The sequence below is a fragment of the Hordeum vulgare genome, chromosome 2H (genome assembly GCF_904849725.1).
Source record: "Hordeum vulgare subsp. vulgare chromosome 2H, MorexV3_pseudomolecules_assembly, whole genome shotgun sequence".
Taxonomy (NCBI): Eukaryota; Viridiplantae; Streptophyta; class Magnoliopsida; order Poales; family Poaceae; genus Hordeum; species Hordeum vulgare.
Window position 1 is genome coordinate 10,055,334 of NC_058519.1, and position 72,089 is coordinate 10,127,422.

Genomic DNA, 72,089 nt, shown 5'->3' on the forward strand with positions numbered 1-72,089 from the left:
TTTCGCTAAGCAATTTGGTTTTAGTACACTTGTTAGTGAGCTTTTCAACCATGGGCATGTTCTTTTTGCCTGTTACTATGTGTTGATTGTATCTTAAGGATTACTTTGTTTCTAAACCGTTATAGATGCACTTATGCCTTTCCTATCTCATTTGTTTCTTAATATGTCAATTTGTGTAATCATATGTACATTAAAGCAAACCCATGGTTATGTACTGGGTTTAAATCCACGATTATGTTTTGGGTTTAAATTGATTTGGGTGGAAAAAATAGTGGGTTTGGTTTTGGCTGGGCCAAAAATGACACTAAATGGGTATGGTTCAAGCATGGTTTTAAGAGATAAATGAATGGGTATGGTTCAAGTATGGTTCAAGTATGAAACCATTCTCAGGTTTACCTACAACATAGGGTACCGTCTGCGTGTCGGCGAGGATTGACATCGCAATTCCCGTGGTCGATGCCTCATCATTTGCGTCCTGCAGTGAACCATTTTTAGCGGCTTCGAGCTCCGATCAATTTTTACGTACCTACAAATCTATACTTCTATACTAATTAGAGACTCCTAACAAAATTCCACCTTAATTAGATTTTACCGGCCGTTTATTTGGTGGAACCGATTTATAACGGTGTAGATTAACTATAATAGCCTCCGCAAAAAAAAAAGTCCAAAACCCCCATATTTCTTTCACCGTCATAAAATAGAAGTACAAACCTCTAAACTCAACTTATCCTTAACTGCACGTCTATTTTTCAAAATAGAAACTCCTAATTGAATCTATCTTTAACCCCAAGGCCTCTTCCAACCTTTTGCCGCATGGAAACTCTTTCTCTTCCTTCTTCAATGGAGTCCATCTTATCTTTCTTCTCCCATAGAAAAAATTCCATCGTCTCTCTTTACCCGAAGCAAGCAGGTTGGTGCATGGATCGGGTGTGCACGTGCCCAAAGATCTTATTCCTCGAAACTGCTATTCTCATTACAATCATGTTATTTCTCCTGTGCATCTGTCCAGGTCACCAATCAATAAAAGAAAATTCAAGCTAGGTCTACCATTGCCAATGGATTTTCCACCCAGAGTTGTCGTGCAGGCGTACGACCAAATATGGGCCCTATACATCCACCTCCTCTACAAGCTTGATAATATAAACCGGTTACTAATGTTTTTGTGCTCAAATACGTAATCCAGTGTTGGAGCAGGCCCAACCTTGACGATACAAACATACACGGTTAGCTCGATTACTTTACATCCTATTGGTGTTGCGAGGATACAAAAATATATGGCCGAACTCGTGCATGTGTAGAAGTGCAGGCTGCTGCATCAATCCCACAGGAAGACACGTATATATGAAGCTAAACTCTTTGGTCCGCTATGTAAAGTACACGCACACGAGGTGACAATTTTATTGGCCATAGAGTTGGACGTGCTTGGTTCAGTCAAACTAGCCTGTACGTATAGTCTACAAGTACAACTAAAGAGAGCTCAGGTTTGTATCTTTGGTTACCACTTGAAGGAGTTGTCAAGATAGGCCATGCAAAAAAAAAAAATAGTTTTAAGGCATGTATATTTATTGTGTCCAAACACCAACTTAATCAATCACGCTTGAGTTATCCCAAGGATAAAGCTGTATATGCATCTACTTTTATATCATTTATTGGTTTATGTCGCCTGCGTCTATGACTGCTTTGATTGCTCAAGTTCTTTGCATCCTATATGCACGGCGGTTATATTTCGAAATTTGGAAGCTTGTTGTGATCGGTGTCATGGTACCTCGATCATGGATTGCTAGGGCAACCGGAGGTTTGTTTTATTGCACCAGTATTTTGATATTTTCAATGAAAACAAAATGTTTGCATTACTTCTTCTGATTTATTTGCTTCTAGTCTGGAGTTTTATTTGCTTTTGCCTTCTATATGCATACCCCCCGCAAAAAATGCATGTAAAATAGATGGCTGGATGGGTAATGTCTCATAGGGATGTGTATTGACTAATTGCCGCTTCATTAGGAGATGGTTCTAAACTTGTGACAATACTATTCTCAACCTACTTCGACTCCTGTAAAATAATCGCTAGAAAATCACATTGGTTGCATTTCCTTTGTTTTTCTCGGATGTGAGTGAGGAGCTCACCCAAAATATGCAAGTAGTTCCATTTAGGTAGCACACAAATCATGTTGTGTGGCTACTGATTCTGAGATTTCTAAATACCTCCCTGTCTTCTTGGCTCGATGATATATTTTCCACAAAAAACCATAATTTAGTTATGTAACTTCGAAGGCACTATTATGATGTTTATTTTAAAAATGTAGACGTATAGTTCCAAAAAAATTAAACTATGATATTATTTCGCTTCCATCCTCAAATGATTTATTACAATTTAGAGGGAGTCCATTTGTTGATTGTGTTTATAGGGTTTGTCAATCATGTAAATCATATTTCTGCCTACTTCTGACTGGTCCAATTTGTATTATCTTCATCATCATCATAGTGTGTTTTTACTAAGTTCTTATTAGTCATTCATTTTGTGTATTCAAATTTTTATCAAGGCCTATATCTTCTACTCTTTTGGATACTATTTAACAGTCTTATTACTTACTATTTCTTATTCTTTTGAAACGTAAAGGTATATTAAATATTTTCCATGGAAATAGAAGCACAAATAAAGTTGTAAAATCTATACAAATGTGAATTTTGTCAAAAATCCAATTAGTTACCACGGGCTGAAAAAATATTATCTTTGAAGTACGCACAATCAACAATAGTTTACTTTGATGCTTGATATTAAAAAAATGTTGAAAAACCATTGTACCATTACGACATTAAAAAAATCTTCAGGAAAAATTTACAATACACTGGACCATTTTGAAAACTTCTCCATTTATAAATAGTGAATGTTTTGGAGAAGTTTACATGCACGTGTTTTATACGTGCGAACCATTAATTACAAGATGTTGCATGGAAACTATATTGTTGAATAGTTCAAGAGTTAAAATTGCATTAAGTATCATTCAAGATATATTAACATACACACCGAAAATTTAGAGAAATGAAACCAAATTGCTCCACAATTCCGAATTTGTGTTGTTTAAGCATATTTTAAATAGTTACATGTATAAAAGGTTGCACCCTACGCATAAGAAAATTAGCAGTGTATGAGGCGGCTCGACATCGTTCCTGAATAAGACCAACAAACATATGATTAGGGTAATTTTTCACACATGATTCATCTTCATTTAGTAACTTTATTAAATAATGTGATACTATGTTCTCAAAAAATATTAGTGTGGTGGCATTAGATGATGATTTCATCTAACTTATATTCATAACTTCTATGTAAATCTTTGTGTTTCTGAAGGTATACCCTTCATAAAAAATAGAAGTATAGTGATTCATTTCAGAAAACGATATTTTTCATAACATAGATAGAAAAAATATATTAGATAACTAGCCCGTGCGAATGCACGGGTTGACGACTAGTTCATTTAATACCTCAAATATAGAAGACTAACCCAAAACGTGTGAGATTTCGAACTTGCAATGTTGTATTTTTTAATGTTATACCTCAATTATCACATTATCTAGCAAACGGGGGAAACCAGCGCCGCCGCCCAAGTTTACCTCTGCCATCATCGCTCCCTGCAGCGCCGCTGTTGGAGGGCCGGCCGACAAAGCCGCGCCGCGCCTAGGGATGGCGGCGGCGGGGCGGCTCCTCCCTCACGCGAGAACCCCCTCCCCGCCATTCCTGGATCTGGCCGGGAGCCTGCTACTGCAACAAAAGATCTTCCAATGGCACCAGAAATAGACACGTCGAGCGGAGAATACTTGGCTTGATCCTTCTGCTGCGGCTACGCCTTAAGGGTCTTCCTAGGCAAGTATGCAAAGGATTTCCCCCATGGCCTTGGAGCCTTGCGTTGTTGTTCCCTCGAAGCGGAAAGGGTGATGTAGCGTAGCGGTGGTAAGTATTTCCCTCAGTTTGAGAACCAAGGTATCAATCCAGTGGAGGAGTATCTCAAGATCCTGCACAAACACAAAAGCTTGCTCCCAACGCTATGAAGGGGTTGTTAATCCCTTATAGATTGTTTGCCAAGTGAGAACTGAAAGCAACAAAGTAACAAAGCAAAGTAAAAGCGGAGGTGTAAACGATGGATGTGAATAGACCCAGGGGCCATAGTGTTTACTAGTGGCTTCTCTCATGAAAGCAAGTAGACGGTGGGTGAACAAATTACTGTCGAGCAATTGATAGAACCGCGCAAAATCATGACGATATCTAAGGCAATGATTATATCTATAGGCATCACGTCCAAAACAAGTAGACCGATACTTTCTGCATCTACTACTATTACTCCACACGTCAACCGCTATCCAGCATGCATCTAGTGTATTAAGTCCATAAGAACAGAGTAATGCCTTAAGCAAGATGACATGATGTAGAGGGATAATCTCAAACCAATAATAAAAAACCCCATCTTTTTACCCTTGATGGCAACTACTTGATGTGTGCCTTGCTGCCCCTACTGTCACTGCGAGAGGTCACCACATGGTAGAACCCAAAACTAAGCACTTCTCCCATTGCAAGAATCATAGATCTAGTTGGCCAAACAAAACCCAAGACTCGGAGAGACTTACGAGGATATCAAATCATGCATATAAGAAATCAGCAAAGACTCAAATATATATCATAGATAATCTGATCACAAATCCACAATTCATCGGATCTCAACAAACACACCGCCAAAGAAGATTACATCGGATAGATCTCCATGCAGATCATGGAGAACTTTGTATTGAAGATCCAAGAGAGAGAAGAAGCCATCTAGCTACTAACTACGGACCCGTAGGTCTGAAGTCAACTACTCACGAGTCATTGGAGGGGCGATGATGATGATGAAGAAGCCCTCCAACTCCAAAGTCCCCTCCGGCAGGGTGCCGGGAAGGGTCTCCAGATGATATCTCGCGGTAACGGAAGCTTGCGGCGGCGGAAAAGTATTTTCGAGGCTCCCCTGGATTTTTGCTGAATATTTGGGAATATATAGGCCAAGGATCTAGGTCAGGGGATGGCTAGGGAGGCCACAAGCCCTGACACCGCCGCCTCCCCCCTGGTGGCGTGGTGGGAGCTTGTGGGCTCCCTGGAGCCCATCTGGCTTGGCCCAGAGGCCCCCCTGATCTTCTTCCGTTCAAGAAAAAATCATTTCGGGGTTTTTATTCCGTTTGGACTCCGTTCCAAAATCAGATCTGGAATGAGTCAAAAACACAGAAAAAACAGGAACTGACACTTGGCACTGAATTAATAAGTTAGTCCCAAAAAAGATATAAAAGGTACATAAAACATCCAAAGATGACAAGATAACAGCATGAAACCATAAAAAATTATAGATACGTTTGAGACGTATCAAGCATCCCAAGCTTAACTCCTGCTCGTCCTCGAGTAGGAAATTGATAAAGAATGAATTTTTTATGCTTTCATGCTACCTAGCATAGGTGTCCTTTGTAATTCTTCTTATGTGACGTGAATGTTCAGATCCATTAGATTCAAAACAATAGTTTGCTATTGACGTGGAAACAATAATCATTCAAGAAAACTAGCAAGGTAATCATGAACTTTCAAAATAATAAGGCCAAAAGAAAGTTATCCGTACAAAAGCATATAGTTTGGCTATGCTCTATCATCATTGCACATCGAATTTAAATCATGCACAACCTCGGTATTGACCAAGTAATTGTTTCACACCTTTACTTTCTCAAACCTTTTCAACTCTCACGCAATACATGAGCGTGAGCCATGGTTATAGCACTATAGATGGTGTGGAATGTGGTGGAGGTTGCAAGACAAAAAGGAGAAGATAGTCACATTAACTAGGCATAAAAATGAGCTGTGGAGATGCTCATCAATAGATATCAATGTGAATGAGTAGGGATTGTCATACAAATGATGCACTAGAGCTACGAGTAAGTGAAAGCTCTTAAAGAAAACCAGTGGGTGTGCATCCAACTTGCTTGCTCACGAAGACCTAAGGCAATTTTGAGGAAGCCTATCATTGGAATATACAAGCCAAGTTATATAATAAAAAAATTCCACTAGCTATATGGTGGTGACAAAACGAGAGACTCTCAATCATGAAGATCATGGTGCATAATATGCACAAGTGTGAAAAAGTGGTAGCATTGTCCCTTCTCTCTTTTTCTCTCTTTTTTTTTGGTGGCCTCTTTGGCCTCTTTTTTTTGGTGGGCATCTTTGTCATCTTTTATTTCCTCACATGGGACAATGCTCCATTAATGATGATCATCACACTTTCAACTCAAAACTTAGAGCAGCTATGACTCTATATGAAATGCCTTCGGTAGTGTACCGTGTGTTATTTATCAAAGAAAATATGAGCAGATTACTAGAACGGGAACAAGACTGGGATGCCATGCGGCTTCGAGATTAACTTCCCAACACTCCGAGAGAAAGCCAAGGACCTGGACTTGGACATCCCTTATGATCACCCTGTCTTGGAAGAGATATATGCCAAGAGGAATCTGAAGCTCTCTAAGTATGTATACCTAGCTACATGCGTGTGATAAACATTGTTATATAAATTGAGTTGAATAGGCTATGTATAATTAATTAAGCAGTAATTAATCTTACTCTGAAATTTTAGGATACCTCTGAATGTGTTGCACGCCATACCAACGACCCTACTCTTCAGCCTTGAGGGAATGGTAGACTTACCATTGGACTGGGAAAAGCTACTCAGATTGCGGTGTACCGATGGGTTCTTCCATTCCTCGCCTGCTGCCACAGCTGCTGCCCTCAGTCGCACTGGCGACAAAGAATGCCAAGCATTCCTGGATAGGCTCATCAAAAAGTTCGATGGAGGAGGTAATTAAAATCACTACTATTACTTCTTGTACAACTAAGAACTAACATGATCGAATGCAAATTTAGGTGACTGGTTCCATGTAGTCTCCTCAATTGGTCAATAGCAAAAAGAATTTTACCAAGACAACATTGGTCAATACTAACATTGCAATTCATATAAATTCCCTTTCTTTTTCACTAGTGCCATGTAGCCACTCTATGGATACTTTTGAGCAAGTATGGGTGGTGGATCGGCTGATGCATCTCGGGATATCAAGGCACTTTGCAAGTGGAATTGATCGGTTCTTAGAGTTTATTTACAGGTAACATACGCAACCTCCATCTAATTGGAAATATATTACGTCATAATATACTCCCTTCAGTACCAAATTTGAACAGAAAAAATTGTCTTATATTTTGGTACAGAGGTAGTATCTAAATATTAATTGTGTTTTTAAAATGGAATGCTACTAGAGTTGTGTTTTCCTTTAAGTGTGATGGAGTACTAATTTGAGACGAGGGGTATATCTTCACTTTGAACAGGCGGTGGACTTAGAAGGGATTGGCTCATAACGTGCACTGCCCAATCGCGGATATTGATGACACGGCCATGGGTTTCCGTCTCCTCCGTCAGCATGGCTACGACGTCAATCCATGTAACTAATATTTTTAGTCAGATTTAGTCAGATATAAGCTAGATTCAAAGTTTGAGAAGCGCGTTGGCATGTATGCTGGATCGAGTTTTACTAATGCGCGTCCACAATGCAGCTGTGTTTAAGCAGTTTGAGAAGGATGGCAGGTTCGTCTGCTTCCCATGGAGACCAACCACGCTTCTGTTACCCCAATGCACAACACTTACCGTGCATCTCAGTTCATGTTCCCTGGTGACGACGACGTCCTGGCAAGGGCTGGGCACTATTGTCGTGCACTCCTCTGTAACGACCAAGATGCGGTCCTTTCCGATCTGAGGGTCGAGGCCCCCGAATAGAAAAGAAGCGCATCTAAGTGTTTCGCAAGCAAGTAAACATAGCACAAAATAATAATTACAGTAGACAATCTGGGATTCAACTGTCTTCTTATTAATAATGCAGAGTACAACGCAGATACAAACAAGGTAGTTCCGGAACGGACTACAAAACAAGGAAAATGCTATGCTACCCGCTGCAGGCCCACGATCACGACCACGGCTCAGTCCTCTGGATAGTTCACGTAAAGGCGATCTGTCTCCTCGTCGTACTGCCATGCCAGCTGGGTGCCGTCGGGATCATCTGACTCTGGGGTACCTGTACCTGCTGGAAGTTTCGGAGGAATCCGTGAGCCAGGAGGACTCAGCAATCTAAGACCTTGGTGCCAGAACTAGTCATGTTATTGGGTAAGGAAGGGGTGAAGTGTTTCAGGCTGCTGCAACCTAAGACTGAATAAGTGGCTAACTTACGCGAGAAGGTAGTGAAAGTAGTCTACGCTAACGATCGAGAATACTTGATCAGAAAGTGATCCTGAACACCTACATACGGCATTCATAACCCGACCGTGTTCCGGATCGAAGAGAGGTCTTCGAGGGGACAGTCACGGTTACGCACACAGTTGGCATTTTTATTAGATTATGTTTAAGTTCTCTAATACCGGATGTTAACAAAATATTCCAAGTTGCCACATAACCGCGGGCACGGCTTTCCGAAAGATTAAACCCTGCAGGGGTGCTCCAATAGTCCATCACAAACGAACACAGGCCGCAAAGGCATCCTCTATCACGAATCTCGTGATCTCGCCGGATTCCTTAGAGGAAAACCTCAACTCTGGGGAAAACCAAAGCTTCACCGGGATTCCTATACGCAAGATATACCGCTAAGGCAAGACAAGGCTAGCAGGACCTCCCGTCGTGTCGACGACCCTGATAAGAGCCGCGTATCTCGGTCTCAGGACATGACACATGAGCTAGATGTCGGGATGGCTAAACCTCTGGGTGACCAGTGGGGCCCCGGACATCGCTCAGGTGGGACCAACACTCATGGGGAGCACTGGCCCGGGTTGTTGATTAAATTCCTCGGGGTAGTTATTCCCTATGCAGATTATTATGTGATTAGCAGTTTAAAACCAAAGTTGGGTCCTGCCGGACGAGCCTTAACGCTACGCGATTTATCAAGGGGGTCCCCATAACAACCCCGAACGTGTTAGGAGCGATTATTATGGAACCAAACACCGGTAACCGGTAACTAAGGCGGCAATAACGGAACAAGACACCCGGCAAAAGGCTAGGCCTCCCGTCATTTACCAAGTATATAGATACATTAATTAAATAACAGAAAAAATAATATAATGATATCAATCTCATGTCATCACATGAGTTTAAATCACCTGCAACTAACAACGCTAACATTAGTAGCTGAGCAAGCCTACCTAGCCATGCAAGTTTGCTAGGAAAGAGTAAGGTGTTTAGGCTCATGGCATATGAAGAGGCAATATATTTTCAGTGGTAGGCAGCGAGCAAAATGACGTGGAATCGAAACTATCAAAACAAGTCTAGATATGGGATCAAGGTCATGTCATCTTGCCTGTGATATCCTCAGCTTGGAATGGTTCTGGATCGTCCTGCACGTACTCTCCTGACTCCACGTATTCGTACTCCGCTCCCGGTGCTACCCAACACAAGAATAACAGCCAATGAACAGAAGCACCACAAAATGCAACAATCACATGATGCATGAGATGAAAGTTGAGCATGCACTACTATTTCCATCACTAGCACAAGCACAATAAACTACAACAAGTTCCTGGGCAGAACTTTGCACTAACTTATCTGGACATGCATTGGAATGATATGAACAGATGCATCTCGTAAAACTGGTGCAAAACCATATAAAGAACTTTGCAAACGAAGCTACGGATCAACGGGAATCAATGAAACACGATATGAAGCTCTACGTGAAAGATTCAACACCTCACACACATTTGGCACAAATCTGGTGTTCCCAGGTTGCCAAGACATATATTAACCCAACATGAATGAAATGGAGCAAGTTAGAACACCCCAACAACAATTAAACACAAACTTTGAACAAAATGACAAAACTACGCAATCTGCCAGTTTCTGCATCTTAGCTGTTTGTGAGCAACATGCAACATAGCTACAGGTCTTCAAATATGACAAATAATATATGTGGCTGTTGCCAACCAAGAACACTACAAGCTCCAGCAAGAATCACAGCAAAAGGAATTAAACTCTAGAAGATACAAGGCCACAAACTTTCCCAAAACCATCAGTTCTCAGGGACTTAGTGAAAATTCCTGCACCTGAGATTCTGTTTCTGTTCTGAAGCTTTTTGTCAGCAAACAAAACACAAGCTACTGGACTCCAAATGACTTGAAAATTGATAGGAAGCTTCACAAACATACCAGGTTCAAAACACCAGCACTGAACTAAGTCCAGTTCTCAACAGAATGACCAGCACATCCTTATCTACAGGGGAAGAAAATGTCTCCAACATTCCAGACTTGTGAAATTTTCAGAGTTCAAAAATCTGGAATTTTCCAGCCACATGCCCACTTTGTCTAGGCATAGTTTGCACACACATGTCCCCAAGAGGTGATTGACACCACTATGGTGTTGAGCACAAACCCCTACCACTAACACACAAAGATCCATGCCCTTGGGCTCCATTTATACCATGGAAACAAAGCCCAAACTTTCATAAAATGGAAATGCAACTCCATAAGGTATGCTTATAAGATGACAATTACGTAGGAGAGTTTCATGTGCACAATGACAAAGTGACATGGGGGTTTGAACCCCATGTTTGTGTCATGCACATCAACAACACCAACACACACAATACCTCACTAGCACTAGCATCAAGCCCAACACAAAAGAAACTCTAAGCTAACAAGAGAGTATGCACACCCTCACATATGGACATGTGATGGTGCACACTCTCACAAGCATCACTAGGATCTTCCTAATATTCATGTCATCCTCGATATGCAACCACCACAACAATCCACACCCTCACATGCTAACATAGATAGCTATCTAGTGCAACTCATCACCTCAAGACATGTGGTGAGGGGGAGGCATCCACACCCCACTAAATCCATGCAAACAAAAGAAACTACAAGATCAACTTAGACCACCTAAAACTCCCAAAGATAGGCTCCACAAGAGTAGCTAGTGCATCTTATCTCCTTAAGGCACAACACACACAATAAAAACACATCACTAGCACAACTCCTACCAAGTGTTCTTCTCACCACTAGATACAATCCACAATGGTTTACAAGGCTAGCAATATCCATCTATTATCTTGCAAGTGTGCAACTCACACACAAAGGAACCTGTTCCTAACTACACTAGCAAGGAAAAAGATTTTAATTCCATCTTGCTGCCCAACACAAGGGAGGGGAAGAACAAATAAAAAGGCAGCAATAAAAAATAAAAAACAATAGCTAAAACAAATATCAGGGGTCCTGGGATTCGAACCCAGTACCCCCTGGTACACAAGGCACCACCTAGCCACTGCACTAGCACCACTATTTCAACAGAAAGGGGGAAGAGTACAGGGAAACATGTCCCTGCTGCTCTTGCACAGGAATAACACGGGAAAAATCTGACAAAAATATACTCAGCGCCGAGGGGGAATCAAACCCACAACCTCTCATCAGGCGCACACATGGAACAACCACTGGGCTACGAAGTGTTTACTGACAGAGGGGGAGACTCGAACAGGATAGACTATCTGAAGTCGCCCTCTGTCTGCCGAGAACGACAGCGACAGAGAGCTGACGGGAATCCTAGCCGGCGTTGCTTCGCTGCACTGCCGGCGGTGAACTCGTGCACGCGACGCTAAGATCCGACGAGGGGAAGAGTCCCCACCTGCTGGACACCCATCTACGCGGGGAGGAGCCCCTACTGCAATCCGCAAGCACCCAACTCGACCGGCTACGGCCACGCCGCGCAGCTGCTGCCGGGTAGCCTACCTAGCCATGACGCTGCTACCACGAGGGGAGGGAGCCCCTCTGCGCAGCACCCACGCACGCGGCACTTGCAGAACAGCCGCTACGACCGCATCCTCTAACACGCTGCTGCCACGAACAGAGAACGCACGCACACGACGGAGGTCTGAGCCGCTCCGCGGAGGAGGATAGAAGGGGGACGCGCGGCCTCACCTTGGGAGAAGATGGGGCGCCGAACGGGGAGCAGGAGCGCCGGATCGGGGAAGAAGACGCCGAAGAAGCTCCTATGACATAGACCGAAGCAGGGAAGGAGTTCGCCCGGTTCGCCCCGTTGACGAGGACGAGCTCGACGGGGGGTGGGGAGGTCGCTCCTCGGGGTCCTAACGCCGGGAATGGGACGCGGGGAGCCGCCCCGAGCCCCCGAACATGGCGGCCGGTGCCGGAGGCGACGGAACGGCGGGTTGACGGAGGAGGCGCTGCACTCTCTCTCTCTCTCTCTGCTACTTCTCAGAAGCTTACCAGGGAAGAACGAGGGAAGGAGGAAACTGGCGGCGCTGGGGGGACGGAGAGGGAACCCTAGGGCGGAGGAGGAGGCCCCGGGCTCCTTTTATCGTCTCGGGAGGCGAGCTCGAGCCGCTGGATCAAAGAGAAAGCGATCGAGAGGTGGAGCGTAGGTCGTACAAGAGTGACGTCGGGAGGAAGAAGAAAACGCTCGCCAGCGGGCTCTGTCGCCAGGGGTGGAGACCTACTGGGCCAACACGGGAGAAGACTTAGTGGGCCAGGGAAAGAAATAATTACACAGGAGGTTTATCCAATTAGGTAAACAGAAAAACAAATGCACCCAGGGAAGAAAAAAAGTATTACCCAAAATAACTACTGGGTTAAAAATTAAAAGGAAAATCCTGCTAGACATAAGAAATTATGGCCCAATAGGGAAAAATAGGAAAGCAATATTTGGAGATGTTTGAAATATATGCAAAACAGTAATTAACCTACTGTTTTGAGTTTATTTGCACCTCTAAAAATTAAAGAACAAACCAGAAAAATTGCACCTCGTCATAAACACATTTTTATCTAACCACCAGACATTTTAGAACCATTTTTGGGAAGAAGGAATTTTGACATGGAAAAAAAAGGAGGGAAAAAGAGTTAAATAGCAAGAGCTAAAAAAAATGACTAGCTCTCACTCCTACATTACACACACCATCATCACATGCATCATAAGATAGTGCAATACCACCACTTAACCCTAGCAAGAACACATGCACTCACAACACCACATCACTACTCCTAGTAAGATCCAATGCAACATGATCATGGCATGCAAACATAAGGTATGACAAGGAATGATATGTTATGCCTGCATGCAAGGGAAGTAAGTACTAGGGAACACACATGAAATCATGGCACAAAAATGATATCACCACAATCTCTGACAAGGTGGCCCCACATGGAAGGTTACAAAAAAAAGGGAAGTCCTATACTTGGGGCATTACATCCTCCAAGAGAGACAAGCCTCCAACAATCTGTACGACAAGTGGATCATCACCAAGGACTTTCCTGGCGAGGTATGTGCCAACCCGGCTACTAGTTAGTTTCCATGGTTGAGAACAGAGTATTGAGCAGTTCTTCATGCAAAATCAGGTCGGGTACACACTGAACTTCCCGTGGAAAGCAAGTTTACCACGAATTAAAACAAGGATGTATCTGGATCAGTACGGTGGGAACACCGATGTCTGGATTGCCAAGGTCCTCTACAGGTAAAGAAAATTAGATAACCAAATTATCCTTCTTTAATTAGAATAACTCTCCAACATCTCTATATTATTCACCATCAACAATATGTCATCCACATATAGTATGAGGAAAGCTACTGAGCTCCCACTCACTTTCTTATACAGACAGGCTTCTCCGTAAACCTCTATGAACCCAAACGCTTTAATCACATCATTAAAGCGAATGTTCCAACTCCGAGATGCTTGCACCAGCCCATAGATGGAGCACTGGAGCTTGCATACTTTGTTAGCACCCTTAGGATCGACAAAACCTTCTGGTTGCATCATATACAACTCTTCCTTAAGATTTCCGTTAAGGAACGCTGTTTTGGCGTTCATTTGTCAAATTTCATAATCATAAAAGGCGGCAATTTCTAACATGATTCAGACTGATTTCAGCTTCGCTATGGGAGAGAAACTCTCCTCGTAGTCAATTCCTTGAATTTGTCAAAAACCCTTTGCGACAAGTCGAGCTTTATAAACGGTTACATTACCGTTTGCATCAGTCTTCTTCTTGAAGATCCATTTATTTTCTATGGCTCGCCGGTCATCGAGCAAGACCACCAAAGTCCATACTTTGTTCTCATACATGGATCCTATCTCGGATTTCATAGCTTCAAGCCATTTGTTGGAATCCGGGCCCGCCATCGCTTCTTCATAGTTTGAAGGTTCATCGTTGTCTAACAACATGATTTCGATCACAGGGTTGCCGTACCACTTTGGTGCGGAGCGTGCCCTTGTGGACCTTCGCGGTTCAGTAGTAACTTGATCCGAAGCTTCATGATCATTATCATTAACTTCCTCTTCAGTTGGTGCAGGCGCCACAGGAACAATTTCCCGCGCCGTGCTACTTTCCTGTTCGAGAGGGGGTGTAATTACCTCATCAAGTTCTACTTTCCTCCCACTTACTTCTTTTGAGAGAAATTCTTTCTCTAGAAAGGATCCCTTCTTGGCAACAAAGGTTTTACCTTCGGATCTAAGGTAGAAGGTATACCCAATAGTTTCCTTAGGGTATCCTATGAATACGCATTTCTCTGGTTTGGGTTCGAGCTTTTCTGGTTGAAGTTTCTTCACATAAGCATCGCAGCCCCAAACTTGAAGAAACGACAACTTAGGTTTCTTGCAAAACCATAGTTCATACGGTGTCGTGTCGTCTCAACGGATTTAGACGGTGCCCTATTTAAAGTGAATGCTGCAGTTTCTAATGTGTATCCCCAAAATGATAGCGGTAAGTCGGTAAGAGACATCATAGATCATACCATATCTAATAAAGTGCGATTACGACGTTCAGACACTCCGTTGCGTTGCGGTGTGCCAGGCGGCGTCAGTTGTGAAACGATTCCACACTTTCTTAGGTGTGTGCCAAACTCGTGACTCAAATATTCTCCTCCACGATCAGATCGTAGACACTTAATTTTTCTGTCAAGTTGATTCTCGACCTCACTCTGAAATTCCTTGAACTTTTCAAACGTCTCAGATTTGTGCTTCATCAAGTAGATATACCCATACCTACTCAAATCATCGGTGAGAGTGAGAACATAATGATAGCGACCGCGAACTCCAACGTTCATTGGACCACACACGCCCTGATACAATATTCATGCTCAAAGCTGGTACTAAATAACAATTATTAAGGTTTAAAACTAATCCCGACGGTAGATGTAGAGGTAGCATGCCGACGGCGATCACATCGACCGTGGAGCAATTCCCGACGCGCATCGTCACCTCGTCCTTGGCCAGTCTCCGCTTATTCCGCAGTTTCTGCTTTGAGTTGCAAATGTGAGCAACAGCACCGGTATCAAATACCCAGGAGGTATTACGAGCGCTGGTAAGGTACACATCAATAACATGTATATCACATATACCTTTAACGTTGCCAGCCTTCTTGTCCGCTAAGTATTTGGGGCAGTTCCACTTCCAATGACCCTTTCCCTTGCAATAGAAGCACTCAGTCTTAGGCTTGGGTCCATTCTTTTTCTTCTTCCCGGCATCTTGCTTACCGGGTGCGGCAACGCTTTGCAGTCTTTCTTGAAGTTCTTCTTACCCTTGCCCTTCTTGAAACTAGTGGTCTTGTTGACCATCAACACTTGATGCTCCTTCTTGATTTCTACTTCCGCAGACTTGAGCATGGAGTACAACTCGGGAATGGTCTTCTCCATCCCTTGTATGTTGTAGTTCAGCACAAAACATTTGTAGCTTGGTGGGAGAGACTGGAGGATTCTGTCAATTATAGCATCATCTTGAAGTTCGACTCCAAGTGAAGTCAGACGACCGTGTAACCCACACATTTTGAGTATGTGCTCACTGACAGAACTGTTTTCCCTACTTTACACCTAAATAACTTGTCGGAGACTTCATATCTCTCGACATGGGCATGAGCTTGAAAAACTAGCTTCAGCTCTTGGAACATCTCATATGCACCGTGTTGCTCAAAACGCCTTTGGAGCCCCATTTCCGAACTGTATAACATGCCACACCTAACCTGAGAGTAGTCATCACTCCGCGTTTGCCAGACGTTCAGAATGTCCTGGCCTGTTGCGGGAGCGGGAGGGTCACCTAGTGGCGCATCAAGGACATAAGCCTTTTTAGCTGCTTCAAGCATAAGGTTCAAGTTGCGAACCCAGTCCGCATAGTTGCTACCATCATCTTTCAGCTTGTTTTTCTCTAGGAATGCGTTGAAATTGAGGTTGACGTTGCCATCTACAATATTTACAAAGACAACTTTTAGATTAAGTTCATGACAATTAAGTTCATTTAATCAAATTAAGTATGAACTCCCACTTAAATCGACACCCCTCTAGTCATCTAAGTGATACATGATCCATGTTGACTAACCCGTATCTGATCATCACGTGAGACGGACTAGTCACCATGGTGAGCAACTTCATGCTGATCGTATTCAACCATATGACTCATGTTCGACCTTTCGGTCACTTGTATTCGAGGTCATGTCTGTACATGCTAAGCTCGTCGAGTCAACCTAGGTGCTTCGCGTGTGTAAATCTGGCTTACACCCGTTGTATGCGAACGTTAGAATCTATCACACCCGATCATCACGTGGTGCTTCGAGACAATGATCCTTCGCAAGGGTGCACACTTAGGGGAATACGATCAAGAAATTTTAAGAGGGATCATCTTATTATGCTACCGTCGTTCTAAGCAATAAGATGAAAAACATGATAAACATCACAATGCAATCATATAGTGACATGATATGGCCATTATCATCTTTGCTCTTTCGATCTCCATCTTCAGGCATCGCATGATCACCCTTGTCACCGACGTGACACCATGATCTCCATCATCGTGTCTCCGTGAAGTCGTCACGCCAACTACTACTATCACTACTACTATGGCTAACCGTTAGCAATGAAGTAAAGTAGTAAGCACATGGCGTTGCATCTCATACAATAAATTAAGACAACTCCTATGGCTCCTGCCGGTTCTCATACTCATCGACATGCAAGTCGTGAAACATATTACAATAACATGATCATCTCATACATCATACATGCAACATCACAAAATTGGCCATATCACATCACATGTCAAACCCTGCAAAAACAAGTTAGACGTCCTCTAATTGTTGTTGCAAGTTTTACGTGGCTGATTTGGGTTTCTAGCAAGAACGTTTTCTTACCTACGTGACAGCCACAACGATGATATGCCAAAGCTATTTACCCTTCATAAGGACCCTTTTCATCAAATCCAATCCGACTAGAGTAGGAGAGACAGACACCCGCTAGCCACCTTTATGCACGGTGTGCATGTGTGTCGGTGGAACCAGTCTCATGTAAGCGTACGTGTAATGTCGGTCCGGGCCGCTTCATCCCAAAATACCACCGGCAAAGAATAAGACTAGTAGCGGCAAGCAATTGACAAATCATCGCCCTCAACCTTTTGTGTTCTACTCGTGCATAGAATCTGCGCATAGAAAACCTGGCTCTGATACCACTGTTGGGTAACGTAGCATAAATTCAAAAAATTTCCTACGCATATTCAGATCTTCCTATGGAGAGACCATCAACGAGAGAGGGATGAGTGCATCTTCATACCTTTGAAGATCTCTAAGCGGAAACGTTGCTAGAACGCGGTTGATGGAGTCATACTCGCGGCGATTCCGATCGCGGTGTGATTCCGATCTAGTGCCGAACCACGGCACCTCCGCGTTCAACACACGTGCAGCCCGGTGACGTCTCCCGCACCTTGATCCAGCAAGGAGGAGGGAGAGGTTGGGGAAGATCTCCGTCAGCACGAAGGCCTGGTGTCGATGGAGAGACGAGGTCTCCCGACAGGGCTTCGCCAAGCACCGACACGGAGGAGGAGAAGGAAGAGCAGGGCTGCGCCGAGGGAGAGGAAGATTGGTGTCTCCAACAGCCCAAAGTGCCCAATATATATAGAGGGAGGGAGGGGCTGCGCCCCTTGAGGGTTTCCCTCTCCTGGGAGGGGCGGCAGCCCTAGATGGGGAGGATGTGCGGCGGCTAGGAGGGGAGGAGGGGTGGCGCACCCTTCTGGTGGGCCTTAGGCCCACCTGCGCTAGGGTTTCCCCCCTCCCCCCTCTTCTTGTGCCATGGGCTGAGTGTGGGGGGGGGGGGGCACTAGCCCACCTAGGGGCTGTTTCCCTCCCGCACTTGGCCCATCTAGCCTCCCGAGGTGGTGGCCCCTTCTGGTGGACCCCCGGGGACACTTCCGGTGGTCCCGGTACGTTACCGGCGACGCCCGAAACACTTCCGGTGTCCAAAACAATTTGTCCTATATATCAATCTTTACGTCCAGACCATTCCGGAGCTCCTCGTGACGTCCGGGATCTCATCCGGGACTCCGAACAACTTTCGATAACCTCGTATAACAATTCCCTATAACCCTAGCGTCATCGAACCATAAATGTGTAGACCCTATGTGTATTTTATCTATGAGACTTATGTGTATTTTATCTATGAGACATATTCCTATCTATTTCTATGCTGAGTTGGTTCATCGTGGATAACACATATACTACCAATAACTTGAGATTACAAACAAAGTATAAAATAATATACATGAAATAAGATACATAAAATAAGATACATTAAGATGCAGAGTTCATACAAGAACTACATAAAGTCGTCGTCATCCTTCGATGATGCAGAGCTCTGGCCCTTCGACGAAGCGGTACTCTTGGCACTCGTTGATGTTGCCCTCCTGTCCTTGCTACTCGGCATGAAGATATTGTCTTCGTCCTCGCTATCGTCAATCCATAAAAAGGGATGTTTGACTCAACCTCCACCGCGTATGTGCTGGCCTTTCTTCTTCCACCTTTTATTCAACCGCAAAAGTTCCTTCCGAATTTCCTCATATGTCCTTGCAGCCCACCCCTTCCTAGCTAATGCATGAGCAACCTCATTCAGTAGCGTGTCCCTACTGATGAGTTCGTCCCATGAAACTATTCTATTGTCTATCTTGAAATTGCTAGCCAGGCGTAGAAGACACTCCGACATACCACTGTGAAAACTATGATCGAAAGGATAATGAGACATTTTGAGCACACTCCTTAACAACCTTGATGTGAAGAGGGTCTTATAGGTGCCCAAGAGCGGGAAATAAATGGCGGCAAAGCGAGGCGGGAACAAAATGGCGGGAAAGCAAGGCGGGAACAAAAATGCTCAGTTGGTTCTCCGTGGATAACACATATACTACCAATAACTTGAGATTACAGGAAGAACTAAGATAGACCTTGCCGGAATTAAAATACAACTTACTGAAATTAAGATACAACATGCTTACACAACTTGCTGAAATTAAGATACAACTTGCTGAAATTATAATAAATCTACTGAGTCCAGCATGGATATTTCCCTTTTCCATCACCGACTTCTTCTGCTGCTTTGGCCGCACGAGCCCTTTCTCTCTTTCTCTCCCTCTCAGCTTCACGGGCTTGTTCCCGCTGTCTGTAAACCTCCTCCAACCAAAGTTTCTCTTCTTGGTTCTTCCTTATCATCTCATCAATAAAAGCCCTCTTCTCCAGACAGTAATCTTCCCACTCTTTCTTATGCTCTACTTTCTCCTCTGCTTCAGCCTTCGCGCGGCGCTCTTCCAAGTCCAAGCTAGCCCATGCATGGCGACCTCTTTCACGAATCTCGGTCACCGCCCAGTCCGGCATTTCCGTGTCAATCCAACGATAGTACATGCAAGAGGAGGAGGAGACTACAAAATATATATATAAATATCAAGTAAACAATAACATCAACAACATATTTACTCTGGATAACTTGAGCATACCTGAGGCCTGAGGTACGCAGAAATAGATTCGGGCGGATCAGATTCATAATTGGCGCACATGAAAAACTTCATGCCCAACCAATCTGAAAAATCCGTCACCTCCTTCACCTTGCAGAGATCACCGCACCAACATCGAACTGCTTCCACACCCCGAGGGAAACTCGCACTCTGCATTTTCTTAGGCCTGATGCTCTGATCTGAGCAAGGCAAACTCATATTTACTGGATGATGGAGGATGGAAGGCAGTGCTAGTGTTCTCAAGTGAGGTTGGATGATGGAGGAAGGCAGTCCAATGCCTCCTTTTATAGACTTAGATGACCAGGAATATGGCGGGAAAACGAGGAGGGAAATGAGGCGGGAAAGATTTGGCGGGAAATAAGAGGGTAAATAGTTGGTGGGAAAGGTGCCGGGAAACGAAACGGGCAAAATTTAGCGGGAAAGGTGGTGCAAAAAATCGGCTTCCCCAAGGCCGAGTGGCAGTGGCCGACCACTAATCGGCCTCCACGTGGCCGAGAGCACCCTGTCGGCTTTGGTGAGGTCGACAGCCCCCTGTCGGCCGCAGCAACGCCGACAACCTCCAGTCGGCCACAAGGTCGCCGAGGCAGGTATATTTTTCGAATTTTTGAATTTGGGGCATTATTTTTCAAAAAGAATAAAAACAATGCAATATTTAAAAAAAATTAGCGACAAAGAATGCCAAGCATTCCTGGATAGGCTCATCAAAAAGTTCGATGGAGGAGGTAATTAAAATCACTACTATTACTTCTTGTACAACTAAGAACTAACATGATCGAATGCAAACTTAGGTGACTGGTTCCATGTAGTCTCCTCAATTGGTCAATAGCAAAAAGAATTTTACCAAGACAACATTGGTCAATACTAACATTGCAATTCATATAAATTTCCTTTCTTTTTCACTAGTGCCATGTAGCCACTCTATGGATACTTTTGAGCAAGTATGGGTGGTGGATCGGCTGATGCATCTCGGGATATCAAGGCACTTTACAAGTGAAATTGATCGGTTCTTAGAGTTTATTTACAGGTAACATACGCAACCTCCATCTAATTGGAAATATATTACGTCATAATATACTCCCTTCAGTACCAAATTTGAACAGAAAAAATTGTCTTCTATTTTGGTACAGAAGTAGTATCTAAATATTAATTGTGTTTTTAAAATGGAATGCTACTAGAGTTGTGTTTTCCTTTAAGTGTGATAGAGTACTAGTTTGAGACCAGGGGTATATCTTCACTTTGAACAGGCGGTGGACTCAGAAGGGATTGGCTCATAACGTGCACTACCCAATCGCGGATATTGATGACACGGCCATGGGTTTCCGTCTCCTCCGTCAGCATGGATACGACGTCAATCCATGTAACTAATATTTTTAGTCAGATTTAGTCAGATATAAGCTAGATTCAAAGTTTGAGAAGCGCGTTGGCATGCATGCTGGATCGAGTTTTACTAATGCGCGTCCACAATGCAGCTGTGTTTAAGCAGTTTGAGAAGGATGGCAGGTTCGTCTGCTTCCCCATGGAGACCAACCACGCTTCTGTTACCCCAATGCACAACACTTACCGTGCATCTCAGTTCATGTTCCCTGGTGACGACGACGTCCTGGCAAGGGCTGGGCACTATTGTCGTGCATTCCTCCAAGAGAGACAAGCCTCCAACAATCTGTACGACAAGTGGATCATCACCAAGAACTTTCCTGGCGAGGTATGTGCCAACCCGGCTACTAGTTAGTTTCCATGGTTGAGAACAGAGTATTGAGCAGTTCTTCATGCAAAATCAGGTCGGGTACACACTGAACTTCCCGTGGAAAGCAAGTTTACCACGAATTAAAACAAGGATGTATCTGGATCAGTACGGTGGCAACACCGATGACTGGATTGCCAAGGTCCTCTACAGGTAAAGAAAATTAGATAACCAAATTATACTTAGTTAATTAGAATAACTCTCCATTATAGAAACCAAAGGAAAATATTTATCTTTTGGGATAATTTGAGACGCCACAATATTTTAAACCTAAACGTGATCCATGTATCAAGCAAAGTGAGATACATTGAGTGCATACAAAAATAACCATGAAATCAGTTTAAATTCAGGAAGTTATCATATACAAAATGAGGAATGGGGCTCTAGAGGTACTAACCAACCTATGTACTAGTATTCAACAAACATGTGACACTCGACCCATTCTAAATGCAGCTTATTTAATTTATGGTAGTCAAATATCTGTTACACTTTTGTTTCTGACACTAAATATTTCAGAATGAATCTTGTGAGCAACGACCTGTACCTTAAAATGGCTAAGTCTGATTTCAGAGAATATCAGAGACTCTCCCGACTTGAGTGGAATGGCCTCAGAAAGTAAGTCACATATATTTTTGCTACGACTCTCTCTGTCCTCAAATGCAATCAACTAGCTAAAAAATCGGCAACTAGATTCTTACTCGAGACTTGAGAGTATGCGCAGGTGGTATTTCAGGAACCATCTTCAGAGGTATGGTGGGACTCCAAAGAGCGCACTCACGGCATACTTCCTAGCTTCAGCAAATATCTTCGAACCTGGCCGGGCATCAGAGCGTCTAGCATGGGCTCGCATGGCGGTGCTTGCTGAGGCGGTTACAACTCACTTCCGACACATTGGGTATGTATGCAGCCTCATAGTTCTCCCTTCCTGGAATCTGGGTTTAGTGATGATCGGTGCAAAACATGTGTGCAATTCATCGCAGGGGTCCATGCAATTCAACACAGAATCTTGAAGACCTTATCGACCTTGTTTCGTCTGACAATGTTTCCGGCGGTCTGAGATATTGAACTTTTACTAGATATAAAACGGCTGAACCTCTATTTTCTTTGAGAACTACAGTGGAAGCAGTGGCTCATGGCATGGACTGCAAAGGAGAACCATGGATCCATTGATGGAGATACTGCACTGTTGTTCGTTCGGACCATCGAGATCGTCTCTGGAAGGAACGTTTCAGCTGAGAAGAAACTGAACCTTTGGGATTATTCACAACTCGAGCAGCTCACCTCTTCCATCTGCCACAAGCTCGCCACAATAGGTCTTGCTCAGGTGCGTGTGTACATGCATTGCATTCATATGTCCATGTACCTCGATTTGAGTTGTATGTGATTTGTCAAACTATAACCAATATATGTTCAATGCGGAAAAGCAGAATGAGGGGAGCATGGACAGAGCATGGAGAACACAGAGGACTTACAACGGCAAGTGGATTTGGAGATGCAAGAACTTTCTTGGCGTATTCATCAGGGTAGCCAGGCAATCAACAGAGAAACCAGAGAGAATATTTCTCAACGTGGTGAAAAGCTTCTATTACTCGGCTCATTGCTCACCTGAAACAGTTGATAGCCACATCGCAAAGGTCATATTTCAGGATGTGATTTAGGAAGAACCCTCTTCTGTACCTGTTAGTACTACTAGTAAGAACGTTTTGTGCTACCACGTGATACATGTGGTTCCGTCATGTTACATGTGTAAGTCTTTTTTGGAACCTGCAAAGATTGCAAGTTACTATATGTAGATAGAAAGGAAACAATGTTCCAAACGATATGGTACAGGTGAAAATGAGTACAGAAGTTGGCTGCTATAAATATGCATGTACACGCCCCTATGTACACGCCCCTGTAATCTACCGTGGGAGAATACAAAGCAAATAACAGGGACATTTCTCCAAAAACTTACTTTTAACAGGGACGTTATGTGCTTGTGGCAACAGATCGATCTAGTAAGGGCGATGTCCCTGCGTGCGTGTTTCTTTACTCATTTCTTTTGGACACTGATCTGCGCCAGTGCACCCGGCCGAACAGCCCAGCGCCGGATCGCTTCGCCTGGGCCGTTAAATCGTGCCCTTCCATTGCCCCCTTCCTCGCGCATCCCCCTCGTCCCCCCCCCAGCAATGGTACACAGGTGGATTTTGATTGGAGATTAAGAAGAATGAGGGCCCCACCCCACTTGAAAATCAGGGAGAGTAGTGAGGGCCCTTGGCCAAGTTGAAAAAAGGGCCCTTGTAGGTAATATATATGTACGCATATCCGACCATATTTTATTATTCTGAGACGTATAATATATAAAAAATTGATAATCACGGAGACTATGTCATATCATGAAAGAAAGACTAATAAAGTAGCAAAATATTAAGTATGAGAAACAATATTCCCTGCTAGTTTGATTACCTTAAATAAATCCAAATTCTAATTCATAGACAATAATGTTTCAATTCTTCACGAAAAAACTTCTTTGTGCATTTCTAGAAGCAAAATTATTGATGACAATATCAAGATCAATATTGTCCAAGATATCCTTCTCAATACAACACATAGCCAATCCATTCAATCTGTCTTGTAACATAGTCGATCTCAAACAATTCTTCAGTAGTTTCAATTTAGAGAAACTTCTTTCAGCCGAGGCTACAGTCACAGGTAGAGTCAAAAGGATCCGATAGGCAACTGACACATTTGGATAGCAATCTACAACTGTAACAAACTGAAGAATCTCAGGTGTTGACATCAAATCATCTCGCAAAGTTACTTGCAACACTTTTAACTCAGAGATAAATCATCAAGATCAACATCATGTAAAATTTTATGAGTAAAAGCTTTAGCAAAACTAGTGCAAAATTTCCGTAGGTTACTATCATCCAAAGACTTCAGATTATTTGACTTGAATAAGAAACCAAACATCTTTTCAAATTTCTTCACTGTGAATGTATTTTTGTGTACAGAAAAGAAGAAGAGAAGCACATAGGTAATAGTATTTATCTGCTATCAAGCACCCTTATACGGGGTCACCACTAGATGCAGTTGGTTCTTCCTCCTCGCATTTGCCCCCACTTTTGTTTCCATGTCGAGCTCATGTGTTCCAGCAGGGAGGCTCCAATCAAAGTAGTAGAGGAGTCGTGCCACCATGAGCTGAAGCGTGGCCAGCCCAAAGGTATCGCCGGGGCACTTCCTCCTCCCAGCGCTGAACGGCAAGTACTCGAACCGTGAGGCCTTGTACGTGGCTGTGCCATCCTCGAACCTCTCCGGCATGAACTCCTCTGCGTTTTCCCAGTACTCGGAGCTCCTCCCCATCGCCCACGTATTGACTAAGACCCTGGTGCCCTCCTTGACCTCAAATCCGCCTACATCGCAGGTTTCCCGACAGAGACGAGGGACAAGCAACGGCACCACAGGGTTTAACCTCATGGTCTCCTTGATCACCATTTTGGTGTAGCGGAGCCCATCTATATGTTTTTCATGGTCTATTGGGCTCTTGTTGTCCAAGGCACGCCGAACTTCAGCCTGCGCCTTGGCCATCACCTTGGGGTTCCTCATGAGCTCGGACATGACCCATTCGGCCGCTGCCGAGGTCGAGTCCGTCCCTGCCGTGAACATATCCTGAAGGGGCATGAACAAGAATGAAAATTAAGTTACCCCGCAGAAAATAAAATTATATATGTTTTCTATACCATACCAATATGATCGCTTTGATGTCTGTGGTGTCGATGGGGAATTCAACGTTCCGCTCATCCCTGATCCTAAGCAGAACTCCAAGAAGGTGTTGGCCTTGTTCATCCTTGCTGCACTCATCAGCGATGATCTTGTCCAAGATGGCGTCCAGCTGCCGGTGCGCACGCCACAGGCGGCCTCTCAGCCCGGTGAGAGTGTCGACAAACCACAGCGATGGGAACAGGTCCCCGACGGTGTATCCGCCGGCATTCTTCATCGCCTGGCCGATCAGGGTCATAAACTGCTCCTGCAGCTCGCCGTCACACACCTGGCCGAACGTCGCTTTGCCGGTGATAGTGTTGGTGCAGGAAATGAGCAGCTTGCCAAGGTTAAACGGCCCGCCGCCCCGACCGGCGGCGCGGACGTTGTCGATGAGGGACATGGTCTGGCTGTCTCTGAAGGGCGCGAACTGCCGCACCTTCCGTTCGCTCAGCAGCTCCATCGTGCAGAGCTTGCGCGTCGTCCGCCAGTAGGGGCCGTAGGGCGCGAGGACGACGTCGCGACCTCCGTAGCAGAAGATCTCTGAGACCAGGATGTTGGGCCGTGACGCGAAGGCAAGGTCCTTGTCCCGGAGCACCTCCTGCGCCGCCGCCGGCGATGAGATGACGACGGTGTCGATCTGGCCGAACCGGAGGTACATGACCGGGCCGTGCTTCTTGGCCAGGTCCCGGAGGGCGACATGCGGCTGCGACGTGAGGACGTGGTGGAGGCTTCCGAGCAAGGGGAGGCGCCATGGGCCTGGAGGCCGCCTATGGTTTTTCCGTTTGCGGCTTAGTACGGACGCAAGGACGACGAGTGAGGCGAGAGTGAGGAGCAACACGAGGGTGGATGCGCTTGGCTCCGTCGCCATCACCATCAGGTTTGCTTGGAGCACAAATTGAAATGCCTTTTAGTGTGGGATAAGACTCACGAACACTTTTTCTATATATAGGCGCCACATCCTTAGTGTGGCATAAAATTTCACAACTCGTAGATCAGCCTGCACATCAGTTTTCCAGTCAAAGCTCCATAAGTCAAATATTGTACAATTGAATACATAAATTAGTGTGGTCATATGTCTCACAGCCACAGGCGCTCCCGTTAAGTACACCAATCGGCCACCTTGTAGATGTATCCATCTGTTTTCTTGTCTTTTTCATGGACAAGTCACAAAAATTGACTATAATTTAGATATATAATTGAAGAAATAAATACACTTAAGCATACTTTGTCGTGGACATGTCACATGTGCTTTGACTGTGCGCCCCACATGTTTTGACACTCAGATGTGGTCAGCAAAAATTGACAAGTCACAAAAATTGACTAGTTAACAAAAATTGACTAGTTTTCTAATGTTATTACTGCCACAAGTTTGATTATGTCAGAATAGCAGGGGTCAATCATGCATGTTAAGAGCAGGCATAAATGGGCTCAAGTAGTCTTGGGCATGTGTCTTCGGCTCAAATAATTGTATGTGTCTATATTGTAATCAATGAATCCTAACAATTAGTGATGGGCCTGTAGTTGTGCGAAATGTGCGGCCCGCATAGAGCCCGTAATTTGGGTGGACCATATTTTTTATATAGGTCTAGTACGAAATCATGAATTGAGGAGTACATTTTCTAAAGATTAATCTCGCCTTTTCAGATTGCGACAAGTGGTATATTGCATGCTTGTCATTTGTCGTAACGTAAACGTTTTCTCTATTTTCGTGAAATGAGGTGAAAGTTTTGACGAACTTTTTCTTTCACGAAAAAGACCGAATCAAAAAAACCGTGTGTCCCGCGATAGAAAAAAACAGAAAACATTATTTTAGCTTTTTTTCTTTCCTTTCCGAGAGGCACATAAAACGAAGGCAAAACCATGTCTCTCGTAAAAATCGTTGTTTTTCTTTGCGATAGGCACGGGCGCGACTCTCACGAAGGCAAAATCATGCCTCTCGTGGAAGCAAAACCGTGACTCTAATAAAAAAAAGCAGAAAACATTATTGATAAGTCACAAAAAATGACAAGTCACAAAAATTGACTAGTTAACAATCACTAGTGGGGACAGGGCCTATAGCCCCGGCCCGTAAGGGGCTTTAGTCCCGGTTCACCAATCGGGACTAAAGGGGCGGGACTAAAGGCCTAACCTTTAATCCCGGCCCTGTTCCAAGACGGGACCAAAGGTGCTCCACGTGGGCGCCTCGGAGCGCCCTCAGGGGCAGGCCCTTTAGTCCCGGGTCTTAACACGGACCGGGACTAAAGAGTTTCTGTAGATTTTGTTTATTTTTGGGTTATAGGATTTTAAGGTTTAGGTGTTCGGGAGATTAACGTGATGCCTCGTTTGATGTTCGGGCCCTTCAAGCTGGTCTGCTACCATGACGTTGTTACATCGAACGATGCTAGAGGCGCTAATCCGACGTAGCACTGGCCTTATTTTATTTTATTTGTGAGATAGGCCACAATTTTTGGTATCGTGCATGGCCCCAGATTTTGTCGTTCGGCCCGTGAATCCTATCATTTTAACCTGTCGTGATGCGAGCAAATAAGTAGACAAGAAAGGAATCTTCAACGAGTGAAGATCGAAGAAGTACGGAAGATAAAGTATTAAAATAAAGAAAAAACTGTTAGAACAAATCTTATAATTTGTTACTCCTTCTGTCTCATAATATAAAAATGTTTTTGACACTATACTAATATAAAAAATGCTTTTATATTATGAAACCAAGGGAGTAGTTTGTGTGACTTGTTCTTCATGACGCAGTAGTAACCATTAGAGCTGGATCGCACGATCGACGCGCGTGAGGGCATGTACGATGGTGACATATGGATACATATGCTCCATCACAAAAAGTAGCTTGAGGCATCTATATTGATTTTTTTCTTTTCAATGCAAGCTATCATCAGGATGTCTCATCAACAATAAAAAATAAAAAGTCTAATGCACATGCATATCTATTTTTTTTTAAAGGAGGTTCAAACCTGCGGCTTCTGCATCAATCGATGCATACGGTCATTTCTATTAATTATTCAACATAGGTCTAACAAGAACATACATCAAATCATCCGAAGCCACCACTCACACCTACAAAACTCGATAATGTGGAGTGCCACTACAAGAAAAACGCTCAATTATGACCAAAAATAATGACGGTGGTTTAACTGGTCATTGATCCATGACCAAAATTCTGAAATTAGTCATGGCATGTCTAAGAGGGTCCAAAGCCCATAACATTATGACCTTTTGGGTCCCTTAGGTCATGATCCTATTGCACAAAATGATCATTAAGTGCAAAACTATTTATGAACATATTTTAATGCTACCATGACCAAATATAATACCATAAACATATGTATGGAGGTGACTGGACGACACCTCATCAATTTTGCCTATGTGTCATGTATAGAGAGCAAAATTTTGTTTTATACATATATAGATGAAGTAAATTATATTAGATAAATACCAATAAATTATAATTACTCATTTTAATATCCTAAATATTTTAGAAAATACAATATAATTACCAAAATGAAGTATATGAGCCCATGCTAATCTCATAATGTGTAGACCTTATTTAGATAAATATTTTTGAAAGGTGGTATAGGGTACCTTAACTTGGTGTTTCAGACAATAAAGACTTAAACATGACAATAAAAAATATATGGGTGAATTTTTCAGTAATGCCAAATACTATCATAATTAAATGAAAAGTGTTTCGACACATAACACTCAACCAAAAAATATAGCTATCTTTTGAGGGAAATAATAAATATTGTACAACTCTTTTTAGGCAATCAAAAAATACAACTAGAAACAACAATATGGGTCCATATTTCCTAAATCCAATATCTATACGGACTAATATCTAAATCCAATATGGGTCCATAATTATTGGGTCATTTAAACATACCACATGAGGCTAATATGTTGAGTGTTTACCCGAAATAAGAGGATAAAAAATATACAAGAAACAAAAGAAAAAAACAGAATTACATAAGCTGGATTCGGATTAGTAGAACCATTTATGCCACGGATCGATGACATGACACAAATCCTACCGTCCATTGCTAGCAATCCCACGTCTATCCATCCATTCATTCATCTGAAGAAAAGGAGTAAAAAGACCCACTACTGATGAAAAGGAGTAAAAAAACTTGCAGACCCACAATCCTCGTGAACCCTAGCCACTCAGTCGCCTCCTCCCCTTGCTGCCTTGCAGATCGCCGCCGCCACTTCCCTCCCCATCCCTCCCCGCATCCGCTGCCTTGCAGATCGCCGCCGCCACTTCCCTCCCCATCCCCTCCCCGCATCCGATGTGGCTCCCGTCCTCCCCGCACCCTCCTCCGGGCCATCCCGGCACGCGCCGCCGAGGGCTACGCGCTCTTCTTCGACAACCTCCTCTCGCGGGCCCATGCGTGAGACTGGTTCTCCGACGTGCTCCTCCGCCTCGTGCGCGTCTTCCTCCGCCTCCCCGCGCTGCTCGAGGACCACTACGCCGCCGCCCGGGCCGCGACCGTGCTCTGCCTCCTGGGGCCTCAGGACGCGGGCTTCGTGCTCCTCGGCCAGGAGCTCGCCGCCTCGTTGCTCGCCTGAGCGCTCTTCTACCTGTTCCCCACCGCCGGCCGCGGCGAGGTCCGACTCCCGGCCATCAATTTTGATGCCTTGTTCTCGTATGCCCCCTTGGCTCATTTGGATATCCTAGGGTTTAATTATACCTTGTAGTGTCAAATTGACTAGCTGTTCTTACTTGATCTCATATGCTTCTATGTTCTTGCAGGGCACTGACTAACAATGTGAGGCAGAGCCAGTAGCACAAAGTGAGGTGCATTGCTTACTATTTTGAGAGGGTGATTGCCTCCATTTTAGACCTTCTGCAGGGCTCCTGTGAAATTATATAGTGCGCAAGTTAGTTGGGTTCACTTGTGTTGGTTAAATCAAAGCTAAACTTGTAACCAGCAACTAAAGCCATTTCTTGTGCAAAATCAACAATATGCAAATAAGATATTTTCATATTAGTTTGAATGATTGCATTTCAACATAGGATGACAACTACGAGTGGCCCAAGATTCACACCTCTATTTATCATCTGCGTAGGTTCTCTCGGCATCTACGACATATAGCTTTATAACGGGTACAATTTATATCATGAGTGCTATAGCAGATAGACATTTGGTTGATTACACGTGCTGCTTAGTTGGCATCCCGTTCAGCCAAAAGATAGAGTGGGGTAACTAGCAATAATTCTGGCTTTTCTAGGGATCCTGAAAAGGGCTATACCAAACTCAACTAGTACTTCTCAGTGAGCTGCTATTTGCAGGTAGTAAATTGATGAAAGACACAACATTTGTGGTTAGGGTATTTCAAAACCATCATCTTTAACGAAAATAACGATATGCAAATAAGATCTGTAGTACTCCCTCGGTTCACAAATATTTGCCATGAAGCCAAGAGGCAAGCGAACAAAGGAAAAGGACACATCATCTTCCTGCTGTAGTTGTATGATTGTTTAGCAGCCATAATAAAACCCATGGTAGAGCTACACGCATAGGCGAAGGAATGAAAAAAGAAAATAATTTGCGTTCTATATATAAGATCCACAACAACACAGCAACTTACCTCTAGCGATCACGATATTACTATTTAATATTCATACCAACACATGCCGTGTTAGAATGTATACTGCAACTGCTTGATACCAATATGAGACCCAACATGCTGCTGCCGCTCCCGCTCGTGGCCGGCCCGTGCTGCTCCTGCTGTTAGTAGCCGACAGTACACTGTAACTGTTTGATTTTTTTTTTGCTTGGTGATGTTCGCTCGGTTGCTGCTGACATGACATGACACCCTAACATGTATTCATCACAGAATTTGGTGCAGACAATGGGGAATTTCACGTCCAATGATGCTTCTTCTTCAGTCAAAGAGGCACAAAGGGCATCAGCAACCAGCTGCTCGACTGGTTAGGTATGTCATGCTAAAATCACACTATGAAACGAAAGATGATTTTTATTTTACGGCAACAAATAGTGAGTCGTTCCTGCCTTTTTCATATGATAATACTACATTCCTATATTATAGGTATTTTTGCTAGCTATATTAAAAATGATTCCCCGAGGTGTTCCTGACTTCTTTACAGGATAAGACTGCATTATTATATTGCAGGTATTTTTGCTATTTATATAGTATATTAATAATCATGCTCCAGTAGTGTAACAAGTCATTTTTGGTAACTATAAGGAAATGGTTCAGTAATTCTTTCTGTGCACACTTTCGCTAAGCACCGGCTTAAGAAATTTGAGAACCAGCTTAAGAAATTTGATGACCCATGTATAAAAGCATCAAGGAGACATTTGGACAACCAATCTAAATGGGCAAAATCAGCCCGACACAGGGATTCATGCACAGAATTCTAGAGAAAATATACAAGAATAACCAAGCCATGTACTAAATAGATACCATGTAACTGATGATTTGAGGAAATATCTCAGCAAATAAAGATCATCCGTATGAGTACATTTAAAATCCGTTGGGAGAACATTGTGTCTCACTTGTCACTTGGTAACCAGCAACAGGAAAAATCAGAACTATTACAGAACTGAATACTACCGGACTAATTTACATGAGGATGCAAAGAGACTAGCTGCAACTTCACTGCCATCATACATGTTTAAAATTGGTCTTGAAGCTGCTTAATTTGCATGTGACCAAAGATTTCCCATCAATTTCATGTGCCCAACAATCTCTTCGATGACTGAAACATTCATATCCATGGGCTGGAAGCAACATGGCATGCATCTTATCAATAGAACTGAACCCTTTAGGTTCACCTTTCTTCTCACCAAAACCTGAATTTTATTGTTATTATTTGAAGGTCTGAAATTTAAACCTAGCATTAATTTCACCTCTTGTTTGTAAGCATACATAATCTGGTGTAGCATGTATGACATGCCATGTTATCATTAATGCATATTTTATACCATCACGTTGTATCTCCGTATGTCTTCTTTCTTGTGCAATAAATGCAAACATATATATATGCTACATTATAATATTCTGTACTAGGTGCACGCACATTTTGCATGCATTTTTGACATCATGGTGATTAGAAGCACCTTCCTTGAGAGAAGTTGTATGCTTTCTTATGTTTGATTATTTGAATTACCAGGACGATGTGAAGCAGCCAGAAAAAGTAGAGGACAAGACGGGAGGAGGGAACAATAAGCTTTGTTTATCATTGATGTTATGTGTGATCAACAAAAACTTGTGCTTCTCATCCAATCTTTGTCGAACTATGTTGATGCGTGATTATGCACTTGTTAGACCCTTTTGCTATGCACCTGCACTTATATAACTATTTTGTTGTGCACTTGTTGGGCCTTGAACCTTTATGTGTAGAGGAGTCGATGGATGATGTATTGTAATTCATGTGATGTGTTACTGAAATGAAATATATACAACTAATTTGATATATTTTATTCTTGTGTGCTTGTTTTTTAATGGGTCTATCCTGAGATATACATGCTTTTGGTAAAATAATGCATCAGCCTAAACAATTTATACATTTTTAATAATAAAATAATATTAGTGGAGGCCCATGTAGACTAGATTATTGAATTGGGCTGCGAAATTTATGATGATTTCATTTGGTCACTAGCATGCCATGTCAGCACAGCCACGTAAGATCCTACGTGGCTCACACAAATGGGTAATGACCAAACCAAAATTTTGGTCAATAAAGATCTATGATCAAAATTTTAGAAAGGTCAAGTTTGTTCATTCTTGACGGCCAACTGTTGACCTTGTAAATTTGGTCAAAAAAAGGTCAATGAACAACAACAATGACGAATCAATGACCAATATAGGGATTCATAATTGACCTTATTTCTTGGTGTGCTCTCACTCCCCATATCTAGATTCGGTGCCGTCATCGATCCATCCACATAACGTATCAGAACCCACAGGCGGTGCAGCAGACCTAAAACGTACACCACATGCACACGTTTTAGACGCCGTCCACCGGAGTTAGGGTTTTCACCCGAGAGGCAGTGAGGTAGGAAGTGGAGGAGCAGACGTAGACCAACGTCTTCAGGAAGAACAACGACGCCCTTGAGCGTCGTCGGCGACGCGGCCGGCCAGGGCCGACCAATGGGTTTCCCCTTATCTGAATCTCCTTCACCAGTTTCATCCGCGGCCACGCTGGCAACGCCAGGAAACCACAGGAGAGAAGCACACCACGAGTATCTGGATCAATGAAGATCCAATCTGGTACATGCATCTCTATTTTTCACTCTAACTTTTTCATCTTTTTACACGGGACCATACATTTTCTCTTCAAACACCCTCCTCTTGCAAAGGATCCCGCTTCCTTATCCAAACCTACTTTTTCTGACATCCAATCCTAGGTGACATACGGGGCATCACCTTGAGACTATGCATTGTATATGCAAGCAATCCTGGCTTGAGGTGTCCTTGTCGTACGAAGTTAGGCTAGGTTGATTAGGCAACTTGTAATCAGGAGTTTAAGAGTACTAGTCGGTGTATATATAGGACGTCATGGTTAGATCGGCAGCTTTATGCACGATATACACGATAGGCTGGGCAATATTGTAACATGAACAAGAAAAACTAAAAGCTATAAATAAAGAGAGTGGCGATATGGCTCATACCGGCATATAGTCATATTATCTGACCATTCAAAGTTGTAGATCGTGAGGTCACTGTACATGTATGCAGTATACCCATCGTACTTACTGGTAAGACACAGTGTACCCACAGAAGATGGTCGTATTTATTGCAGGTCACGTGGGCAGGGTCACCAGCGCGACTGTTAGAGTTGACACTTGGACCGTTTATTCAGGTGAAGTCGGTTATTAGTGAACTGTCATTAGGACGTAATTAATAGTTATTAGTCTAAACGCCATACGGACGCGTCCGTCCGTACAGGCACCTTTTTGTACAGACGCCTTTTGATTTGCGTCCCAATCCTTGTATAAATATTGCCATCAATCAATGAAAGATTAGTTTTCGCACAAACACTTTCGCTATCACTCTTTACACGTTATCAGCACTGTCTTTGCCGAGAGAAGACAGAGCCATCAGGGGAAGGACAAGAAAAGGAAATGGCTGGCGTCATGCATCGTGAATTTCATGAAGTTGAACTAGATGGTAGTAACTATTTATCATGGGCTATGGATGGAAAGATAGCCCTCGAAAGCCATAAACTCGGTTTCACTATCACCACACCCGATGAAGGCGCCGGAGAAATCCCCACGGCAGCCAAATATACTGCTTTAAGTTTCTTAAGGCACCATCTCCATCCGGACTTAAAGTCGGAATATTTGATGGAAGAAGATCCACTAGCTTTGTGGAACTCTCTCAAGGAGAGATATGACCAACAAAGAGCAGTTATGCTGCTAGAAGCACAGAGAGAATGGTCCCTCATAAGGTTCCAAGACTTCAAATCTGTGGCAGCATATAACTCTGCAGTTCACAAGGTTAACTCAAAACTAAGGTTTTGCAATCAAGCAATTTCTGAAGAAGACCTTATTGAGAAGACCTTGTGCACTTTCCACCCCTCGATGAGAGTACTACAACAGCAGTACCGTCAACAAAAATACAAAAAGTATTCTGAGCTCATATACACTCTACTTCAGGCTGAGAAACATGATGAACTTCTCATGAAGAATCATCAAACACGCCCAACGGGCTCAATGCCACTCCCTGAAGCACATGCTAACACTCAGTTTACTAAAAAGTATGGGGGCAACAAAAAGAATTTCAAGAAATTCAATGAAAAGTGGAAAAAGAACAACAAGCAGAAAAACTTTGGTCAATCTAAAGGTAAAGGTCACTTCAAGAAAAATGACCGAAACACCAACTCCGAGATTTGTCAAAGGTGTGGATGTACTAACCATCGTACTAGCAAATGCCGAACTCCCAAGCATCTAGCGGATTTATACATCAAATCCACTGGGAAAGGCAAACAAGTTCATGGGAAAGCCGAAGCTCACTTCAACGTTTTACAACAAGAAGGAAACCTTGAAGCTAGCACTTCTCAAAGCGCTCCTAAGGAAACAAGATTTTACGGGAAAATAATCCAATGGACGAAGAATTATGTTTGGTGGACAGTTGTACCACTAACACAATTTTAAGGGAAATAAAATATTTCCAAACTCTAACTGAGAAAAAAGGGAATATTATGACAATCGTCGGTCGCGATGCATCAATTATTGGTTCAGGACAAGCCACACTTGTTCTACCTATGGGTACTACGATTGTAATTGAGGATGCACTCTTGTATCCTGAATCTACACGCACCCTTCTAAGTTTCAAAGACCTCAGATCAAATAATTTCCATCTGGAAACAATTTTTGAAAATAATTATGAATATTTTCTTTTAACAAAAAGCAATGGGTCTGAGAAACAAATTCTTGAAAAAATCCCCTCACTTTCATCTGTATTATATTACAGTTATATAAAACCCGTACCACATGTTGCGTACAAAATAATTTTTCAAGATCTTGATAAATTCAAGACTTGGCATGATCGCCTAGGTCATCCTGGCATAGGGATGATGAGAAAAATTATTGACAATTCTATTGGTCACAGCCTTCCAACTAAAAATTTCCCAAAATCATCTGATTTTGTGTGCACCGCATGTGCAACTGGGAAATTAATTATAAGACCATCTTATCTTAAGGTAAAAAGAGAGTCACTTAACTTTCTTGAATGCATTCAAGGAGATATATGTGGTCCAATTCAACCACTATCAGGACCATTTAGATATTTCATGGTGCTCATAGATGCATCTACTAGATGGTCACATGTATGTCTATTGTCCACACGAAATCATGCTTTTGCCAAGATAATTGCTCAAATTATCAAATTAAGAGCAAATCATCCTGAAAATAGGATAAAAACAATTCGAATGGACAATGCCGCTGAATTCTCTTCACGAGCATTCAATGACTACTGCATGGCTATGGGCATTCATTTAGAACATTTTGTGCCTTATGTCCATACTCAAAATGGTTTGGCTGAGTCTCTCATCAAAAGAGTAAAATTAGTTGCTCGACCACTATTACAGAATTGTAATTTACCAGCATCTTGTTGGGCACATGCGGTATTACACGCCGCAGATCTGATACAAATCAGACCAACTGCATATCATACAACCTCCCCACTGCAACAAGTACGTGGCACTCAGCCAAGTATTTCCCATCTGCGAAAATTCGGTTGCGCAGTATACGTACCGATATCACCACCGCAGCGTACATCCATGGGCCCCCACAGAAAACTAGGGATCTATGTGGGTTATAATTCTCCGTCAATTATTAAATATCTTGAACATCTTACAGGGGACCTATTTACTGCCCGCTAAGCTGATTCAATTTTTGATGAGGATCATTTTCCGGCATTAGTGGGAGAATCAAACCACATAGAATGCCAGGAAATAGATTGGAATGTAACAGGCATTCAGTCCTTAGATGCACGTACTAAAGAATCTGAAACTGAAGTTCAGAGGATCATAGATTTGCAACACATTGCAAATAATCTGCCAGATGCATTTACTGACCATAAAGGTGTCACTAAATCGCATATTCCCGCTGTTAATGCACCAGAATGAGTGGAGGTACCAACTAAAACCACTCAAACCCCAAATGAGAGCAAGAGGGGAAAAAATCTGGTTAGCCGGAATATAGCTTCTCAAAAGCCTCCACGGAAACAGAGGAAACCAAATCCTCTACGATTAAATGTAATTCAACCTCAAGTTGAAGGACACCAACCAGATGCTCAACATATTGAACCCAGCATAAATGCGCATAAAAACATAATAGCTGGGACATTGGAACACCATGACTCTATTGTTGTGGGAAATCACATAGAGTCTGAAGGTATAAAAAAAATTTCCATAAACTATATAGAATCAGGAGAATCATATAATAGAGAGACTACAATTATCGACATATATTTTGCCTCTGAAATTGCTGAAACCCTTCAGCTGGATCCAGAACCACTAGTGGGGAGGGGCCTTTAGCCCCGGCCCGTAAGGGGCTTTAGTCCAGGTTCACCAACCGGCACTAAAGGGGCGGGACTAACGGCCTAACCTTTTCGTCCCGGCCCTCTTACACGCCGGGACTAAAGGTGCTCCACGTGGGCGCCTCGTAGCGCCCCAGGGGCAGGCCCTTTAGTCCCGGTTCGTTACACGGACCGGGACTAAAGATTTTCAGATTTTGCTGGTTTTTGGGGGTTTTTTTGAATGAAATTATTTTTGGGTTTTAGGGTTTAGGTGTTCGGGAGATTAACGTGATGCCTCGTTTGGTGTTCGGGAATTAGTTTTCATATAATTTAAAATATAAATAATTATGCATATATATGTATATATAAGATTAACTTATCTTACAAGCGATCATATATATACAATTATATGGAGATCTGAATTATCGGGACTAGAGCCCGTCTATTCGATTACATGGACGAACATCATTAATGGCCCTTAGCTACACCAAATCGTCCTTTGTCTTCTATAGCTTCCGTCCTCAGAAATCCCGCAAGCTCCTCTGCAACAGCAATCGCGCGTTGCTCTGGTAGGACCTTCGTCCTCATGGTCGTGTGCTATATAAGAAGAGGAGATGAATATGAATATCAATCATGATAACAAAGAATGACGGGTAAAAATAGAGGTGTGGATGTTCATTGCTTACGTCGAATCTGTGATCCTTGAACTCAGAGGTAAACGTGCGAATGGTCTCGCAAACATAGTATCCGCATAGATGCGTTCCCCGTGGCTGCTGGTCGCACTTTACGAGAATAGAATATATATAATCAAAATAATAATCTAAAATCATAAAAGTATTGAAAATTAATAGAAGTATATCATACTACTACTTACCTGAGCCGCTCTAAAGGTCAGCTTCTCAGGCTCGATACCGGGAGTCACGCACTTGAACCGATTCCAAACCCTGCCCGACAAGGATAATGATTTGCTAAGTTTTTCATTAATTGATATATCAGAAAATCATCGAAAGAGACCGATAGAGCGCAAGAATGATTAAAATTACCCTTGGAGCATGTCCTGCAGGCTTTAGAACTGTTCCAAGTGTCTCGATAATGGGTCGAAGGCATGAACTCTTCCCTTATCAATTTGAATGTCCAACAGAATCCAATGGATGCTGCACATGTATATATATATATATATATGTGTGTGTGTGTGTGTGTGTTAGTAACTTATCAATTACACTTATAAGTGAATGGACACAACAGAGTAAAGACCCTCACCTGAAGTTGTATGGAAACAGTATGTGGTCACAGAAATTTTGATCTATTAGAAACCTTAGAAGGTTTTCCTCCGTCTCCTTGGGATAATTAGTTAGCGTCGCTATATGTATTTTATCTGGGTGAATAAACCCAAAATTTAGGATGCTCTTACTTTTACACTCCAGAATCTTCATTCTGTATAATAGAGTACAAGTTATATATAGACAATGAATTGAAATAACTAAACAAGTTATATGTAGACAACGAATTGAAAAACTTACAGACAATAGCAACTCGTAAGAGATTTGTTGAGGGCGTCGCCATTGTACATCTGGAAGAGTTCATCAAAGTCGATATGGATTTCTTCGGAGCGGCCGTAGTACTCCTGTGGGACACTCAGCACGATCATCGTTCTTCCATTCTTTGATTCACTTAAGTACCATTTATGCAAGTAACGCATATTTTTTGGGAGATCATCTTTGCTGACCAAAGGCTCTCTCATGACAAACTGTGGCTTAGGGGCTACCACAGCCTTGGGTATCCTGTCGTCTTGGGAAGCCAGCAAATCTTCAACCGAGATACCAGATTCATACGCCAACTCCTTTGCTTTTTCAAAAGCTTGCCCCTGCACCGGAGGGGGAACATTCTCGGTTAACACCTTGAGGGGTGGGATCGACTGTTTGTCCTGTTGTCCAAGCTGAGGAACGTCTGATTTTTTCTTGCTTGTAGTTGAACTTGATTTGCTCCCACTTGCACTTGCACGTGAGCTGCTCTTTTTCACTTCCTTCTACAATGTGCGTGTATAGTCATCAGGCTTATAGTGTAAGTCATACTGTGATGGAGTGGTTAAGAAGTCTTTTTCCCATGCTATGTGCTTCTCGGTGTATTCCGGGCGGGGCTCGGGTTCCTTCCTTTTCATATGTGCATCATGTTGTTCCTTTGCTATCCTGGCGTTTTCCTCGGGGGTACGATCATAAGGTCTGATAGGAAGATTAGCATGAGGTACCTTTGGGAGGGGCGATAGTTTGCGCTTTGGGGAGCTCCGTCGGTTAGAAATCATCGACGGAGCTTTCTTGCTGGCACGCTTCCGCTTAGTATCATGTGCGGGCGGCGGCGGAGACGGACGACCCAAGTCCGGCGGCGGTGATCGAGATGGACTCGTGTTTTGCTGGCCGACGTGATGTGGAGGGCTTGGAGGTAATGGAGGTGTAGGTGACCTGCGATGACTCGGAGGCGGTGTTGTCCTTGGGGCCGAGCCTGGAAGCTTGATGTAGTTCTTGTCCCATAGGATGACTCCACCCAGTACTTATCCGAGTGTCCTCTCATCTTCGGGTCCAGCTATGTCGAGCTCCATATCATTAAACCCCGTCATGATTTCATCCACCCCGACTTTAGCAAAGCCAGCTGGAATCTCACGGCCATGCCAGCGTGCATCAGGGCCAGAAGGTAAAGCTTGTCCGACGACCACCTTCATGGATATGTTCTTGAAGTTCTGATGGAGTTCACATGATGTTGACTCCTTGATTCCATCCACGGGGTAGCCGGGACCGCCCTCTATCATTCTTCGTTCATCGTTGGGCGGGGCCTCAGATTCAGCCACGCTGCTTTTCCGCTTAGATGGGGCGCCGGTAATATCAACTGAGGATCTTCCTGGCGCGGTACTCCTCTAAGCTCATCAATCTTCTTCTGTTGCTCGTTAATCCTCGCAAGCAACTGGTTGAACTTGTCATTTTCCTCATCCTGTTGCCGCTTCTTTGCCCTCTCTCGGCTTCTGTAAGTGTCTTGGTCTCTGGGAAACCCAAGCCACCACGGGTAAGAAGGACCGAAGCCTCGCGTTCGTCCTCCATGTTCATCATTGCCGAGGACCAGTGTGAGCAAATCTTTATCTCTATCTGCAGTGAACTTTCTTTGTCCCTCCTTAATTTCTTTCACTATCCTTTTCCAATTCTCCCTGGGTACCCTAAGATCATCATTGCAGATGAAGTCCCCTGTTGTTTCGTCGTACGACCCACCATGCGCAAGGAACCAATTTCTTGCTCTCAATTCCCACTCATCATGGAGTGGTTCAGGTACGACGCCTTTATCTATCAGATCTTGCTCTTTCTTATCCCACTTTGGGATGGCAGTCTCATAGCCCCCTAGCCCCAGCTTGTGGTGATATTTCTTCTTGTCGGCATTTATCTTGTTCTTTTCTGATAATGCTTGGGCATCTTCTGACTCCTTGTACTCTTGAAATGCCTTCCAGTGATTCGCCTGCTTGGCTAGATACCCCTCGAATACTCGCACTTTCTGTGTCTTCAGATAGTTTTTCCATAGCTTCTTCTTCCAGCTACCGAACAGTTCGGCCATCTTCTTCAGAGTCCACTGCTTGACTTTGGCCCTCAGTTTGTCTGAGGCGTCTTCATTCTCACATTCTGGCAGGTTGAAATGTGACATGAGATCATTCCAAAGATTATCTTTGTACCTTTCGGCGACATAGTCACTATCGGCTGCCCCTTTGCGCCTGTTCCACTCCCGAACGCTGATCGGGACGTGATCCCTAACGAGAACTCCGCATTGCTTCTTGAATGTGTCAGCAGTATTCTTAGGAAGCTTGGGTTCGCCCGTAGGAAATATCACCTCAAATGTGTAATGCGTCCGTGCATCCAACTTTCTAGTCGGGCCTCGTTTCGTAGTTTTGCTCGATGTGGAGGCCTAAGAGGAAGAAACATTCGTCAAATGAATGTATATGTATACAATATAGAGCTATCTCCAATATTTTTCACATATTACAAGTGATTGTCGAACTTCATATGTATACCTCGCCGGACTTCTCCTCTTCACCGGCTTCTCCATCAGTGGAGCTATCACCTTCTCCGTCATTGGACCTATCTCCTGCCCCATCGGCTTCATCTTCGTGTCGCTCGACCTCCATTCCAACATCCTAGTTTAGATATGATGACGGAGATTCAGCTGGTTCAACGTCGGGGCCGTCTTTGATTATATCTTCGAGAAGTTCTTCCTCTTCGCGATTCCTGATATGTGGATCCATAGTTCTGCAAAAAACGGATTCTCTTATCCTTTGTACCAAAAAAGAATTATTCTATCAGGAACTCCGTTCCAAAACAACTTAAGTCCCGGGTCGTGGCTCCACCCTAACTTAAGTAGGAGTACTTTTCCAATTTGAGCATTCAATAAGCAAAACCAAATCGTAAAATAAAGTAGTATTCAAATTAGCATGCATTCAATTATAAGCTAATACATCATCACTTTTGTCCGTACATCGTCGAATATTATCACTAATACTCCTCGAATAATATCATACATATAGCATCACTAATACATCTAGAACCGTAGCGCCCGACGGGTATCGGCGCGGGCGGTGGACACCCAAAGAGAAGGAACCATCACAGGATCATAGCTCCAGTGAGATCCCCGAAGAACCTGCCAGGTATGCTCGAACCTGCCCTCCAACGCAACCATGTAGCGACGGACGTGCTCATCCTCCTCGCTGACACGGTGACGTACCACCTCCGCGGTGTCCGGAAGCCTCGGCACCCTCACTGGCCCACGCGACCGCCAGCAAACAAGGATCGGGTCAACGACGGGCTGGCTCCTCACCAACCTACGCCCCCCGGAAGGTAGCACCTCCCAATACCAGCCGGGCGAAGCCCAGTCCTGGACAACTCTGATCAAGCAGGTATCCTCCGCCGAGTCGACGACGAGGATGCGGGATAGGCATCGTAAAATGAACTAAAAAAATAAACTAGTTCTATTAATTTTCTTGCTAAAAATAAACTATTAACACTTAAGCATATACAATAGCTAAATTAAACTATTAACACTTATTTTCATTTTTCTTCTCCTCCTGTTCTTTTCTTTTCTTCTCCTCCTCTTCTTTTCTTCTCTTCTCCTCCTCTTCTTTTCTTCTTTTCTTATACACTATACACTATATACACTATAGCAAAATTCCTCCTCTCCTTATACACTATACACTATATACACTATACACTTAAGCACATACACTATACAATATACACTTTTTCTTTTTTTCTTCTCCTCCTCTTCTTATTTTCATTTTTCCTAATCTTATTTTCTTATTTTTGTTCATATTTCTTCTTCTTGTAACCCTAACCTAATTCTAAATATCACTAACCCTAATAATCTAGCACAAACCTAATAACAATAGGATTAAATGACAAAAAAAATCTTTTTCTTTTTCTTCTTTTCTTCTCCTTTTTCTTCTTTTCTTCTCCTTTTTCTTCCTTTCTTCTCCTTTTTCTTCTTCTCTTCTCCTTTTTCTTATTTTATTCTATACTGGCCGGAGTGTTGGGGAGGAGGGGGCGGGGGGCTTACCGGCCGGAGGTGTCGACGGCGCGCGGCGAGGAGGACGGCGCGACGGCGAGGAGCACGGCGCGGCGGCGAGGAGGACGGCAGGCGGCGACGAGCAGGACGGCGGGCAACCCGACAGCGTTGGTTAGTTCGTCGATGTGCCGCGCTGGGCAGGAGAACGAGAGGAAGAAGAAGAGAAATGGACGATTTGGGTTGGAAATTTTCGAAGTCCCGCTTATATAGGTGGATCTTTAGTCCCGGTGCGTGGCTCGATCCGGGACTAAAGACCCCCTTTAGTCCCGGGTGGAGCCACGACCCGGGACTAAAGGCCTCTTTTCGGGCAGACCAAGAGGCGGGAAGCAGGGGGTCTTTAGTCCCGGTGCGTGGCTCCAACCGGGACTAGAGGGTGTCTTTAGTCCCGGGGCGTGGCTCCACACGGGACTAAAGCCCGTCCTCGGCTGCACGATAAGTTTAGTCCCACCTCGCCCAGCGAGGGGGACTAACACTTGTATATAAGCCCCGTCGCAGCTTGTCCCTCGAGCTCCTCTCTAAAGCAGGCTTATGGGTCTAAACTTACTGAAAATTGAAACTATATTTGAAAATGTGGATAAAATTCAATCTGAATTCAAAGTGAATTCAGGTTGAATTTTCTCCATAATTTCTCATATAGTTTCAATTTTTTTCTATTTTCATAATTAATTATTTTGACTATCCAAACTATTAACTTATTTTGTTATATTTAATTAAAAACTATGTTTATTAAAAATTCTTTTTGCATATTTGAGAATTTGACAAAACTATGATAATGCAAAGTGTTTGAAATTGAATAAATAATTCAAAACTATTTTCTATTTTCATAATTAATAATTTTGACTATCCAAACTATTATCTATTTTGTTATTTTCAATTAAAAACTATGTTTATTAAAAATTCTTTTTGCATATTTGAGAATTTGACAAAACTATGATAATGCAAAGTGTTTGACATTGAATAAATAATGCAAAACTATTTTTTATTTTCATAATTAATAATTTTGACTATCCAAACTATTATCTATTTTGTTATTTTCAATTAAAAACTATGTTTATTAAAAATTCTTTTTTCATATTTGAGAATTTGACAAAACTATGATAATGAAAAGTGTTTCAAATTGAATAAATAATGCAAAACTATTTTCTATTTTCATAATTAATAATTTTGACTATCCAAACTATTATCTATTTTGTTATTTTCAATTAAAAACTATGTTTATTAAAAATTCTTTTTGCATATTTGAGAATTTGACAAAACTATGATAATGAAAAGTGTTTCAAATTGAATAAATAATGCAAAACTATTTTTTATTTTCATAATTAATAATTTTTACTATCCAAACTATTATCTCTCGAAGTAGCAGGGTTTCGAACGAGAACTCATCTCTTACAAAGGGATTTCATTTTTTTGAACTTATTTGAACTCCATACTTTTTGTGTGTTCAAAATGCCCCATTCAAAGGCACATCACAAAATTTCAACAATTTCTGACTTCATTTGGTATATTTCGTGCATTTACTTATTTTTTTGAGCTAGTTGACCCTGAAATTGAAAAGCACTACAAATGAACTCTGAAAATGTTGAAAGTTGGCATGCTATCATCATTTCACCCACATAGCATGTGTTAAAAAGTTGAGAGGGCTACGACAAAAACTGGATGCAGTTCGTGTACAAAACGGACAATCCCTCTCGAAGTAGCACGGTTTCGAACGAGAACTCATCTCTTACAAAGCAATTACATTTTTTGAACTTATTTGAACTCCATAGTTTTTGTGTGTTCAAAATGCACCATTCAAAGGCACATCACTAAATTTCAACAATTTCTGACTTCATTCGGTGTATTTCGTGCATTTACTTATTTTTTTTGAGCTAGTTGACCCTGAAATTGAAAAGCACTACAAATGAACTCTGAAAATGTTGAAAGTTGGCATGCTATCATCATTTCACCCACATAGCATGTGTTAAAAAGTTGAGAGGGCTACGACAAAAACTGGATGCAGTTCGTGTACAAAACTGACAATCTCTCTCGAAGTAGCAGCATTTCGAACGAGAACTCATCTCTTACAAAGGGATTTCATTTTTTTGAACTTATTTGAACTCCATACTTTTTGTGTGTTCAAAATGCACCATTCAAAGGCATATCACAAAATTTCAACAATTTCCGACTTCATTTGGTATATTTCGTGCATTTACTTATTTTTTTTGAGCTAGTTGACCCTGAAATTGAAAAGCACTACAAATGAACTCTGAAAATGTTGAAAGTTGGCATGTTATCATCATTTCACCCACATAGCATGTGTTAAAAAGTTGAGAGGGCTACGACAAAAACTGGATGCACTTCGTGTACAAAACGGACAATCTCTCTCGAAGTAGCACGGTTTCGAACGAGAACTCATCTCTTACAAGGGGATTTCATTTTTTGAACTTATTTGAACTCCATACTTTTTGTGTGTTCAAAATGCACCATTCAAAGGCACATCACAAAATTTCAACAATTTCTGACTTCATTTGGTATATTTCGTGCATTTACATTTTTTTTTTGAGCTAGTTGACCCTGAAATTGAAAAGCACTACAAATGAACTCCAAAAATGTTGAAAGTTGGCATGCTATCATCATTTCACCCACATAGCATGTGTTAAAAAGTTGAGAGGGCTACGACAAAAACTGAATGCACTTCGTGTACAAAACTGACAATCTCTCTCGAAGTAGCAGGGTTTCGAACGAGAACTCATCTCTTACAAAGGGATTTCATTTTTTTGAACTTATTTGAACTCCATACTTTTTGTGTGTTCAAAATGCACCATTCAAAGGCACATCACAAAAATTCAACAATTTCTGACTTCATTTGGTATTCTTTGTGCATTTACTTATTTTTTTCAACCGTCGATGATGGTCGCTACTCCTACTTCCCCTAGTGCATAACCAATATCTAGCACAAGGAGAAGAAGGAGAAGCGACCCCCACAACAAAAGTGGTTCCGCGGCACGCCACGTGGTTCCGCTGCACGCCACGTGGGACTAATGGTCTTTCATTTTTAAATGATTGTTTTAATCAAAAACAGATCTGTTACAAAAGGGATTTCATTTTTTGAACTTATTTGAACTGAAGACTTTTTGTATATATATGTGGTCGAAATGCATGATACCATGAAGTTAGAAAGGGCTAAAGCATTCAAAAGTAGCAAATGAAGTTAGAAAGGGCTAAACCATTCAAATTTGGAAACTATAATGGCACAAACAGAAACTAGACATATATAAATTGGTCCAAGAAGTACATGATACTAGTCCAAACAGTACAAAATAATAGCTATCATAGATATATATATACAAGTGTTCGACGTTTAGAACACTACTCGTCTGAATCATCTAAATCAGAATGTCCACGTTTCTCGAGGTGACGCTGGCCATAGTTGACGACTCGAATCTTGCGGTACAACTCGTATGAAACGTATGCATCTTTTGCTGCATACTCAATGTTGATATCATCAAGTGGGCCCTTCTCCCAAAGTTTGTGCTGATACTTTGGGAAACTGGTCTTCATATCACCATATGACTCGTCGATCAAGGCAACTGCCATATGAGCCATCGAAGTCCTGTCATGTCGAAGCCTGAATATCGTTTGGAGATAAACGAGGCAACCAGTTGGTATCTCAATACCGAAGCTATGCCTCATCTTCAGCTTGTCGTTCCTTATGTCAACGGAAGCAAAAGTGATGCCACTGCAAAGGAACTCCATGAGTTCTGGACAATGCTTGTCACTCCTGCAACAAAAACAAATTAAAATGGAAAAAATGTTACATACTGCTGCAATAAGGAAACATGTTTCACTACAACTAAAGAGAAACTTATCTTTAGGATTCAAATAGAACATATGCAATGGAACCTAGAGAGATCACTATAGCTATCCAATGGAACCTAGAGAGATCACTAGCTATATTCAATTTTCATAACCTTGGATCAAAGAACACCGCATAAAATTGTATCACTACAAATATGATTTCAATGGAACATATTGAACCAATCAGATTTTTCAGATTGTGGAACACTATTCCAATCAGATTGTGTTCCCTTCAACTAATCAAAATTGTTTCACTACAACTATTTGAAGCGAACCAACTATGATTCCAATGGAACATATTAAACACTAGTTGTTTCTAATACGATTTTTCAGATTATGGAACACTATTCCAATTAGATTGTGCTCCCCTTCAACTAATCAAAATTGTTTCACTACAACTATTTGAAGGGAACCAACTATGATTCCAATGGAACATATTAAACACTAGTTGATTCTAATACGATTTTTCAGATTATGGAACACTATTCCAATTAGATTGTGCTCCCCTTCAACTAATCAAAATTGTTTCACTACAACTATTTGAAGGGAACCAACTATGATTGAAACAAATAAACTTACAATGTCATTATCTTGGATCAAAGAAAGCCTCAAATCTTACCTCGCCCATTGGAAGATCAAGACATGGCGTGCGAAGCATAGTTGGATGATGGCAACACCGCGTTGATCGGCCGTGTACTCCAGATCAAGCCCGAAGAACTTCTCATGATCCGCTGCGTGGTCAAACCATCGTTCCTTCAACTGTTGAAGAAAAAACGGCACCTCCTTGCTCAGGTTCGTGTACACGACACAGAGCTTGGTCATGCCATGTGCGAGCACCTCACGAAAGATAGTTGGCATGGTGGAAGAAGAGAAGGGAAGAAGAGAGGAGAAGAACAGAGGAGAAGAACAGAGAGGGCGACGCGAGAGAGAAGAAGAACAGAGAAATGGCGACTGTACGCTTCGGTTCGTGCTTTTCATCGCCCGAAACGACGCGGGATGCAAACTGTTTGGGCCTTTAATCCCGGGTTGAGCCACCAACCGGGACTAAAGAGGTATACCAAACGGTTGCCACCAATACGGCAGGCCACGTGTTAGGCCTTTAGTCCCGGGTTGAGCCACCAACCAGGACTAAAGAGGTATACCAACGGTTGCCACTACTACGGCAGGCCACGTGTTAGTCCTTTAGTCCCGGGTTCAACCACCACCCAGGACTAAAGGGGGATACGAACGGTTGCCACCACCACTGCCCGCCGCGTAGCCCTTTAGTCCCGGTTTGGGACACGAACCGGGACTAAAGGCTCCTTACGGGCCGGGACTAAAGCCTCGAGGGAGGCATTGAGAATTGGGGCGACGTGGCCGGGCCTTTAGTCCCGGCCCAGAGGCAGGCCGGGACTAAATGGTACAAGCCAAAGGCCCGTTTCCTACTAGTTAAGCAAAGGCCGTCAGGGAGTGCCTGAAGCGTCCTGATTGGCCTAAATGGAAGGAAGCAATTGAGGCAGAACTGCACTCGCTCAACCAAAGAGTGGTGTTTTCTTCAGTAATACCTACTCCTCAAAATGTCTTCCCTGTGGGAGCAAAATGGGTTTTTGTTCGAAAAAGGAACGAAAACAATGAGGTGCTGAGATACAAAGCGAGACTTGTAGCACAAGGGTTCACGCAGAGACCCGACATCGATTACGATGATACATACTCTCCTGTTATGAGTGGAATAACGTTTTGATACTTAATATCTATGGCAGTACAACTGAGTTTATCTATGCAGTTGATGGATGTAGTGATAGCATACTTATATGGGTCACTCAAATCGGACATATATATGAAAGTCCCTGAAGAACTTAAAATGCCGAATCCAAAAGCAAATTGCAACGCATATTGTGTAAAATTACAGAAGTCACTATATGGCTTAAAACAGTCGGGTAGAATGTGGTATAACCGACTAAGTGAGTTCCTTATTCAGAAAGGCTACTCAAATAATGATGATTGCCCTTGTGTATTTATAAATAAGTCCTCAAATGGATTTTGCATCATCTCAGTGTACGTTGATGACCTCAATATCATTGGAAGCACGCAATCATCTAATGGCGGAATTTGAGATGAAAAATTTGGGAAAAACCAAATTCTGCTTAGGTTTACAGCTTGAGCACCTTCCCTCAGGAATTTTAGTATACCAACCTGCCTATATTCAAAAGGTTTTGGAAAAATTTAATATGGATAAATCATATCCAACCAAAACACCCATGGTTGTGAGATCCCTTGATATGAATCAAGGTCCTTTTAGACCTCGGGATAATGCCGAAGAGATATTGGGACCTGAGTTCCCATATCTCAGTGCCATTGGTGCGCTAATGTACCTTGCAAATTGCACCAGGCCTGATATTGCATTTGCGGTAAATTTACTAGCTAGACATAGCGCTGCTCCAAGAAAACGCCATTGGACGGGAGTAAAGAATATCCTTAGATATTTACATGGCACAAAAGATCTTGGCTTATTCTATCAGAAAAACCAAGATATGACTATGGTAGGATATACTGACGCTGGCTATCTATCTGATCCTCACAATGCCAGGTCACAGACAGGTTTCGTATTCTTATATGGTGGAACTGCTTTTTCATGGAAGTCAACAAAACAGACTCTCGTAGCAACTTCCACTAATCATTCTGAAATCATTGCATTATTTGAAGCATCAAAAGAATGTGTATGGCTTCGCAGGATGATTAACCACATTCAAATTACATGTGGTGTTGGTTCATTAGGATCACCAACTATTATTTATGAAGATAATGCAGCTTGTGTTGCTCAAATGCAAATGAGTTATATAAAAAGTAATATCATAAAACACATTTCTCCTAAATTGTTCTATCCTCATGAATTACAGAAAAATGGAGAGATCGATATTTTGCAAACTAAATCATGTGATAATCTCGCAGATTTGTTCAGAAAGTCTTTACCAAATTCAACGTTCCAGAAATACATTCATGGAATTGGTATGAGACGACTTCGTGATTTGCAAAGTTCAGGGGGAGAAATCTCCTGAAAATATAACCCTTTAATTATCATCAGGTAATGAATATTGTACTCTTTTCCTTTATGAGTTTTTCCAACAGGTTTCTCATATAAGGTTTTTAACGAGACAATTAAATACAAGCATTGATGCATGCCATATCATATTTCTCCTTATATTTTTCCTACTAGGTTTTAAAGGAGTTTTTCATGGCACATCTCATTGCACTCTTTTCATTATGAGTTTCTTTGAAATTTTCTCTCATAATGTTTTTAATGAGGCAATATCTTCATTAAGATCATATGTTATACTTTCTATTTTTCCTATGAAGGTTTTTAAAGGAAAGTATCTAAAGCATATTTATTGTCCTCTAAAACTCACTAATAATTTTCTCCTTCTTTGAAGGTTTTTCTCATATGAGTTATCAAGAGACAATAATCACTATATGTTGTATCATTTCCTCCTTATCTTTTTCCCACTGGGTTTAAAGGAGTTTTAACAACATATCTATACATTTCTCCTCATATTTTTCCCACAGGGTTTTTGGGGGAGAATCTCAAGAATTGACTGATGGATATACAAGGAGTTTTCAATAATGGATTACTCAAGACGGCGTTGTACAAGGGGGAGTGTTACGAACCGACAAAACTGGGCGGTTATTAGTGAACCGTCATTAGGACATAGTTAACAGTTATTAGTCTAAACGCCATACGGACGCGTCCGTCTGTACAGGCACCTTTTTGTACAGACGCCTTTTGGTTTGCGTCCCAATCCTTGTATAAATATTGTCATCAATCAATGAAAGATTAGTTTTCGCATAAACACTTTCGCTATCACTCTTTACAGGATGGACCATGGTACACCGATCCACCGCCCGCCTTAAGAGCAACTCCAACGAGCTGACCGAAATAGACAACGATTTCGTCCATTTTTTGTTCGTTTAAGTGGGTCGTTCGCCCAGCGTCCGCCCTGTTTTAGATATGGGTCGATAACGCGCGCAACGCGCTGACTCATATGTACCGCGTGGCCGGCTGGCCGGCCTATTTTGCATGATTTTCATAGTTTGAATCAAATAATAGAATTTGGACCGAAAATAGCATAGTTAGTAGAAGCCGAATAAAAGTAAAAATGTCTCACATAGTTCGTACATACTTTTGCTAATGAATAAAAGAAGATAAATCTATTGGTTGCCAACATGAGCCCACATATACTCAACCAAATTATTTTGCAGTTGCACGTGAGTTTCCCAATCACGCATGTCTTGATGAAATTGGATGAACTGTTCAAACATTGCCGCTCCTCCATGCTCAGGCACAATATTCTCATCCTGAAACTGAAACCCTTGATCGTGCAGACCTTCCGGACGCTCGTCTTCTACGATCATATTATGCATGATCACACAAATAGTCATCATCTCCCACAGTTTCTACATGCTCCAGGTATTAGCAGGACACCGAACATGCCGGAGACTCCTTGAAGATGGTTAGATCGAGATTTGTTGTGTACTCCGGCCCATCCGAGCATGCCGGAGATGGCACCGACGATGTTTCCACCCTGTCCTCCCCATCCTCTCCGTCGTCTCCGTCTTCGGAGAGAACCCAGAACCTTCCCCCAGGTCGGAGCGTGGAGTGGAGAGTAGGCGCCGGCGAGCCATGAGAAGGGGGCGCCATTCCTCCTCCAAATGATGGTCGGATGATGGCCGGACTGTGGCCGGATGGTGGCCGGATCGCCTCTCCTGTCACCTCCTCCAGATTAAGTCTGTGGCTCAAGCCATCCCGGTCTTCGTCATGTCTTATCATCTTCAGAGCAGATACTAACGCATCAACCTTATCAGGCCTCTCTTCCATGGACGCGAGCACGTCGACATCGTCGGTGTTGCTGGTCAAGCCCAGGAGCAGTTTGCCATTAACAGAGCATGGAAGATACAGGACAACAGCCTGTGCAGCCCGCCGAAGCCCATCTGGGCCCAGAACGGAGGACCTAACCACCGCCCCTAGACATCTCGCCATTCACCGCAACCTGCTTGTCGGACCTAGCGGCCGACGCCCTGCGCCATTGTCATCCGGCCAAAGCAAATCGCCACCACCCTGACCGGAGCGCCGCCGAGGAGAGATGTCGACGCCGCTCATGTCTTACGGTGTCCCCGGGGGCGGTAGTAGTATGGGATGTCTTACGGTGGAGGTTGGAGTCGTTCGACGGGGTGCCTTGATGCGGTGCGGCGCCGCCGCACATGGGGGACGGGGAAGGTAGGCGCGTCGCGGCACTAGGGTTTCGGTGAAGGGGGGCGAGGCACGACCATTCATTGCAATCTGCTGGGGGCGGTTCGAATGTTGGCTTTGACATATTTTTGCCAGAATATATATTCAGTCTAGAAACATCTTATGATCGGATGGAAATGGGACTACTGCTATATATGTTACTGAAAGCAATGTTAATCCGAACTGATCCATGTTTTTTTTACATACAAATTCAAACCAACAGATTGTTTTTTAACGTAAGGCAAATAATTGCCTGGCCTACAAAATTCGTAAATTTTGACAAAATTTTAAACCTTGATCGCGGCGTTGGCACAGGACAGACGTTGGCCCAGGCCAACGCCGGGTCTCGGACAACAAGGACCCAATCCGGCACGAGAGCATGAAGTCTCTTCCTAATAATAAAGCAAATACGGTTTGTGTCGTCCGTCATGGCATTTTTGCGAAAAAGTCCCTCCGTTTTCAGTTATTCAACCCGCAGTCCTCACCATTAGTCAACCAATCGTTCGTTACATGCGACAGAAAAGAAAAAAGATAAACCAGACACCGTGCCTCTCGATTCGATCTCCACCTCCATCGCGCCGCCCCTCACCGCGGGCGCCCGCAATCGCCACACATCCCCGGCGCGCCGCCACCTCGTACCATGCCCCGACCCGCCTCAGCGCGCGCCGCCGCCCCCTCCCATCCCCCCACCCCCAATCGTCGTGCGCCGCCCCCGATCGCCGCACATCGCCAGCCCTCCGCCGTGCATCCGCGATGGAGCGCCGGTGGGCATCCTGATTATGGGCGAGCCCAATCGCCGCACTTCGCCGGCCCTCCGTCGTGCGTCCGGGATGGAGCGCCGGTGGGTGTCCTGATTATAGGCGAGCCCGATCGCCGCACATCGTTGGCTCTCCGTCGTGCGTCCGTGATGGAGCGCCGGTGGGCGTCCTGATTATGGACGAGGACCCTGCCAAGGCGACTTACCTCGCCACCGTCTTGCCTCCCCCAGCATATCTGCCATCGCCTCGCGCTGCCCGTCGGAGTTAGAGGCCCCATTGGCTGCTTGTTGACTAGAGGTCGAGCTTGAAGGTGTAGAAGAGGAGGCATAGGATTCCCTTCCCCATTTCTTTTGAACCCCATCAAGACGAAGTTTGGCACCAAATTTACCAGAAACTGCATTGCCTGATGGCTGGGACCTTGTCTGATGATGGTCTTCCCTATAGTGACTTGGTTCTGGAACTGGAACAAGGTCAGTAGTTGGCAGGGAAACACTACTTTGTGAGGTTGCTGTAGGTAGTGAAGGTTTAGGTAGCTCATAGGCTTCAAATCTAAGAGCATGAGCAGATGTCTCATGTTGGTCTTGGGCTTTGTAGTTCTGAAAATGAAATAAAAAATTCTGCAAATGGTTTGTTTCCCCCATGACACTAGCGTTCTCAGGGCCCTCAACCCCAAGTACAGGCATGGCTCTCTCTGGAGCGTCATGCTTTGCACCACACGTATGTTGTTCAACTTCAGTTTGTGAGATGCCTATCTTTCTTTGTACTCGTGATCAAATTCACGATCTGCTACGTACGTACAGGCACAGAGGCCATGTTTGTTGACCTTGGCCATTTCAACATCAGTGACATTCAGGTTCGTCGGCCACTATCAGTTTTAATTTGTAGCACATTGGTTCAGAGCGGAGACTGGTTTTAATTTTCTTCATTTTTCGGCCTATTGCAATACCCCTTCGTTAGCCAGGCATCCTACCTCCATCAATTTCGGCAAGACGTCGGGGACACCTTCTACAAATCTATCCGAGGTAGGCAGCAGGCACCACTGTTTTTTCACTTATAGTTTAAGAAAAAGTGCTAGCAAATCTCTGAATGTTGTTTATGCTCCGCTGGCAGCAGAGGAATAGACCCGACATGGAAGGGAACGACGTCAGCGCAGTGAATGGAATTAAGAGGGAAAGTAAACTTTGAAGCACTTGGTTGAACCAAGAGGTGATTCCCTGTTTTTGGTGTACCATGCAGTAGTTGATGCAGAGTGTTTGTGCTTACAAATAGCAACATGAATTTTGGTGGTAATAGTTTCTGAACTGTAGTGTCGTAAAAATATGTGGCTTATTTTTGTAGCATTTCTGATGGACCAATTTTTCCTGTAAATTAAACCATATTATGAGAATGGGGTGGAATGCATACATACATCAATAAAAATCCTTGATCCATTTTGTTGGCCGATCTATTTATTTTTCCTTGGAGGTAAAAAATTGGATCTCTATTCTTCTTGGCTTTCTTGCATGAGTTTTCTTAATAAATTATTAATTTATAATATTAATGACAGATTGGTGCAATTTCACTAAATTTAATTGTTTTATTTTGGGGTGTAAATTGTCATCTTTTGTTGTTCACCCGTTGCAACGCACATGCCTTTTTTGCTATCAACAATAACCCACCATCATCGGTCCGAATTTTGGTCCGTTCTTCGCCTTCCACCTGGGCATGTATGTTCAGCGTCAGCGGGCTTTTCGGTCCACCTTCCATCTGGGCTAGGCTTTTTACAATAATAAAAAAATGGGCTTCTCGGTCCACCTTCCATCTGGGCTAGGCTTTTTACAATAATAAAAAAATGGCTGCACGAGGGATAGAACTAAGGGAAAGAGGGACAACGCCAGCCCTGCTACCCTACGCGAGATAGTTTCGTTCGTCTTCATATTATAGATAGTCCAACCTCGCGTTTTTACATCAAATCAAATCCTACCAATTTATATAGGTTCGCGAGTAGCCTAGAATAACGACAAGCCCCGTCAATGTGTGGATGAGCTGACATGCTCTAATTAGAGAGAAAGATGGTTGGCTATAACCCAATAATTAAATGAGTATTGTTGGGTTCTTTCTTGGCAAATCAAATAGGGCTACCAATCAAAGGAGATGCACGGAGACGTCGATGGCTAGGGAACACTTGCCGTTCGAAGGTATCCTCCTCAGACTCGGCATATTTTGACCCGACGGCAATGAGGCGTTGGAAGTTATCCTCCTAATATGACCCGACGACAATGAGGCGTTGGAAGTTATCCTCCTAATATGACCCGACGGCAATGAGGCGTTGGAAGTTGTCCTCCTCAGACTCGGCGGGGACGAGGACGAAGGCCAGGGCGTCGTGGTACAACATTGTCCCAGACCTTTACTCATTCAACACACATGTGAATTCTTCACGAAAGATCTAATGTATGTAGTTAAACATTAATACTTCTAAGTCTTTGTGACAATATACCTGTGTGAATTTTGAAGAATTAACTCTTGGATGGCTCGAATTATTATTGTTTTTTTTAAATATATTAAAATTCAGAATAAATCTTTGAGTTACTAAGATTTTTGACAACCATGATATATATTTTTTGAAAATGTAAAGATTGCTTCAACTTGTGAATAAATTTAAAAGAAGAAACATTTTCTTGCATTTGTGCATAAAATTTCAAAATTAAGCGATGATATGTGAACATAATATGGTCACCATCATTGAAGATTATGTTTTTTCTTCCGTGGCAACGCACGGGTCATTTTGCTAGTAACTAATAAAGACGGTTCAGCTCAGTTACGTGAGAGAGACTTCGCGGTGCACATGAAATCACCGATTAAGACAGTTCAATTATTCGAAGCTATATGAATAGGAGATAAGTAAAGTCACGTGTGTATAGATGACTTGGACCAATAACGTGATGGCAGAAAAATCATATTGAGACGGTCAGATATTTGAACCTATCATTTTCATTCCCAGTTACTTGGACCAGTAAAACCTGATGACAGGGAAAAAAAATACTGCAGCCAGTTCCGCCTTCTTCTACGCATGTTTTTGACATCTGAGTTCTCCATCTGCATCAAGTGCAAACGATTGTTTTGCATTCAGGTTGGCTGGAATTAGATGCATATACATGGCTTTAGGTAAATTTCTGTATTCTAACAATTTGATAACATATGTAAATTCCATTTCTTGCTCAAATCAAACCACAATTAATGTATACTAGTCGTCAACCCGTGCGTTCGCACGGGCTAGTCCAATTCTACATAGCATTATTATTTGGTCATTTATGAATATATTGTGTTTCCCTTTATTTTTTATGCATGAATGATTCATATGATATTGTTCACTTCTGAGTTAACTTTAGATCTTCAGTGTTACAAAGATATTAGTGAAAACATGTAATATTTTTCCTTCATATAAAAGAGCATGGAGAAATGCCTTTTGGATCTTAATTCATGTTCTTACTTAAATGGGTTAAACCTATGGTGGTGTGCATGCCCACTTATCTGATTGAAGCTTTGTGAACGGTGATGCATTCCAATATACCAGAATACTATTTGGTATTGATAAGGCATATATGCATCTAAATTTAGATAAATGTCGACAACATGGTTAGAACATGGTTAAAATGGTTAGTCACACTTCCATGTGCGAAAGAAATATATATTTTGCAAAAGCTCGAGTAGTGGTTAGTACTAACTTTTTGGGTCAAAACATCCATAGCTGTATGATGAAGTTTCCTTATTTTTGACAAAGGATATAATTGGTAAACATATTGTCTTAGTTACCTCGACAATTGTGTATAAATTCAATGTTGAGTCTGAAGATTAAATGTATTGATATCAAAATTTAGAGAGACCTTATATTTTTTATATGAATAAAATAGAATAGCATATGATTCGAGTGAGGAAAATGAAACAAATCAATATATCAAATATGTCTAGTATGGTAATTTGTTATTCAGGAAATTGGAATTGCATTATCCAACTTTCTCATATTCAAAAGCTCAAGAAGCTAGAAGAGGAAATTTTCACTCTAACCTGATGCATGCAATGGTTTAAATTGATAAGCTAATGAAATGTTGGCCTTGATCGTCGACCTAGAATCTTCTTATTCCTAGACCGGTCATCCCGGCCATTGTACCACACGGCTTGGCGATACTGATTGACACTATAAACATCCATTTGTGTGACTTATGACTTATGAGATACTTGATAAATAAAAAACCATATGTACCTGTGCGTCTTGCCAAACAACTGGCTTTTGTTCATCTATGTCAATGACTAAACATGGCCAGTACATAGCTAGTAGGAAAGCAATCATATAGATTAATCCAAGTTATGATAATAAGGAAATTATAATATTCAGATAGGTGCACAACTGGCATTTTAGAATATTATATAGAATGAAGGGAAGAACGCACCTGACTAAACCATGAACTATTTAGGAGTAGCACATTATTAGAAGAAATCAGATCCAAGTATAATAGGACAAAAAAGAACTGTTATAGCTGCTTGCTTTAAACCGTTCCTTCAAAGTAGCCGATGTTAGGATTTAGTCAACTATAGTTGGCAAGAAAAAATGTAACTATTAATTGGGACGATCATGTACATGATCAAGAAGAAACTAATAAATGGGATTGAGGGCCAGAACATACTTGCACCAATTTTTTAGCAGTAGACATGAGGGAGATGAGAATCGAGTTTGTTTAAAGTACATATAATTAAATAATGTCTTGTAGATAAGCTGTTTAATATACACACAACAAAATAACTAATGTTACTGTTACTTGATGAGTATAAAATATTCTATGAAACTCACTTTCGTTGATAAGAATCTGCATGTAGCATATTTAGCATGTAGGAGAAATACCTGCACAACAGAAGCTAGTCTTATCTAGAGTATACCATGTAATGCACCGTGTCTTAAATATAGGACCTTGAGCACTGGTTCAGAGGATATATCGATAGCTTATAATATATAGAGAGGGATTCATCTTTTTCAGCTTTAAAACTCCACAATCATTAGAAAAGAAAATAGCCACTCATAACTATTCTCTCTAAATATTACATCAAAGGCTCAACCACATGCATGGGGAGCAGGTCGAACAGGTAGTCAGCGGGATGTTTGAAACTGACCGGAGAAAAGGGATATATGATGCAACATCTATTGCATTGTGCCCGAGTAACGTATGCCGATGGGGGTCGGCTTCGTCCTTGTTATCTCAATGGATGGCATTCAATTGCTTCCCGCAAGTCACATGAGTAGTGGGTGTCATCATGTGGTTGCATGACAAGCTGAAATTTAACTCACGCATAGTCTCGCGCCTTGATCAATCTCTATAAAAGAATATGCAATACATCACCCGTAGATAAATTAATCGGTCAGTTCAAAACTCTAAGACGAAATTGAAGCAAACCATCAACTTGTTCCTTGCCGGTCTTCATGGTAGTGATGTGGTCATTTTCTTCCAAGAAGACGTTGCTAAGCACTGAGGTACGTGCTCAGCAGATGGCTGGCGGTGGTAAGGGTGCAGTGAGGGCAATGGCCAGGCTGAGGCGCATCATAGTTATTCAGGAGGTGACAGCATGCTCTTCGCCTACATGGCATATCCCGCTATTTAAAACACTGCATGTAACGTGCAAAAGAAAACTACAAAAGATAGACAGTGGATGAGATGGGCTTTGGGAGAGATTAGAGAATCAGTCCGTGGAGATTAAGGCAGTACCGATTCCTTCTTATTGATTTGGGTCGACACTTGTCAGGAGAGAAATTGTTGGACTTAAAGTCCTCTTCGTACAAATCTTGCTACCCTGTTGGCAAGATGTAAAGAATAATTTTTCCACCATCACCAAATTGTGTGAAGATTCAGATTCGAGAACACATTAAGAATCTAGGCGGAACACACACATGCTCATGTATTTTCGGACATAAACAAATGTACCAATATAGGAGAGTAGGTAATCGTGGGAGAGAATCTGCACCGAAATCCAACGTAGGCGAAGAGCACGCGGAGATCTTCGAGATTCAATCCGTAGAAAGCAAGAAAAAACCCTGAATCCCAAACCAAAGGAGAACCTCGTCCTGATGCAGAGAACTGAAAACAAAGGAGAACCTCATCATGATCTAGATCTCGAGGGGAGGGGTGATAGTAGAGATTTCATGCCGCAAGATTTCCTTCAGATTGTTGTTGTTTTTTTCTAACGGGGAAAGAAGGAGATTGAGATTGACGTAGTTCCTTTGGTTTTTTTTAGGGTAGTTCCTTTGGTTTTCTATAAGAAAAGAATACGCTTAGATTGTTTTTTTTCTCACGGGGAGAGAAGTAGATTGTGATTGACGTTGCTCCTTTGGATTTCTGTTAGAAAAAAAATAGGTCGAATTAAGAAAAACTAATTAGAATAGTTGGGTTAATCTCCACTGTAATAATTTGGTCCCACTAAAATAAATGGCTCATAAATTCTAATTAACGTGGTAATTTCTTGAGAGTGCCTAATTAGTATAAGTATAGATTATTGTAGCTTGGAGTTTTTATTTTGTGAATGCTAACACGAGATAGTCTGAAATGCCATATAGTTGTGACAAGGCAAATATGGCCACAACCGTGTTGTCAACATGGGAAAAGACATAGAAGATTACAAGACATGTCTAATGAATAAACATTTTAGCGTAGATAGTATATAGAGTGAGTACAATACTCAGAGAAAACTTTTTTTAGCCTGTTTCTTTGAAAACTGAAGAGAAAAGTATACCTATCGTCGATGAATTTTTTGGGAGTCAAGATTTGGTCCCTCAACTCCAAAACCAGATAACTTACACCCTCAACTATTGAGACCAGACAAGGTTCATCCCTGGATTTGGTTTTGACAGGTATTAGGTTGACTCCCCAGTTTTGACAGTGCTGACCCAAATTATCACAACTATTTCAAATCCATGAACATGTTTGGAATTTGTGATTTAATTTTTCAAATCCTCTTACATTTTCCATGTTCACATATTTTCCTTCAAATTCGTGTACTTCTCCAAATTTTTACCATTTTATTACTTTCCATAATTTTATCTAATTCATGTACTTTTTTCAAACCCGTGAACTCTTAAAATCACGTACATTTTTAAAGCCGCGTATGTTTTCCATGTTTGTGTAGTTTATGCAAATTCATGTATTATTTAGTATTGACATACTTTATTTGTAAAAGTTCATGAAGTTCAAAAATAATACGCAAACTTGGAAAACTACATGAAATTCGAACAGTTTCATGGATTTGAAAAAATACACTGATGTGAAAATACACGAACTTAAAGAATACACAAATTTGAAAAATATTAATCAATCTTTAAAACAGTATATGGATTTCAAAAAGTACGTGAATTTTTAAGAAGTCTCATATTTGAAAATAGTACGCGACTTTGAAGAAAGTACGTGGATTTGAAAAAAGTACATGAAATTCCAAAAATTACACAAATGGTCAATCTGTTACTCTCACATGGCGAAAGTAAATGCAATGCGCCCTAAACCTTTCCTCTGGGATAGGGATGTTCTCCTAGAAAGCCCAGATGACACCTCCTCCCATATCTACTCCTTTTATATGCCCATCCTGGAGCAGATTTCTGATCTTTGCGCCAAGGAGAAGCATGAGGGGGCGCTGGCGGAAGCCCGTGCCTGTGCTGCACGTGGTGATCTTAGCTAACCTGAGCCCACTGACCCTGTTCATAGAGAGACCACGGGTGGTGCAGCTCCCTTGATGGCGAATGTGGCTGGGACTTCCCTGTCAGTTCCCTCCTCGGTGAGGGTGCTATGCGGACGTCCCCCCACACGTCTCAATCCCACTGAACACCGTCTGGAGGTGCGTGGGTCCGCCTCCCTCGGGCCAGGGGCCACCGCTGCCCCCTCTGCGTGGGGGCGACATGGCCGGCCGTCTAAGGTTCTCCCCCGTCCCGCGTTTGACGAGCGGGCTAGCTCGGCCCCGCTTGCAGGGCCTAGGAACTCCTCTCAGGTTATTAAATGAAGCTCCTATGTTGGAACATCAGGGGCTTCGGTCTCACTGGCTGGCGACGGCAGCTGATCGAGTATTTGTGACAGGAAGAGATTGACATTGTGAGACTACAGGAGACGATTCGCCAGGATTTTAGCATGCATGAGCTCCAGAGGCTTTCCCATCACCAGTTTGCCTGGCAGTAGTTGCCTGCTACGGGCCACTCTGGGGGCATCCTGCTCGGAGTCAGGGAGAATGCTTTCTCGGTTGAGGATATGGACCAGGGGGAATTCTTCGTGAGCATGTCCGTCACTGACCGACGAGTTCACCTCAGTTGGGAGTTGATTATCGTCTATGGTCTGGCGGACCATGGCCGCTCTACTGATTTCCTCGCCGAGTTGAAAAACAAGGTGGATAGGTGCACCACACTCGGCTTTCCCTGCACCTGCACTCTCAGCATCCACGATGTGGTAATCATGTTCTATCAATCTTCTGACCTGAATCCATGCATGGTTGAGAAAGAACTTGAGCATGCTCAAGTTCACATCGAAAATTGTTTTGTTGAAAACTTCTATTACATCCTAAGATAAGTAGAATTCCTACTATGGATATTGTCTACTGCCCACGTAAGGTATGCAGTGATGTTTATCTAGACCTTTAGGCTGGCCATAGAAAATTTCAGACTGCAACCGATACTGATAATGTGCTTGAGTTATTAATTTTAAATAGGTATTAACTTCATATGACTTTGTTATTTTCCATTTTTCATGTATGATATTTAGGGGTCGTGCTATCTAGCAAATCCCCACCATATCCGGATGTAGAAGCGGGTGAACGGAAAGTTGATGAGTACATACGACGCACGGTGAGTATATATACATATGTATTAACTCATTTCGAGCAGAATAGTTGCATACTGCATGCGCGAACAAGCTGACAAACATATACTAGTATATGAAACCCTGATCAAAAGCAAATATCTATGTTCCTAAAGGATGAACCGAGCGAGATGCGACAGATGATCGATGCCATAAGAACGACTCTGGCGTCATTGGGTGATGATGAGACGTCAATGAGTGTTTCAGCCTACGACACAGCGTTGGTCGCCCTTGTCAAGAACCTTGACGGAGGTGATGGACCGCAATTCACCTCGTGCATCGACTGGATTGTTCAAAATCAATTACCAGATGGTTCGTGGGGTGATCCTGATTTCTTCATGGTCCAAGATCGGATGATCAGCACCCTGGCATGTGTGGTAGCGCTGATATCTTGGAACATCGATATCGACAACTTGTGTGACAGGGGTAAAAAGATTAATGGATGGATTATTCTTTGTTTTTTATGTCAACGATCACCCGTGTTTATTTCCATGGAAGGATCAAGTATCTAATATATAGTGGACCTTTTCTGTTGCAGGTGTGTTATTTAGCAAATAAAATATGAGCAGATTACTAGAAGAGGAACAGGACTGGATGCCATGCGGCTTGTAGATTAACTTCTCAGCACTCCTAGAGAAAGCCAAGGACCTGGACTTGGACATCCCTTATGATCACCCTGTTTTGGAAGAGATATATGCCAAGAGGAATCTGAAGCTCTCTAAGTATGCATACCTAGCTACATGCGTGTGATAAACATTGTTATATAAATTGAGTTGAATAGGCTATGTATAATTAATTAAGCTGTAATTAATCTTACTCTGAAATTTTAGGATACCTCTGAATGTGCTGCACGCCATACCAAGGACCCTAATCTTCAGCCTTGACTGAATGGTAGACTTACCATTGGACTGGGAAAAGCTACTCAGATTGCGGTGTACCGATGGGTCCTTCCATTCCTCGCCTGCTGCCACAGCTGCTGCCCTCAGTCGCACTGGCGACAAAGAATGCCAAGCATTCCTGGATAGGCTCATCAAAAAGTTCGATGGAGGAGGTAATTAAAATCACTACTATTACTTCTTGTACAACTAAGAACTAACATGATCGAATGCAAACTTAGGTGACTGGTGCCATGTAGTCTCCTCAACTGGTCAATAGCAAAAAGAATTTTACCAAGACAGCATTGGTCAATACTAACATTGCAATTCATATAAATTCCCTTTCTTTTTCACTAGTGCCATGTAGCCACTCTATGGATACTTTTGAGCAAGTATGGGTGGTGGATCGGCTGATGCATCTCGGGATATCAAGGCACTTTACAAGTGAAATTGATCGGTTCTTAGAGTTTATTTACAGGTAACATACGCAACCTCCATCTAATTGGAAATATATTACGTCATAATATACTCCCTTCAGTACCAAATTTGAACAGAAAAAATTGTCTTATATTTTGGTACAGAGGTAGTATCTAAATATTAATTGTGTTTTTAAAATGGAATGCTACTAGAGTTGTGTTTTCCTTTAAATGTGATAGAGTACTAGTTTGAGACCAGGGGTATATCTTCACTTTGAACAGGCGGTGGACTCAGAAGGGATTGGCTCATAACGTGCACTGCCCAATCGCGGATATTGATGACACGGCCATGGGTTTCCGTCTCCTCCGTCAGCATGGCTACGACGTCAATCCATGTAACTAATATTTTTAGTCAGATTTAGTCAGATATAAGCTAGATTCAAAGTTTGAGAAGCGCGTTGGCATGCATGCTGGATCGAGTTTTACTAATGCGCGTCCACAATGCAGCTGTGTTTAAGCAGTTTGAGAAGGATGGTAGGTTCGTCTGCTTCCCCATGGAGACCAACCACGCTTCTGTTACCCCAATGCACAACACTTACCGTGCATCTCAGTTCATGTTCCCTGGTGACGATGACGTCCTAGCAAGGGCTGGGCCCTATTGTCGTGCATTCCTCCAAGAGAGACAAGCCTCCAACAATCTGTACGACAAGTGGATCATCACCAAGGACTTGCCTGGCGAGGTATGTGCCAACCCGGCTACTAGTTAGTTTCCATGGTTGAGAACAGAGTATTGAGCAGTTCTTCATGCAAAATCAGGTCGGGTACACACTGAACTTCCCGTGGAAAGCAAGTTTACCACGAATTAAAACAAGGATGTATCTGGATCAGTACGGTGGCAACACCGATGACTGGATTGCCAAGGTCCTCTACAGGTAAAGAAAATTAGATAACCAAATTATACTTAGTTAATTAGAATAACTCTCCATTATAGGAACCAAAGGAAAATATTTATCTTTTGGGATAATTTAAGACGCCACAATATTTTAAACCTAAACTTGATCCATGTATCAAGCAAAGTGAGATACAAAAGTGAGTGCATACAAAAATAACCATGAAATTAGTTTAAATTCAGGAAGTTCTCATATACAAAATGAGGAATGGGGCTTTAGAGGTACTAACCAACCTATGTACTAGTATTCAACAAACATGTGACACTAGACCCATTCTAAATGCAGCTTATTTAATTTATGGTAGTCAAATATCTGTTACACCTTTGTTTCTGACACTAAATATTTCAGAATGAATCTTGTGAGCAACGACCTGTACCTTAAAATGGCTAAGGCTGATTTCAGAGAATATCAGAGACTCTCCCGACTTGAGTGGAATGGCCTCAGAAAGTAAGTCACATATATTTTTGCTACGACTCTCTGTGTCCTCAAATGCAATCAACTAGCTAAAAAATCGGCAACTAGATTCTTACTCGAGACTTGAGAGTATGCGCAGGTGGTATTTCAGGAACCATCTTCAGAGATATGGTGGGACTCCAAAGAGCGCACTCACGGCATACTTCTTAGCTTCAGCAAATATCTTCGAACCTGGCCAGGCAGCAGAGCGTCTAGCATGGGCTCGCATGGCGGTGCTTGCTGAGGAGGTTACAACTCACTTCCGACACATTGGGTATGTATGCAGCCTCATAGTTCTCCCTCCCTGGAATCTGGGTTTAGTGATGATCGGTGCAAAACATGTGTGCAATTCATCGTAGGGGTCCATGCAATTCAACAGAGAATCTTGAAGACATTATCGACCTTGTTTCGTTTGACGATGCTTCCGGCGGTCTTCGTGAAGCGGTAAATTTCAACAAACCACTACACTTAACTATAGTTATTGATATGAGATATTGAACTTTTACTAGATATAAAACGGCTGAACCTCTATTTTCTTTGAGAACTACGGTGGAAGCAGTGGCTCATGGCATGGACTGCGAAGGAGAGCCATGGATCCATTGATGGAGATACAACACTGTTGTTCATTTGGACCATCGAGATCGTCTCTGGAAAGGAACGTTGCAGCTGAGAAGAAACTGAACCTTTGGGATTATTCACAGCTCGAGCAGCTCACCTCTTCCATCTGCCACAAGCTTGCCACAATAGGTCTTGCTCAGGTGCGTGTGTACATGCATTGCATTCATATATCCATGTACCTCGATTTGAGTTGTATGTGATTTGTCAGACTATAACCAATATATGTTCAATGCGGAAAAGCAGAATGGGGGGAGCATGGAGAACACAGAGGACTTACAACGGCAAGTGGATTTGGAGATGCAAGAACTTTCTTGGCGTATTCATCAGGGTTGCCAGGGAATCAACAGAGAAACCAGAGAGACATTTCTCAACGTGGTGAAAAGCTTCTATTACTCGGCTCATTGCTCACCTCAAACAGTTGATAGCCACATCGCAAAGGTCATATTTCAGGATGTGATTTAGGAAGAACCCTCTTCTGTACCTGTTAGTACTACAGTGGAAGATGTGGATTTTGATTGGAGATGAAGATACGTGGTCTTACCTGGAGTACGATATGAGCCCTTGGCACATCGGAAAATCCACCTCTTTGTAAAACCTATGTAAACTTATGTATGTGTAGCATTGCTTGGGGCGAGGGGGATGCGCGAGGAAGGGGGCAATGGAAGGGCACGATCTAACGGCCCAGGCGAAGTGATCCGACGCTGGGCTGTTCAGCCGGGTGCACTGGCGCAGATCAGTGTCCAAAAGAAATGAGTAAAGAAACACGCATGCAGGGACATCGCCCTGACTAGATCGATCTGTTGCCACAAGCACAAGATACGTGGTTTTACCTATGTGTATCTTCATCCTCCGATGTGATTGATCCATGTACGAGTTTCAACAAAACCGACATAAATACAACCTTCCATGGTACATGAGAAGTTTTACTAGTACAAATGTGTTGCGTCTTGTCCATGTGCTGGCATAGAGAGGTCGCTAACTTAATTTCACAAATACAACTCCACTGTGAATGTATTTTTGTGTACAGAAAAGAAGAAGAGAAGCACATAGGTAATAGTATTTATCTGCTATCAAGCACCCTTATACGGGGTCACCACTAGATGCAGTTGGTTCTTCCTCCTCGCATTTGCCCCCACTTTTGTTTCCATGTCGAGCTCATGTGTTCCAGCAGGGAGGCTCCAATCAAAGTAGTAGAGGAGTCGTGCCACCATGAGCTGAAGCGTGGCCAGCCCAAAGGTATCGCCGGGGCACTTCCTCCTCCCAGCGCTGAACGGCAAGTACTCGAACCGTGAGGCCTTGTACGTGGCTGTGCCATCCTCGAACCTCTCCGGCATGAACTCCTCTGCGTTTTCCCAGTACTCGGAGCTCCTCCCCATCGCCCACGTATTGACTAAGACCCTGGTGCCCTCCTTGACCTCAAATCCGCCTACATCGCAGGTTTCCCGACAGAGACGAGGGACAAGCAACGGCACCACAGGGTTTAACCTCATGGTCTCCTTGATCACCATTTTGGTGTAGCGGAGCCCATCTATATGTTTTTCATGGTCTATTGGGCTCTTGTTGTCCAAGGCACGCCGAACTTCAGCCTGCGCCTCGGCCATCACCTTGGGGTTCCTCATGAGCTCGGACATGACCCATTCGGCCGCTGCCGACGTCGAGTCCGTCCCTGCCGTGAACATATCCTGAAGGGGCATGAACAAGAATGAAAATTATGTTCCCCGCAGAAAATAAAATTATATATGTTTTCTATACCATACCAATATGATCGCTTTGATGTCTGTCGTGTCGATGGGGAATTCAACGTTCCGCTCATCCCTGATCCTAAGCAGAACTCCAAGAAGGTGTTGGCCTTGTTCATCCTTGCTGCACTCATCAGCGATGATCTTGTCCAAGATGGCGTCCAGCTGCCGGTGCGCACGCCACAGGCGGCCTCTCAGCCCGGTGAGAGTGTCGACAAACCATAGCGATGGGAACAGGTCCCCGACGGTGTATCCGCCGGCATTCTTCATCGCCTGGCCGATCAGGGTCATAAACTGCTCCTGCAGCTCGCCGTCACACACCTGGCCGAACGTCGCTTTGCCGGTGATAGTGTTGGTGCAGGAAATGAGCAGCTTGCCAAGGTTAAACGGCCCGCCGCCCCGACCGGCGGCGCGGACGTTGTCGATGAGGGACATGGTCTGGCTGTCTCTGAAGGGCGCGAACTGCCGCACCTTCCGTTCGCTCAGCAGCTCCATCGTGCAGAGCTTGCGCGTCGTCCGCCAGTAGGGGCCGTAGGGCGCGAGGACGACGTCGCGACCTCCGTAGCAGAAGATCTCTGAGACCAGGATGTTGGGCCGTGACGCGAAGGCAAGGTCCTTGTCCCGGAGCACCTCCTGCGCCGCCGCCGGCGATGAGATGACGACGGTGTCGATCTGGCCGAACCGGAGGTACATGACCGGGCCGTGCTTCTTGGCCAGGTCCCGGAGGGCGACATGCGGCTGCGACGTGAGGACGTGGTGGAGGCTTCCGAGCAAGGGGAGGCGCCATGGGCCTGGAGGCCGCCTATGGTTTTTCCGTTTGCGGCTTAGTACGGACGCAAGGACGACGAGTGAGGCGAGAGTGAGGAGCAACACGAGGGTGGATGCGCTTGGCTCCGTCGCCATCACCATCAGGTTTGCTTGGAGCACAAATTGAAATGCCTTTTAGTGTGGGATAAGACTCACGAACACTTTTTCTATATATAGGCGCCACATCCTTAGTGTGGCATAAAATTTCACAACTCGTAGATCAGCCTGCACATCAGTTTTCCAGTCAAAGCTCCATAAGTCAAATATTGTACAATTGAATACATAAATTAGTGTGGTCATATGTCTCACAGCCACAGGCGCTCCCGTTAAGTACACCAATCGGCCACCTTGTAGATGTATCCATCTGTTTTCTTGTCTTTTTCATGGACAAGTCACAAAAATTGACTATAATTTAGATATATAATTGAAGAAATAAATACACGTAAGCATACTTTGTCGTGGACATGTCACATGTGCCTTGACTGTGCGCCCCACATGTTTTGACACTCAGATGTGGTCAGCAAAAATTGACAAGTCACAAAAATTGACTAGTTAACAAAAATTGACTAGTTTTCTAATGTTATTACTGCCACAAGTTTGATTATGTCAGAATAGCAGGGGTCAATCATGCACGTTAAGAGCAGGCATAAATGGGCTCAAGTAGTCTTGGGCATGTGTCTTCGGTTCAAATAATTGTATGTGTCTATATTGTAATCAATGAATCCTAACAATTAGTGATGGGCCTGTAGTTGTGCGAAATGTGCGGCCCGCATAGAGCCCGTAATTTGGGTGGACCATATTTTTTATATAGGTCTAGTACGAAATCATGAATTGAGGAGTACATTTTCTAAAGATTAATCTCGCCTTTTCAGATTGCGACAAGTGGTATATTGCATGCTTGTCATTTGTCGCAACGTAAACGTTTTCTCTATTTTCATGAAATGAGGTGAAAGTTTTGACGAACTTTTTCTTTCATGAAAAAGACCGAATCAAAAAAACCGTGTGTCCCGCGATAGAAAAAACAGAAAACACGATTTTAGCTTTTTTTTTCTTTCCTTTCCGAGAGGCACATAAAACGAAGGCAAAACCATGCCTCTCGTAAAAATCATGTTTTTTCTTTGCGATAGGCACGGGCGTGACTTTCACGAAGGCAAAATCATGCCTCTCGCGGAAGCAAAACCGTGACTCCAATAAAAAAAAGCAGAAAACACGTTTTTTCCTTTATCCTTCCCCTTTTTCCTTGTAAGCCGTCTCCAAGGCACGTCATGCGTCCGACGGGTCCACACGCTGCTTATCTCTCTTCCCCTTTATCCTTTCCTTTTCCTGCTTATCTCTTTCCCCTGATGGGCTGGGCCGCTCATTCTTTCTTTCTTTTCATCTTCCTTCACCACTCCACCCCACACACCAGCATCATCACCGTCACTGTAGACCAGTCACTACAAGAAAAACGCTCAATTATGACCAAAAATAATGACGGTGGTTTAATTGGTCATTGATCCATGACCAAAATTCTGAAATTAGTCATGGCATGTCTAAGAGGGTCCAAAGCCCATAACATTATGACCTTTTGGGTCCATTAGGTCATGATCCTATTGCACAAAATGATCATTAAGATGTGCAAAACTATTTATGAACATATTTCAATGCTACCATGACCAAATATAATACCATAAACATATGTGTGGAGGAGACTGGACGACACCTCATCAATTTTGCCTATGTGTCGTGTATAGAGAGCAAAATTTTGTTTTATACATATATGGATGAAGTAAATTATATTAGATAAATACCAATAAATTATAATTATTCATTTTAATATCCTAAATATTTTAGAAAATACAATATAATTACCAAAATGAAGTATATGAGCCCATGCTAATCTCATAATGTGTAGACCTTATTTAGATAAATATTTTTGAAAGGTGGTATAGGGTACCTTAACTTGGTGTTTGAGACAATAAAGACTTAAACATGACAATAAAAAATATATGGGTGAATTTTTCAGTAATGCCAAATACTATCATAATTAAATGAAAAGTGTTTCGACCCAGAACACTCAACCAAAAAATATAGCTTTCTTTTGAGGGAAATAATAAATATTGTATAACTCTTTCTAGGCAATCAAAAAATACAACTAGAGACAACAATATGGGTCCATATTTCCTAAATCCAATATCTATACGGACTAATATCTAAATCCAATATGGGTCCATAATTATTGGGTCATTTAAACATACCACATGAGGCTAATATGTTGAGTGTTTACCCGAAATAAGAGGATAAAAAATATATAAGAAACATAAGAAAAAAACACAATTACATAAGCTGGATTCGGATTAGTAGAACCATTTATGCCACGGATCGATGACATGACACAAATCCTACCGTCCATTGCTAGCAATCCCACGTCTATCCATCCATTCATTCATCTGAAGAAAAGGAGTAAAAAAACTTGCAGACCCACAATCCTCGTGAACCCTAGCCACTCGTCGCCTCCTCCCCTTGCTGCCTTGCAGATCGCCGCCGCCACTTCCCTCCCCATCCCTCCCCGCATCTGCTGCCTTGCAGATCGCTGCCGCCACTTCCCTCCCCATCCCCTCCCCGCATCCGCTGTGGCTCCCGCCCTCCCCGCACCCTCCTTCGGGCCCTCCCTGCACGCGCCGCCGAGGGCTACGCGCTCTTCTTCGACGACCTCCTCTCGCGGGCCCATGCGTGGGACTGGTTCTCCGACGTGCTCCCCCGCCTCATGCGCGTCCTCCTCCGCCTCCCCGCGCTGCTTGAGGACCACTACGCCGCCGCCCGGGCCGCGACCGTGCTCTGCCTCCTGGGGCCTCAGGACGCGGGCTTCGTGCTCCCCGGCCAGGAGCTCGCCTGCGCGCTCTTCTACCTGTTCCCCACCGCCGGCCGCGGCGAGGTCCGACTCCCGGCCATCAATTTTGATGCCTTGTTCTCGTATGCCCCCTTGGCTCATTTGGATATCCTAGGGTTTAATTATACCTTGTAGTGTCAAATTGACTAGTTGTTCTTACTTGATCTCCTATGCTTCTATGTTCTTGCAGGGCACTCACTAACAATGTGAGGCAGAGCCAGTAGCACAAAGTGAGGTGCATTGCTCACTATTTCGAGAGGGTGATTGCCTCCATTTTAGACCTTCTGCAGGGCTCCTGTGAAATTATATAGTGCGCAAGTTAGTTGGGTTCACTTGTGTTGGTTAAATCAAAGCTAAACTTGTAACCACCAACTAAAGCCATTTCTTGTGCAAAATCAACAATATGCAAATAAGATATTTTCATATTAGTTTGAATGATTGCATTTCAACATAGGATGACAACTACGAGTGGCCCAAGATTCATACCTCTATTTATCATCTGCGTAGGTGCTCTCGGCATCTACGACATATAGCTTTATAACCGGTACAATTTATATCATGAGTGCTATAGCAGATAGGCATTTGGTTGATTACACGTGCTGCTTAGTTGGCATCCCGTTCAGCCAAAAGATAGAGTGGGGTAACTAGCAATAATTCTGGCCTTTCTAGGGATCCTGAAAAGGGCTATACCAAACTCAACTAGTACTTCTCGGTGAGCTGCTATTTGAAGGGAGTAAATTGATGAAAGACACAACATTTTGTGGTTAGGGTATTTCAAAACCATCATCTTTAACGAAAATAACGATATGCAAATAAGATTTGTAGTACTCCCTCGGTTCACAAATATTTGCCATGAAGGCAAGAGGCAAGCGAACGAAGGAAAAGGACACATCATCTTCCTGCTGTAGTTGTATGATTGTTTAGCAGCCATAATAAAACCCATGGTAGAGCTACACGCATAGGGGAAGGAATGAAAAAAGACAATAATTTGCGTTCTATATATAAGATTCACAACAACACAACAACTTACCTCTAGCGATCACGATATTACTATTTAATATTCATACCAACACATGCCGTGTTAGAATGTATACTGCAACTGCTTGATACCAATATGAGACCCAACATGCTGCTGCTGCTCCCGCTCGTGGCCGGCCCGTGCTGCTCCTGCTGTTAGTAGCCGACTGTACACTGTAACTGTTTGATTTTTTTTGCTTGGTGATGTTCGCTCGGTTGCTGCTGACATGACATCCTAACATGTATGCATCACAGAATTTGGTGCAGACAATGGGGAATTTCACGTCCAATGATGCTTCTTCTTCAGTCAAAGAGGCACAAAGGGCATCAGCAACCAGCTGCTCGACTGGTTAGGTATGTCATGCTAAAATCACACTATGAAACGAAAGACGATTTGTTATTTTACGGCAACAAATAATGAGTCGTTCCTGCCTTTTTCATATGATCAGACTACATTCCTATATTATAGGTATTTTTGCTAGCTATATTAAAAATGATTCCCCGAGGTGTTCCTGACTTCTTTATAGGATAAGACTGCATTATTATATTGTAGGTATTTTTTCTATTTATACAGTATATTAATAATCATGCTCCAGTAGTGTACTAATCATTATGTACAAGTCATTTTTGGTAACTATAAGGAAATGGTTCAGTAATTCTTTCTGTGCACACTTTCGCTAAGCACCGGCCTAAGAAATTTGAGAACCAGCTTAAGAAATTTGATGACCCATGTATAAAAGCAT

The 72,089-nt window shown here is 42.9% G+C and overlaps 3 protein-coding genes and 3 pseudogenes across 3 annotated transcripts; 4 read left to right on the forward strand and 2 right to left on the reverse strand.

The window, feature by feature from the left end:
• The first annotated feature begins 6,323 nt into the window (after positions 1-6,323).
• LOC123424882 lies at positions 6,324-23,232 on the forward strand (annotated as a pseudogene).
• Positions 23,233-24,552: 1,320 nt separating this feature from the next.
• Positions 24,553-26,226, reverse strand: LOC123429127 (cytochrome P450 99A2-like). The gene is made up of 2 exons (XM_045113191.1): positions 25,299-26,226; positions 24,553-25,222 (listed from the first exon to the last, which is right to left on the reverse strand). Exons 1-2 carry the CDS (start codon positions 26,187-26,189, stop codon positions 24,611-24,613), a joined length of 1,503 nt encoding a protein of 500 aa, XP_044969126.1. The 5' UTR covers positions 26,190-26,226; the 3' UTR covers positions 24,553-24,610.
• A 3,202-nt stretch (positions 26,227-29,428) lies between these two features.
• On the forward strand, positions 29,429-30,105 carry LOC123424883 (annotated as a pseudogene).
• Positions 30,106-61,718: 31,613 nt separating this feature from the next.
• On the forward strand, positions 61,719-65,376 carry LOC123424382 (annotated as a pseudogene).
• Positions 65,377-65,863: 487 nt separating this feature from the next.
• On the reverse strand, positions 65,864-67,599 carry LOC123424381 (cytochrome P450 99A2-like). Its single transcript, XM_045107983.1, has 2 exons — positions 66,672-67,599; positions 65,864-66,596 (listed from the first exon to the last, which is right to left on the reverse strand). The coding sequence occupies exons 1-2, from the start codon at positions 67,560-67,562 to the stop codon at positions 65,985-65,987; spliced, it is 1,503 nt and encodes a 500-aa protein (XP_044963918.1). The 5' UTR covers positions 67,563-67,599; the 3' UTR covers positions 65,864-65,984.
• Positions 67,600-68,218: 619 nt separating this feature from the next.
• On the forward strand, positions 68,219-70,553 carry LOC123424884 (probable poly(ADP-ribose) glycohydrolase 2). The gene is made up of 3 exons (XM_045108574.1): positions 68,219-68,240; positions 69,977-70,412; positions 70,520-70,553. The coding sequence occupies exons 1-3, from the start codon at positions 68,219-68,221 to the stop codon at positions 70,551-70,553; spliced, it is 492 nt and encodes a 163-aa protein (XP_044964509.1).
• The last annotated feature ends 1,536 nt before the right edge of the window (positions 70,554-72,089 follow it).

Bases quoted from the DNA above. Each gene is read 5' to 3' on its own strand.
- LOC123429127 (XM_045113191.1), bottom strand. From the start codon at position 26,189: ATGGTGATGGCGACGGAGCCAAGCGCATCCACCCTCGTGTTGCTCCTC. The intron at 25,223-25,298 runs GTATGGTATAGA...ATGCCCCTTCAG, and splicing joins ACATCAAAGCGATCATATTG to GATATGTTCACGGCAGGGAC.
- LOC123424381 (XM_045107983.1), bottom strand. From the start codon at position 67,562: ATGGTGATGGCGACGGAGCCAAGCGCATCCACCCTCGTGTTGCTCCTC. The intron at 66,597-66,671 runs GTATGGTATAGA...ATGCCCCTTCAG, and splicing joins ACATCAAAGCGATCATATTG to GATATGTTCACGGCAGGGAC.
- LOC123424884 (XM_045108574.1), top strand. From the start codon at position 68,219: ATGTGCGGCCCGCATAGAGCCC. The intron at 68,241-69,976 runs GTAATTTGGGTG...GCTGCCTTGCAG, and splicing joins GTGCGGCCCGCATAGAGCCC to ATCGCCGCCGCCACTTCCCT. The intron at 70,413-70,519 runs GTATGCCCCCTT...ATGTTCTTGCAG, and splicing joins AATTTTGATGCCTTGTTCTC to GGCACTCACTAACAATGTGA.